Source organism: Hibiscus syriacus, unplaced genomic scaffold (genome assembly GCF_006381635.1).
Source record: "Hibiscus syriacus cultivar Baekdansim isolate YM2019G1 unplaced genomic scaffold, ASM638163v2 tig00117034_pilon, whole genome shotgun sequence".
Classification (NCBI taxonomy): Eukaryota; Viridiplantae; Streptophyta; class Magnoliopsida; order Malvales; family Malvaceae; genus Hibiscus; species Hibiscus syriacus.
Window position 1 is genome coordinate 4,933,182 of NW_024063533.1, and position 72,089 is coordinate 5,005,270.

A 72,089-nucleotide genomic window follows, 5' to 3' on the forward strand; every position below is an offset into this window, starting at 1 on the left:
CTTCCTTCGAAAATGGCTGGGAGACAGATGACACGACATGCCAATCAAAACACAAACATTTTTCACATGTTTTTTCTTATTAATGTTTGTAAGAACATAAGAAATGGGTCTGTTTTGTTTCTTTATTTGGCATTTGCTTTTTTTCATGATCTTTCTTTGACCAAGTGTCAACATACGAATTGGGTTTGAATGCAAAATGCAAGGCCTCTCCATTCAAAATCCTTCCCCACGAACGATAACAAACGGCAAAAACATACCAGGTTCTGGTTTTTTTTATTCTTTAGCTGCATGTTTTAGTTGTACGACTTTGTTTAACATTGTATATTGTTTATGAATTTCAGCGCTACATCGCTTATGGATTTTATCATTTGGATTATTGAATTATTGAAGGTGGAAAAAGGGTACAAAGTAATGGTAATGGAAGATTTGCGAATAATGATGATCACGTGATAATCAGGATAATAACATACAGATTGATATTCAGATTACTCAACTAGTAGCTTAGTTAAATTCTTCACACTTGTTGAACTCTTGATATTGAGATTACTCAACTAGTAGCTTAGTTAAATTCTTCGCACTTGTTGAACTCATTCGTGGTATCGATGGTTAAAGGGGAATTGTTCTAGTCAATAGATCGGATACCAGTGATTAATTCAAAACATGAGAGTTGTTCTCCCTAAAAATCATGGGTTCAAGCAGCTGCGCCTACGTTGACGATGGTTGTTTATGCGTTGTCAAATATTAAGAAAATTCTAAATAAATATTATATTGTAATCTAAAACTATTAAAAAAATAATAATCGAGCTTATTATACAATTCCACCAATTGACGACAAGGGCAAAAGCACATGGATAATAAAATTATTAAGGATTTAATTGTAAGTTAGTTATTCTTGTTAATTTTAAATTTTACTTTTAATAATATATAGTCTAAATTTTTAAAAAATATATTTTATACTTAATAATAAAATCAATCCTAACCAACTTGTTTTCATACTTTCCACATTTTCTAAAAATTCTCAAATTCCTATCAACAATTCTCTCATTCTCTCTACTTTTCCATCCAAACAGCATTTTCAGTCATTTTCCAAGATCAAGGTAAGATTTTCAATTTCCATTAATGTATCATTCCAAGGGTTAGTTCATGCCTTTTAGATTAAGCTTAGGTCCTTTCAAATATGAATCAAGTTCAGGTCCTCCTAAATATGATTTTTGAAATTCATTGAAATTTTTGAAAGAGATTTTGATCTCAAAATCAATATCTACATTCACAATTCTTTAAGTATGTCTTATTTCCTTAATATTACCTTTGTTGATAAAATCTCATATGCATACGCTGTTAGCACCAAGTCTCATATGCCTACTATCTTACCTCCCTCTTACCTCATACATATGAGAAAAAGGGACAGTCATTCAGCCATTAAAATGTGTATGGAAGTATATGTGGGCATCTTGGGATGAGTGTGGTAGCAAATGTTGGAATCAAATTTGAAGCTTACAAAACTCTGAGAACAAAATATTAAGGAACTGTTAGAGTCAAAAAAAAATCTAAGAACGAAATTTCTTGAAGGATAAAAAATCTAAGCACCGAGTCTCATATTAAGGAACTGTTAGAGTCAAAATATTAATGTGGTTGTCGGTGAAACAAAAATGATAAAAAAATTTCAAGTGACGTAAGGAGAGAAACCTAGGCTATATATATATAAATAAATAAATGGTCAATGTGTTTTTCACTTAAGATGTATCCTAATAAATATATGTATAAATACTTTAGTTCATTGTCGATATCCTTATATATGTATCGATATCAGTGGTGGATTCAGAAATTTATAAATAGGGTTCAGAAATTTATAAATGGGATACAAAATTTTAATTTTTTTAAAACAAATAATGAGGTATAATTTTTCATTTTTTCCATTTTTCTTTGATATATTATATTAAATTTTACTTTTTTTTTTAAATAATGGAGATGCACATGACCCCTAGGGATTTAGTGCATCCGCCCCTGATCAATACTCACCATTTGTCTACAGTTATATAGTTATCCATGCTTCAATTTGATGTAGTTGAGTCTTAATTATTCTCATTCTTCATTTCATAGAAGTATTATCTTAAAATTTAAGGTTTGTATCTCACTGTTATTGATCAAAATCTTCAGCACTTACAATTGAAGTATTATAATGTAGCAATTCTTACAAGTGTCCTACATGGCATCGATATCCTTTATAGAGGTACTGATACCTCGCATATTTAAATAAATAATAATTTATATTTATTATTATTATTTTCAAAACTTCAAAATTGTACCGATACATGTGGTTTGTGTTGATACCAGAATGAGAATCTTTCTGTTCGGTTTTGAATTGTTGGTTTTATTTGCATCGATGCACTTAAACTTTATTTATTATCATACTGTGGCATCATTTTGTTACGTACTATCATATCAACCTTAATTTACCATCTTAAGACGTATCAATTTTTTACCTGTCAAAGCATGCAATTCATAGATACATAGATCTACATTTATTTAAAGATTAGTATGAATATATTTTACAAGATGCAAGTGAGTTTAGTCTATAAATAGATTTAATATCAGTTCATATTGGGTCAAGTATGTGTTTTTTGTCCAAACTAATACATTTATGTCTCCACTTAAGAGTCAACATGTTCTGATAGCCAAGATAAATTATCTTCTCTTTGAACTTTAGATGAAATAATATTCCTGATATGAATTATTTACTTATAATAAGTCTATAAACTATGACCTTATTTATATTACCAACTAATATAAGTTATCTTTTGTATTACAAACACTTTTATAATTTAACTTATAAAAAATAATGCGTATTTTTTAGAAATAAAAAAATAATGTGATCATTTAATTAAGCATAAGGATAGATTTTTACATTATACCTCTTACAAACACAAACCTAAGATTAGACTTGAGTCTTTGAAATGTGTAAAACAATATTTGAAATCTTCAACAGAGTTGCAGAGACTAGGTTTTATTGATAATAAGGTTTCTACAAAAATTCATATTTTTACTGCGGTGGTTACATTCTTCCATTCACCATCATTATTTTCTTTCTATCACCATCTGTTTTCGATCTCTTAACTCTTGATATTGCTGCATTCAATCTTGTGATTGAGGAACCAACTTCATCAGAATCTTCTGGTTTATTCTCTGTTTCAGTGGCTTCATCTCTCTTGCGTTTGAGGAACTCAACAAGACCTTGTAGTGCAGTATCAGCATCATCACTCCTCATCAACTCTTCAGCTACCTCCGCCGGGGATGCCTCCGTACTTTCTAGTAAGCCATCAATTTCCCCAAAGAAAGGGTTGTATTTGCTGCCAATCCCCAGATAATTCGAAGCCAAAATCCTGAATCCGTCACTGGTGCAATACGACATGTTGATGTGCAAGTCCATTCGACCCGGCCGCAACAGAGCAGGGTCGATCCGATCCTTGAAATTAGTAGTAAACACAATAATCCTCTCATCCCCACAGCTTGACCACAGTCCATCAATGCAGTTTAGTAAACCAGACAGCGTCAACTGCTGTAAGTAGAAATCGTTGAATCAAGGAAACAACAAGTTTAGTCCACTTTATGTTCTTAAATTGTTGTTCAAACTACCACAAGTATAGGTTTTACTGGTAATTTTAAGGTTGTTCTAAAACAAAAAGAAGCTCTTACCCGAGATTTAGCATCTTGCTGCTTGTTTTTATTAGCGGTTTGTCGTTCAAGAACCTCAGAGCTGCAATCTATGTCTTCGACCAACAGTATGGACCGGTTACCAGTCGACAGCAGCGTCCGCCTTAAATCAGCATCAGAGCGAACACTTGTGATCCCCAAATCATATATATCAAACTTGAGATAATTAGCCATGGCAGCAACCAAACTGGATTTCCCCGTGCCAGGAGGACCATATAGCAAGTACCCTCTTTTCCAAGCCTTTCCCACTTTCTTATAATACCCTTTTCTCTTTAAAAACCTATCCAAATCATCAATGATCATCTTTTTCAGATCTGGGTCCATAGCAAGGGTATCAAAAGTAGCCGGATGGTCAAGGATTATTGAACCCCAGAAACCCCTTACTCCACCGTCATCTTCACTGAATGGACACTGACGGCTGTAAAGCTTTATCACCTTGTCTTTGTTTTTAGTCTCCTCGGCTTTGAGCAAAACGTAAGGCAAGTAAAAGTCCAGGACTTTATCTTTGTGTTTCTTGTTGAAGCTAAGCTCGAAGTATCTTTTCTCCCAGGAGTGAGGCTTCTGGCCTTCCCCACAAACAAACCTCCATGTCAGTTTAACGTTTTCGAAACGATCAACCACTGTTTCCCCATTGTCGATGGCGGTAGTGAGATGCTTTTGTTTCCTGGTTTTGCTGACCTTGAGCCGCTCCGTCTTGGGACTGATCCTGGTGCCGAGATACACTCTGGCGGCTTCGTAAACTTCGTTCTTGCCCATCCCACATTGCTCGTCGATGGCGAGGGTGAGGTCTGGGGAGAGAGGAGCGAGGAAGTAGCTCAATCCGTTGAAAAGGTAGGATCTAAGGGGGTGGGGAATGAGTTCGTTGGCCATGGATCGAACCAGCATCATGGACCCTGCAAAGGAGGCATAAGCAGAGAATAATGAAGTTGCAGTTTTAGAGATTTCTGAAGATGAAAACATGGCGGCCATTAATGGAAGAATCAAAGCAGAGAGTTCACAGGTTCAAGATCGAGTGTGATAATGGAGAATCCGGTGGATTGGTCATGTTCTACATGCCGACGCTATAGCCTAGTCAAAATCAATGGTCTTTGTGTACATGCTTAGGAACTAAGGAATGTCAAAAGTCTTTTTCATAGAAAGACAAATAATCCTGATATTTTCTCTCGACTTGATTTTTGGATTTTAGTTTGGTACTTGAATTTGTTACTTTTTTTATGATGTTGCACTATATAATATTAGATCAAATTATTAAAAATAATTTAAAAAATATTATCATATTTATGAACTAAAATGGGTTAAAATCATGGTTTTTAGAATCGGACCGGCTAGCGAACCGATTATGTTACCGGTTCACTGATTCAACCGGTCGAACCGATCCTACCGGTCGGAAGAACCGGACGACGTCATAATTATTTAAAAAATTAAATAAAAATATCAAAAATATTTAATAAAAAATATTTTTTTATATCACAAGTCATATTCAAAGCAAGTCATAACATATATAAGTTAAAAACCATAAAATCAAGTGAAACAAAATGATTCAAATTAACTACAACATAATATTTAAGGTAAAGCATATTAAATAATAAATATAATTATATAACTATAATTAAAAAAATAAATTTGGGGTTAAAAAAAATCATAACAAAATGATATTATTTGGTTTATTTTTTTAAAAAAAACAATCCCACATGGCTAAGGAACATAGAAGAGCATCACAAAAGTCTAAAGACTAAAAATATGATGAGAACAAAACAATTTCACATTGCTAAGAAACATAGAATCGCATCACAACTAACTTCTATAAATAATAGAGGTAATTTGGCATTCAAAATCATTGAGCATTTTAGTGAGCATTGAGTGAACTATTCTTTCACTTCAATCAAGCTCGAATTTTAGGCTTCAATCGAGCTTCTAATTTTTTTTGAGTTCAAGCCTTTTTGAGTTCAAGTTTCAATATTATATTTCGAGTTTGAGTTGAACTTGATAATTTTTAGCTTGTGAGTTTGAGTTGAGTTGAGCATATTTTTAAAGTTTTCAAGTTCGAGTTGAGCTCAGCAATACTCGAGTTCGACTTGGCTCGTTTAACAAACGACGTTGTTTGGTTTAATTTTTTTTAAAAAAAAACAAAAAATCCCGGTTTTTCCCGGTTTTCAGCCGGTCCGGTTCGAACGGTTCAGCGGTTCTGGCTGGTTCACTAATAACGGTTCAACCGGTTTATATTGAACCGGATTAAGTAACGGTTTCCGATTGAACCGGTTAAACCGGCCGGTCCGGTCCGGTTTTCAAAACAGAGGTTAAAATAAAGTTCAAAAATTAAATTGATAAAATTTGTCATGTTAGAGATTAAAAGTTAGTTTATCTCATGAAAAATATGTTAAAAGCCATGGAATTAGCTTGTACACAAAACAAATTGTACATTAAAAAATTCAATACTTTTAAATAATTTTTACTTGTGTTTGATAAATCAGAACTAAAAAATATTTGAGATGATGTTGATCACCAACTGATAATATAGTTTATATGTTTTTTTTGTACTCCCGATTTTCAAAGTTTCGCGGATTAAAACGGACCAACTCGAGTCGTTTATTAATATAAATTCATAAATTAATTTTTCAAATCATGTTAATGAATGTGATTCTTAAATTCTATATAATTTTTAGGTCAAGTTCGAGATGATAAAATTATAAAATTTTGTATTAACATCAATGTAGTTTACCCTTTTCATTTAAGTATGAATTTGATTTTTTTTCTGTTCTTTTCGTATAACCATTTTCTCGTTTATATGAGTATATGGGGAAAATGTTGGAAAAGTTAGCATAGAGTTCCGATTTTCTTGGTGTAGACATCATTTTTTCATTTAAATTTATTATTATTATTAAAATTATTATTATTATTATTAGTATTATTATTATTATTATAATTATTATTATCATTATTTATTATTATTATTAATACTATATATTATTATTATTTAATAAATAATTACAAAACTGGACCGGCCCAGTTACAAACAAACCAGAACCGGCCCAGACCAACCAGAAACCCTAAACGATTAGTAAGGTTTCAGCTAGGGTTTCTAAACCCTAGCCACCCCCAGCCGCCTCTGATGCTTCCAGAAGCCCAGCCGCCGCCTCTGCCGACACTCCCACTGCCAGGTGACCCAACCATATGCTGCCGACGATCCCCTGCTACCACGACTCCCATGAAGAAGTCTCCAGAACGCCACGAAACTACCCACATCGAGCTCTATGATGAGTCACCGCCATAGCTATGGTGACTCACCAGAAGTCTCCACTGGAACCGGTCCGACGAGAGCCTCAGTGGTGGCTATAAAAGCCACCACACCTGCAAGAAAGAAGACAGACGGCAGAGAACGAAAAAAAACCAGACAAAGAAACATAAAAAAAAAAGAGAAGAACCACCAATAACAGAGAGCAACGGAGAACAACAGAAAAACAGACGAAGAGAGAACAAAAAAGAGAGAGATACGAACAGCAACCAACAACCAGACCAAAACAGAAACGAAGAGAAGAAGAGGAACTTACCCTTGAAGCCTCGCTCATTACCGGAAATCCCGAGCGTCACCGGAGTCTCATTTTTCGAAGGTAAAAAAATTAGATCTACAGGAATCTAAGGGTTTTTAGGGAAAATAAAGACCGGAATCGGTCTTAGAGCGTTTAGATCTCTATTTTAGGTAAATTTGGGAATTTCCGGCCACCGGAGGCGGTGGCCGGCGGCGGAACTTGCGGCGGATCATGGTTGCCGGCCGGTGGTCAGCTCTCTCTCCGGGGAAGAGTTTGGAGAGAGCAGAGAGAGTTTTCTCTCTCACAGAAAGAAAAAAAAGAAAGAAATGAGGAAGATGGCATATAATGGCCGGCCGATTGGGTATTTAAAGCCTTCCCCAAACGACGCCGTTTTGGGGAGGGATCTATCCGTAATTAACAAAAAGATTAATCCCGTCCGCCATCCCTTTAATTTGTAATCTTTACCTTTTAGTCACTGAATCAAATTTTTGATCCTTTTAATTCGGTCTCTACATTTTATTTATTTATATTTTAGCCATTTACCGTATTAATAATATATTTAAGATAAATATCATATTTAGTCCTTTAATTTTAATAATAATATTTTAATCCCGAGTATATATATTTTTAATTTATTTTAATATGATATTCGAATTTTATATAGTTTTAAATTAGTCACCAAATTAATAAATAAGGAAAATAGCATGTTTAATCCCTATAATTTTAAATAATTAATTATGAATTAGGTATTTAATTTTATTAGATTATAATTTAGTCCCTAAGTTTAATATTTTCATTTACAAGCTTTATTATTTTTTATTTTTTCATACCATGTTTTAATTGTATTTTAAACATTATTTAATCATATGTTACCTTTATATATTATGTTCATATATTTAATTATCATTACTATTATTATTATTATTTTTATCAATTATGTCAATATATATAGTCTTATAAATATATATATTTATTTATTTATTCTATTTTTCTATTTATAAATTTAATTTTATAAATTACTTTTAAGAAAAATAATCATATTTTGATATTTATTTATTTTTAATATCAAAGAAAAAAGTTGTCTTAAGGTACCTAGAAGCTCTTTTCTGATATTTTTGAATAAATAAATATCTTACTATATTAAAATAAAAGGTTTTTGATATTTATTTTTAAATATTAAAGAAAAGAGCTGTCTTAAAACACCTAGAAGCCCTTTTCTGATATTTCTAAATAAGTAAATATATTATTTATGTATATTAATATATTTTCTTAAAATTATTTGAAACAATAGAATTATGAATTAAATATATCTTTGAATTTTTAAATTTCCAATAATAGAGACAATTTATAATTAAAAGTACCAATTTTGGGCGTTGTAGGGGTGCTAATCCTTCCCTAAACGTAACCGACCACGAATCCCTTTTTATTAATAAAAAAGAATGAATTTTTGGTTAAACGCAGATCAGTTTATCTTTTAACTGATGTTTTCTTAAAAACTCTTTTAAAAGATGATTTTTAGGTATTCGACCTACCTGACCCAAAAGGCCGATGGCGACTCCAAATTATTTTAAAAAAATATTTATTCACATCATTTTTCCCGCCAAGTAAAATATTTCGTGCCCGGACGAAATCCGGTTACGACAGCTTGGCGACTCCGCTGGGGATTTAGTCATGCTTTGAAATTAATTATAATTTGTCTCTATTAATTAGAAATTAAAAAAAAATCATTTATTTAATTTTTAATTCTTTTATTTCAAAATTTTTTATTACATACTATTTTCATATACTTATCATTAATTTTTTTTAAGTATTAATTTTAATTATTTTATTTATCTATTAGAAGTTTGAACATTTCTCCTCACACACAACACTTGCATTGCATAACATAAAGCTCTATAATTGAGTTTGTCCCTTTTAAGTGGGAGTGAAAGCGACGTCTTCGTGAGAATTTATTCTCCGTGTCAGACCTAGCAAGTAACTTTCGGGGTTCATATGCTCTATGTCTTCGTGAGAATTTATTCTCCGTGTCAGGTATAGAGAAATGTATCCCCTTGAATTGAACTCGATCCGCTTAAGTCTGTAATGGACTAGGATTGAGGGTTTGGCAGCCTAAGGGGGCACTAACAAGGACAATTCGAGTACCTTTACTCCTAGAACTAAAACCCTGCATGTAATAAACCTTAGAACTTCTCCTGGTCTAAGACAATACTGAACCTCTGTCCTTAGGTGTACACAAAGGAGAAATAAGCTTTAGCTTTTAATTTTTTAATTTATTATTTTTTCTGAATAAATGCATGCGAACTAAAAATCATGCGGTTAGGTTAAATTTTCCAAACAAAGCATGGAACTAGAAAGCATGAGGTTAAGATTTATACCTTGATAGATAGATTTTTTTCATTAGTTGGTACTAACTATTTTATTTTTTCTCATTTCTTTTGTTTGCATTGCATGATCAAAGCATAACCAAAAGGTGTTTACTTGAAAGACTGTTCATCATATTGGAAAGAAATCGTAAATGGACAAAAAGTTTTATGATCAAACAAAATATGATGCGGCCAAAGAAAGACATCCTGAGGAAACTCCGAGGATAGAAGCAAGCTATGCACCCAAAGATCGTATGACCATTGAAGAGCAAAAGGAGATACGAGAAATAAGAGAGCAGATGACCAAGATGATGGATAGAATATCTGTTTTGGCCAAAGGAAAAGAGATTCCAGCACAGAAAGAGAGAGAGCTCAATGAACCTAACCCTGCAGTTTCAGATACGCAAGGGACTTCGATTCTTAACCAATTTGAGAAATTACAGTCAGTCATCATTCGTATTCACAAATCGTCTGGAGATACCAAAGAAATGGTGACCACTATAAAAGCTCCCAGGGATGAAAAGAAATCATGTAATCTGAAATCATCGAAGTTTAGTCTGCTCCCTACGTCTAAAACTCAGGATCAATCCAAGATAAAAGGTGGTTCTCATTTTGATGCTATCCCTATATCATATAAAGAATTATATGATAAGCTACATGAAACACAAGAAGTGGCCCCGTACTACATAAAACCATTCCAACCCCAGTATCCGAAGTGGTATGACATCAACGCTTATTGTGAATATCATGCCGGAGCTCAAGGACATACCATTGAGAATTGCCTTGCTTTCGAACGTCGAGTTCAAAGTCTTTTGGATCAGGGAATCTTGCAGTTTATGATAAATGATCAACCTAGTTTGGTAACTGAAGATCCTTCCAGATCAACACCAAATGTATTCAAAGGTAAGAGCATCAGTAGGGGCGCCCAAAAGGAAGAAGATTTGCTTAGATTCGAAGTTCAAATACGTCATTTGAAGGAGCAAAACAATGAATTAAGTACCAAAATGGAAACCATGCAGGAAGATTTCCAGAAGGTCAGTCAAACCTTTCAAAATACTGGCATAGGAAGTACCCCAGAAGAGTGGATCAAAGGGGTCACCAAACTGAAAAAGAATTGTAACATACATGAAGGTTGAGCAAAGAAGTTTTATCATGATTTACGAGTTGCAGAAGAAATAAGCAATACGTTTGTCAGTGAATTGAAAAGATGTCAAGTCGAAAATCAAAGGTTGAATAGTGCTATGACTAACATGGAAGCATCATATCAGATCTATCAGCATGAGGTTGATACTGAATTAAAATCCATTATCGAAAAGAACAAGACATTGAAGAAATATTTAGATGATTATAGAGATATTGTACGAGAACTCTGTAACCACGAAGATTTTCTCAAAAAAATGAACAACATTGTTTACAACTCCGAGAATCGACACGGAGAATAAAGGAAAAAGACAATATCATGAATGAAGCTGCTGCTCAAGCAAACAATGTGGCTCATAAGCTGGTGGACTTAGCTGGCTTCACGAGAGAATTAAAGCAGATGGATAATTCCACACCTGAGTATGAGTGGAAGTTAGTTTGGCTTTTAAGTGAAATAGAGAAATTAGGAGTGAAAGTTATTCCCTATATGTAAAGTTTTGTTGAAGTTAGGACTGAAAGTTGTCCCCTATATGTAAAAGTTTTGTTTAATACACGGAGACTTTTGTGTTCAATGAAATCTGTTCTAAGATGATCACTCTTGAGTAACACCTTTTCATATATGCATTTTCATGTTGCATCTTTTCATTTTTCATTTTGCATTCATACTTTTATGTTTGCCTTTGAATTGCACATTTTGCATTCTTATTTTTCCATTTATGCATTTTTCACATTTTTTTTATTTAAGTACTGTTATGTACTTTAATTATAAAAACATGTAAATAATTCATGAAAGGTTTCTGTAACAGTAAAAACCAAGATCATTCATTTATTTTACTATACCATCATCATGAAAACAATGGAGCAATCTTATGAGGGACTACAAGATAAGTGGCCAGAACAATTGACAGTGTTACCTCGGGATACAAGAAAAGAAGCGTCAGATTCAGTACCAGATGAATCAGATCAAATTATTCAGGGAATGGAATATGATAAAGAAAAGATAACTGCTAAAGAGAAATCGTGCTATCAGATTGAAGAGTCGAGACAGATAATATACCCTGGGGCATCCCACTTGAACCCAAAGAATAGCCTCATTAATTATTCACAATATGAGGAGAAAGTCAAGAGGACAAAGAAAGCAATCAGAAATATGAAAGATGTTAATGTCTCTCACAAAGAATTAGAAGCAAGAGAGCTCAGCTTGGTTCCAGATTTGGTTATTCCCCATGAATTCAGGATGCCAGATTTTGAGAAATATGATGGCATCAGTTGTCCCTTAATCCATTTGAGAATGTTTTGCAGAAAAATGGAAGGATATTTAAGTTCTGATGATCTGTTAATTCACTCTTTCCATGATAGCCTTGTTGGCCCAACAATAATCTGGTATAATCAGTTGACACAAGAACAGATCAAGAAATGGGTTGATTTAGCTGATGCATTTTTGGGACAATATCGGTATGTTAAAGGCTTAGCTCCAACACGTATGGATCTTCGAAGGGTAAAGAAGAAAGCCAATGAAAGATTTCAAGAGTATGCCTTAAGATGGAGAGGAGTTGCAGCACAAGTTCAACCTCCCATGTTAGAAGAAGAGATATCACATATGTTTCGGGATTACATTCCCGTTCCTTTCTTCGAGTTAATACAGGCAAATCCGACGAAGGAATTCGAGAATCTTGTGACAACTGGAGTTTTAATTGAGAATGTAATCAGTGAAGAAAACTCAAAAGTCATATCTAAGAGCCCGATTGATCAGAAAACAAAAGCTGATGATGTAAATGTATGTCGTATCCAAAATCCCCGCAACTGCAAAAGAAAAAGAGAAAGTAACTGTTCGGATCGACCAAAGAAAGTCATGCGATCAAGAAAAACTTTGGAAGTGTTCCAAACTTCCATTTCAGATTTGTATCCTCATTTGGTTAAAGGTCAATACATCACACCAAGACCAACTAAAGTGATATCAAACCCTTCTGCTCATAGCTATGATCAAGATAGTGTTTGTAATTTCCACTTGGGGGTAAAAGGGCATTCTACAGGCAATTGTAGGCCATTGTTAAAAGAAATTGAGATGCTTGTTGATAAAGGGGTTTTGACACAAGAAATGATCAAGAAATGGGGAGCAAATGAAGAAAAGAACCCTGATCCTATTACATGCCATTATAGGAGTAATGAGGCATAATAAAATAAATAAGTGGAAGTGTTATCTACCACTGTAGTACTTTCTATTTTCAGCATCTTGTTTGAACTTGTTTTTGTTCCTTTCTCCGCTTTTTGTGCAATAAATAAATGTGTGTTGCTTTTATGGTTATGAGTAAGGAATCAAGTTTTAATTTTGAGATTATTGAGTATCAAGTAGATTAAATATTATTTTAATTTTTCAAGAGTTATAGATCTATTGGCAAGTGATAAAATTATATCTTCCATATCCCATCCAACAACAATTACTCGACCTTTACCAAAACCAAATCTTGACACTACATTTATCTGAGACTCTGAAGAAATGTCTCTACCTGTTTTTACACCTACTCCAGATGTTTACCTTTTCGGGTATAGTTGATTGATGACACTACATTCCACTACATATACGACTTCAAAAGTCACACATTGGTCCTTCCAAACACAAAACCATCATAAACCAAAAGACCTCAAAAGAACCAAACTTTCAATTATCCGTGAATCTTACTGCAAGAAGAGAAGAGATGAGGCATCATGGACCAACTCATTGATGATAATTTCGAGTGATTAGGGTATACTCAAAGAAGAAGGGGAAAGTGATTGATTGAAATAAATATATCATGCATTAATTACATTTTTCATGTAAATAAAGTTAATCTTGAATATTCATCCCCCTGTGGATACCTCTTTTTACAAAGGTTTCTGTATATGAGATGATGAACGGCATTGTTTCATTTATCCTTTAATATATATATATATATATATATATATATATCCTTGGTTGTCCCCATTTGAGCCTGAATAATGTTTCTTCTAATTCAACCCTAACCAAGGATCACCCTCTACATTGGGGGGCAAGAGTGCTTGAAGATCAATCCAATCAAGAATAATGGAAAACCTCCAAAATGCAAAAGGAAAAGGAGGTGCTCAAAGCAATTGAAGTATTATACTTATCCAACAAAGAAAGAAGAAAAAAAAGAGAAGAAGAAAAAAGAAAATTGAATCAAGATGAGTGATTTATTGAGCCTCAAGTTACAAGGTTGATCAAGTACAAACAAGAAGAGCAAGAAATGCTGGAGATATGATAAAATGGAAATAAATCCAAAATTTGGCAGTCTAGAGGGATCCAGTTGATGGAAAATTCCCCAGCAAGACAGATCCAAGTCAAACAAAACAAGATTGATGGCATCAGAATGAATTGATCCTTGGTTTGATGACCCTTAAACACTTATTTGGGCCTTTTTTATTCCTTTTTTTCATAACCATAAGCCATGGACTACGTTACGTACCTGAAAAGTCCATTTTAATCGTACATAGATTTCTAAGTAAAAGAGAATATCTTCAGAATTCATTCCGCATCTCAAGATTGATTTTTATTTGCAAAAATTGGTTTTTAAAATCTTTAATGCATGATATGAAAAATGATAAAAGGAAGGTTCAAGATATAAATTTTTAAATAACATCTTAGAACCAAAGGAGGATTCGAGTTGAAAACCTGAAAAGGCGGCTCGAATATTGAATGGTGCAACAAACGACATAAGAGATGATCTTAAGCTCTTAAATGAAGCACTACACATCTCAAAAACGTTCCTGAGATTCTGGAAATGAGAAGCATCTCTACAAGATGAGCATACCAACCATTTCTTCAAGTTAGTGGAAGCCCGAAGCGACATACTGAACCAACTTGAAAGAACCTACTTTACCAAAATCAACCTACACCTCAAATGCGTCAATAATTTTGACACTTGCCATAGGATTATGATTTTTGAATGATTTAAAAGTGTAGTTGATTTATTTGATATTCATTAAATTCATTGTTTATGATTCGATTATATTGTGAACCTGAAAGGGGCAATACTTTGTAAAAATCTTTCATTCTTTAATAAACAAAGGAGGAAAAAACATTTTCAAACAGGACAGTCTCAAATGAGGAAGGTCCTTGAAGCAATTGTTGCTTATTCTACCTCTGTTGTAGAAAAAGAATGAACGAGGCCAGAATAATGAAGCACTTCACATTTTTGAAGGCAAGTGGTCCAAGAAGCCAGAAAGTCTGGAGAATTGAACTTGTGACACTCTCCTATGACATTAGCAATTCATCAAAAAAAAAGATTATCGTTTATCTCATGCTGAGGGCGATAAGCATCACCAGACAGATTATTTTCCCCAACCATCAAATCATGTTCTCTAGAAGATTACATCATAAAGCCATGAACAAGTCACTACCTGCACTCTGGTTATACCGTGATACTGGCTCAAGTCTTGATACAGCATTGCTGCCTTTTTCCATGCTGATCAATTTCCTTGACAAGATTATATCCATTATGTCCTTCAGAAGATTGCTGAATTTGAATTGGAGGACTTATGGCACAGAATAAGATATTGGAACAAATTCTACATTTGTATGCCGTACAGGATTCCAAAAGTTGAGATAACCAGTTTTACCATCAATTAAACCTTTCCATGGTTAGGGAAGAGTGGGATAAGACAGTGTGTATTTTGGAGCAACAGAAGAGACAGTCATTGTGGTAGTCATTGCAAGAAAATGCACCAGCAAAAATCTTCTATTTTATCCTGATGATGTTTATTTCTTCCAGTAAGGTTGTTACACTGGATGTCACCGACAACAAGGTCGAATTCGACAAATCTACTCATCAATTGCTCCAACCGATCATCATTCAGTTCTTGCACATCTGTTTTCAAAAGTATGCCAAGACAGTAAAAGGCAACTTCTGCATCATTGATCCCAGAGAAAAGAGACAGGACATTGATACCACCATGGAACATGTCTCTATACAAATCATTGTGTGTGGTTTTTAGGGAAATCTAAAAGCATTTCCACCTCATCGGATTCAAGTGGAACAATTTTATTCTTTTCAACCCATACCAGATTCCATTTTCAAGCACTCATCAAGAACATACTTCTGGACACTCGAAGATGACTCATCGTCATAAGCTTCAAGAGCCTTACGGATCCTTTCTGTCAATTTGGTACTTCCTGTACATGTTTGTAAACAGTTCAACTTTGTGACGCATTGAGGAAGCGGAATAAGAAGAAATCTGTTCTCAATTGGCAGATTATGAACATAGCCCCTTTTCAGTGCAGCAACATGAAAATACTTTGAATCTTCGAATTCTGGCTCTACATCATTTCGGTCCAAACATCAACTAGAGCAAGTGCCACATTCTCGTAGTAGAAATAAGAAGACCCAATAGCATCTTCTAGAAGTGTTCTTTGAGTTATCTGATCTGGTCATTGGATGTAGAAGATGAACTGCATGATCGTCTTCATTAAGAAGCTTCTTTTCAAGCTTCCTCTGTTTCTTCATTTTCCAAAAATCATAGCCCAAGTTTCGTCTTTGCTTGTAATTAGGGTCATTACATATTTGCTTCCTATCTTCTACTGAAAGAAGTGCGTCAGCAGCCTTAACCAGTTGATCAGCACATATAAAATCTGTCAATTCTGCAATTGATGAATCTGAACCACATCTCTTCATGGCTATTAAAGCCTCAGCCTCTGAATATCCTGTTTTTGTCAAGTATAACAGTTTACTCTCCTCATCAGAATTAGAATTCAGGATTTCCTCGATATCAGAAGAACTATCAATATCTGTGAAATCATCCTGAAAGATCGCTTCATAATCAGATGAGTTGTTATCAGAATCAACATGTTGCATGGGTGTGGATTTTTGAAGAGCCTGTATCACTGTATATGTAGTCTTGTATTGCATCAGATTACTGTTTGCATAAATTGGTTTCTCTCCCACAGAAAAGTATATTTCAGAGATGGCCTTCACTGAAAGATGATAAGCCACTGTGTTAGCCTGGAACGGATTACCAAGCTATTTTTACTACTCTGTCTGATTAAATCCCTCTAGATTCAGAAAATGGTCACCTCATTCAGAAGACACATATCTCAGACATTTCCGTCAGAATGATTGAGTACTTCTTAAGTTTGTGACAACATGAAGAGAATTCCTCCAGTTACTTGACAACACTGCTGTTTAGTGACACCATAATGAGAGCATTCAAGATAAACAGATTTGGGGCACGAATAAATCTACAAGTACCTACAACAGTGCATTGTCAAAATTGGACCTCGTGGGGATCATGACATTCCAGTCAAACAGAGATTAAGAGTGAATCAGATAAATCTAGAGGGACATCTTGAGGGCCCATTTCAACTAGAAATAGAATATTGGGGCATTTTGAAGGCTCACAGCAATATGAATATTTGGGCATTCTTGGAGGCTCATCTCAACAAGAAGTAATGTTAAGCACACTTTTAACATCTGTATCAGCAAATATTGGGGCATTTTAAAGCTCACTTCAGACAGATCCATGTGGGATATTTTGAAGACTCAGATTAACAAGAAGCAAATATTGGGGCATGCTGAAAACCCTTTTCAAACAGAATCAAAAATGTTGAAATATTCTGAATATTTATCAGCAAAATGCTGGGGCATGCTGAAAACCCATTTCAATCAGAATCAGAACTGTTGATGCATTTTGAACATTTGTATTAGCCAATGTTGGAGCATGCTGAAGGCCCACAATATCCAGTGTAAAGATCATTGACTTGAACAAATATTTCCAATGAGACAGAAATATATGAAGAATGAAAATGGTGAAACAGTGACAGTCGAGCTGACTATACATAATTGCTTCGTTCATCAGGCAATTACATTATGATCATGATGTTAGATAAATGTTTACTCAGCAACTGCAAAAATTCCACGGATATCTTTCTGTACATTGATCCTACAGTTGATGTGTTTCTACTTCCTACAAAGATCATTATAGAAGAAAATGTGATAAGTATCACATTTGTCTTTTCCCGAGATGATATCAAGATCAGTTAGTGTCTCCTATTCAATTCGACACCAGCATATCTTGTGAATTTGACCAACTTTTTGGTCATACCAACATTACACTTGAATCCCCACTGAGTTTTTGTTCTCAAATGGTCTTGTGACATCATTCAAAAGCTTTGAACACTAGGCAAATAACTTCAATGATTACGAACATCTGAGCAGAAGCCACAAAAAAGGATGAATGTATTGTCAAATGTTTTACGAACATCTGAGCAGAAGCCACAGGAAAAGATGAATGCACTGTCAAATGTTTTACGAACCTGTTATTCTGATGCTGAACCAATGTTGCGATCATATGGTTTCATTTATTGATCCAAGATGAAGTCTGTCTTCTTCAACCCCAAAATTAGAAGTGAGATATAATGAAGATTTCTTTCCAAGGAAAGCTGAAAATTTTGACAAACAAAAAACTAGTGGAGCCAACTAAGATCAAACAATAGGTTGTTGTTAAACATCTTTACATGATATGGTTTGAGTTGTTTTGTTTGAGATCCAATTAGATGTGGAGACATGAAAGGAATTGGAATAAATCCTCCTTGTGATATGTTTCAAGAGTCAAATCAGAACAGACTCTATTCTCCTGATTAATCCCTGCTGAGTCAGGCATATCTACATCTGCATTTTTTAAAGATAATAGATTCTCACTTCAGAGATGACAAATTTTCTTTTTAAAGATGATAGATTCTCTTTTCAAAAATGAAAGCTTTATGGAATTTCTACACAAGTCCAAGAAAAGAAAATTGGTTTTATCCAAAAAAAAATGGGACATCAAGGTCATAGTTCTGACTACAGCAAGAGTTCCACAAATGAAACATTTCTTCTGAGACCTTCATGAAGCAAAGAAGACAGTAAAGATACAAGTTGATCAGATGATTCTGCAGAAATGCAAGCTTGATAGCATAAGTTGCTACATTGATATCCAGAGGTAACCATGGCAATAAATGATGAACTAGAGGAAGACCAAGTTCACCACTTTGAAGTCAAATGAAGATTGCATCAACATTCATGCATTCATAAGAATATCATTTACACAATAGACAATGCATTACATTGATACATCTGAGTGCATTCAAACATGAAGTTTTACAGATCTTCGGAAGAACGAAGAAGAAAAAAATACCTTACAAGAAGAAGATATTCAAAACCAAAAATACAGGAATCACGCAAACATCTGAAGAAGAGATGGACGCAATCCACAAGAATGAGTATTATCTTGAGATTGGGGCATGTTACCCAATCAACATGTTATTTTGAAAAATAATGAGAAAATGATTTCCATAGTTTCTCATTCAATCTTTTCTGAAAATGAAATTGTTGAATAGTAAGAAAACAATTTCCATAGTTTCTTACTTAGTAAACTATTTCTCACATCTGTAAGTCCTTCAGTGCATGATGTTTCCAAAAAGCCTTCGGGTCATCTGTAAGTCCTTCAGTGCATGATGTTTCCAAAAAGCCTTCGGGAGCTTTTTGATGTTTTCAAAGCCTTCGGGTCATCTGTAAGTCCTTCAGTGCATGATGTTTCCAAAAAGCCTTCGGGAGCTTTTTGATGTTTTCAAAGCCTTCAGGTCATCTGTATGTCCTTCAGTGCATGATGTTTCCAAAAAGCCTTCGGGAGCTTTTTGATGTTTTCAAATCCTTCGGGTCATCTGTAAGTCCTTCAGTGCATGATGTTTCCAAAAAGCCTTCGGGAGCTTTTTGATGTTTTCAAAGCCTTCGGGTCATCTGTAAGTCCTTCAGTGCATGATGTTTCCAAAAAGCCTTCAGGAGCTTTTTGATGTTTTCAAATCCTTCGGGTCATCTGTAAGTCCTTCAGTGCATGATGTTTCCAAAAAGCCTTCGGGAGCTTTTTGATGTTTTCAAAGCCTTCGGGTCATCTGTAAGTCCTTCAGTGCATGATGTTTCCAAAAAAGCCTTCGGGAGCTTTTTGATGTTTTCAAATCCTTCGGGTCATCTGTAAGTCCTTCAGTGCATGATGTTTCCAAAAAGCCTTCGGGAGCTTTTTGATGTTTTCAAAGCCTTCGGGTCATCTGTAAGTCCTTCAGTGCATGATGTTTCCAAAAAGCCTTCGGGAGCTTTTTGATGTTTTCAAAGCCTTCAGGTCATCTGTAAGTCCTTCAGTGCATGATGTTTCCAAAAAGCCTTCGGGAGCTTTTTGATGTTTTCAAATCCTTCGGGTCATCTGTAAGTCCTTCAGTGCATGATGTTTCCAAAAAGCCTTCGGGAGCTTTTTGATGTTTTCAAAGCCTTCGGGTCATCTGTAAGTCCTTCAGTGCATGATGTTTCCAAAAAGCCTTCAGGAGCTTTTTGATGTTTTCAAAGCCTTCGGGTCATCTGTAAGTCCTTCAGTGCATGATGTTTCCAAAAAGCCTTCGGGAGCTTTTTGATGTTTTCAAAGCCTTTGGGTCATCTGTAAGTCCTTCAGTGCATGATGTTTCCAAAAAGCCTTCGGGAGCTTTTTGATGTTTTCAAAGCCTTCGGGTCATCTGTAAGTCCTTCAGTGCATGATGTTTCCAAAAAGCCTTCGGGAGCTTTTTGATATTTTCAAAGCCTTCGGGTCATCTGTAAGTCCTTCAGTGCATGATGTTTTCAAACATTTCCATCCTGCTCGAAAGAAGCCAAATGAAAAAATTATTGTCTTTTTCGTCTTTGCTCTATTCTTGTTAACACAAGGATGAGCAAAGAGGGGCAGCTGTAGACATCATTTTTTCATTTAAATTTATTATTATTATTAAAATTATTATTATTATTATTAGTATTATTATTATTATTATAATTATTATTATCATTATTTATTATTATTATTATTAATATTATATATTATTATTATTTAATAAATAATTACAAAACTGGACCGGCCCAGTTACAAACAAACCAGAATCGGCCCAGACCAACCAGAAACCCTAAACGATTAGTAAGGTTTCAGCTAGGGTTTCTAAACCCTAGCCACCCCCAGCCGCCTCTGATGCTTCCAGAAGCCCAGTCGCCGCCTCTGCCGACACTCCCACTGCCAGGTGACCCAACCATATGCTGCCGACGATCCCCTGCTACCACGACTCCCATGAAGAAGTCTCCAGAACGCCACGAAACTACCCACATCGAGCTCTATGATGAGTCACCGCCATAGCTATGGTGACTCACCAGAAGTCTCCACTGGAACCGGTCCGACGAGAGCCTCAGTGGTGGCTATAAAAGCCACCACACCTGCAAGAAAGAAGACAGACGGCAGAGAACGAAAAAAAACCAAACAAAGAAACAGAAAAAAAAAGAGAAGAACCACCAATAACAGAGAGCAACGGAGAACAACAGAAAAACAGACGAAGAGAGAACAAAAAAGAGAGAGATACGAACAGCAACCAACAACCAGACCAAAACAGAAACGAAGAGAAGAAGAGGAACTTACCCTTGAAGCCTCGCTCATTACCGGAAATCCCGAGTGTCACCGGAGTCTCATTTTTCGAAGGTAAAAAAATTAGATCTACAGGAATCTAAGGGTTTTTAGGGAAAATAAAGACCGGAATCGGTCTTAGAGCGTTTAGATCTCTATTTTAGGTAAATTTGGGAATTTCCGGCCACCGGAGGCGGTGGCCGGCGGCGGAACTTGCGGCGGATCATGGTTGCCGGCCGGTGGTCAGCTCTCTCTCCGGGGAAGAGTTTGGAGAGAGCAGAGAGAGTTTTCTCTCTCACAGAAAGAAAAAAAAGAAAGAAATGAGGAAGATGGCATATAATGGCCGGCCGATTGGGTATTTAAAGCCTTCCCCAAACGACGCCGTTTTGGGGAGGGATCTGTCCATAATTAACAAAAAGATTAATCCCGTCCGCCATCCCTTTAATTTGTAATCTTTACCTTTTAGTCACTGAATCAAATTTTTGATCCTTTTAATTCGGTCTCTACATTTTATTTATTTATATTTTAGCCATTTACCGTATTAATAATATATTTAAGATAAATATCATATTTAGTCCTTTAATTTTAATAAATAATATTTTAATCCCGAGTATATATATTTTTAATTTATTTTAATATGATATTCGAATTTTATATAGTTTTAAATTAGTCACCAAATTAATAAATAAGGAAAATAGCATGTTTAATCCCTATAATTTTAAATAATTAATTATGAATTAGGTATTTAATTTTATTAGATTATAATTTAGTCCCTAAGTTTAATATTTTCATTTACAAGCTTTATTATTTTTTATTTTTTCATACCATGTTTTAATTGTATTTTAAACATTATTTAATCATATGTTACCTTTATATATTTATGTTCATATATATTTAATTATCATTACTATTATTATTATTTTTTTATCAATTATGTCAATATATATAGTCTTATAAATATATATAATATTTATTTATTTATTCTATTTTCCTATTTATAAATTTAATTTTATAAATTACTTTTAAGAAAAATAATCATATTTTGATATTTATTTATTTTTAATATCAAAGAAAAAGTTGTCTTAAGGTACCTAGAAGCTCTTTTCTGATATTTTTGAATAAATAAATATCTTACTATATTAAAATAAAAGGTTTTTGATATTTATTTTTAAATATTAAAGAAAAGAGCTGTCTTAAAACACCTAGAAGCCCTTTTCTGATATTTCTAAATAAGTAAATATATTATTTATGTATATTAATATATTTTCTTAAAAATTTTGAAACAATAGAATTATGAATTAAATATATCTTTGAATTTTTAAATTTCCAATAATAGAGACAATTTATAATTAAAAGTACCAATTTTGGGCGTTGTAGGGGTGCTAATCCTTCCCTAAACGTAACCGACCACGAATCCCTTTTTATTAATAAAAAAGAATGAATTTTTGGTTAAACGCAGATCAGTTTATCTTTTAACTGATGTTTTCTTAAAAACTCTTTTAAAAGATGATTTTTAGGTATTCGACCTACCTGACCCAAAAGGCCGATGGCGACTCCAAATTATTTTAAAAAAATATTTATTCACATCATTTTTCCCGCCAAGTAAAATATTTCGTGCCCGGACGAAATCCGGTTACGACACTTGGTCCTACTGATTAAGAAATCAAATTTTTTCTTTTTGCTTTTAAATGTAGGGTCATGGTTTTACTTTTTTGTCACATAAATTTGTACAAGTTGCTTGTCTTCATCCCACTCCTCGTAGCTTGTTTTTAAGTGTAGGTCTTAAATAAACAAGATATATTATTGTATTTAAATTAATTAATATATTAAATATTAATAATTATAAACGATAATAATAAAGAGCCTTATTCTAATTAACTTATTTTTAAACACGTGTAATAAAGGTACCCTGAATACAAAAGAAAAAGTTGTCCGATACTTTGGTATTCCAAATGATGGCCAAAGCATCTAAGAAAGGCATCGGTCGAAGGAGAAGACATTTAGCATGAAGAACAAGACCTTTGGTAGGTAGATTTAAATTGTCTAAATCTCCTTTTAATTATCGTTTGTAACATAAAAAACACTATGTTGATGTGTCGTAACCGTCCTTCGGGTGGGCTCGGAATCGGGTTTTATTTAAATCTAATGTGTTAGAGCCGTCACCGATCATTTAAAACTAGGTTGACCGGTCACCTTACCTTACCATTTACCTGATTTGTGTTTTACCAGACATTAATCGGATTCAGGAGTCAATTACAATCAAGGAAGGATTAGCACCCTTGTACTGTCATTTCGGTACCAATTTAATTTTCCGGTTGTCTTAATTGCGAAAATTAAAAGTTAAATTAAAATTTAAAAGATCGATCTGAATTACTTACCTTTGAAGAATTTCGAAATTTAACTAAAAATAAATCAAATTAATGTGAAATAATAAAATTAATTAAATAAATAAAAATTAAATAAAAGAATTAAAAGAAAATTTAAATTAAAAGGAACAAATTGAAAAGAATTTAAAAAAATCAAGGATCAAATTGAAATTAATTAAAAGCTTCAAGAAGAAAATAAGAAGTTAGGGGTCAAATTGCTAAATATAAGAAATATAAACAAGGATTAAATTGAATTAATTCAAAATTCAAGGGTGAATTTATAACAAGTGACCAAAATGAATTACACATCAAAATATCAGAGATTGCAGAAATAATTTAAGAATTTGGCATTTACACAATGGTCCTCCCTATATAAAGCTCTTAAAACACCCAAAAACTTCATTTCTCACTTTTCTCCAATTTTAAACTCCCCCGTCTTCTCCAAAAATTCTCTCAAACCTTTCCCTACACCAGCCAATGGCCGACCCGCTCTCCACCGTAGCCCGCCGCCCGTCCGCTGCCCCAATGGCTGAAAAAAAACTAGCCTAAAATGCTCTCCCCGACCCGATGAACACAAAATCGGAAGTTATTCGTCCCAAAAAGGACACTACAAGCGTAGATCTAGATTCGAAGTTTCAGATCTTTACCTTTAAATCGGTGACTCTTTGAATATCGACGTCTTTCCTTTTCCGATGAGACTCTTATGTGTTTCCAAAGAAGGATTTCAATATTTTTGTGATTTTTTGCTTGGTTATTTGCATATTTTGCTGTTTGATGTTGTTATTTATAGTTTGTTTACGCTGCTTATATTTCTCTCTTTTTTTCCGTGTTCGCTTTGTATCTTGCTCGGCCTCACAGGAGGCTTTTTATAGCCTCGGATCCGGCCTTTGTAGTCTCGAAAGGGACGGGATTTTCGCCGGAAATCCGGTCGACTTCGTTCTAATTTGGGTTCGAGCGAGTTGTTGTTGCTCTAAGTTTTAGGATTCCCAATTTCGGGTGCCGTGGATTTCAGTAGGTTCTCGGACCCTATTAGCACGTAGCCTCCACGTGGTGTCTTGATCCCCTTGTACGACGCCCTTGGTTGATACGAAACCCTAATTTACTTAGGCTTGGTCATGCCCCTTCCTCCTAACCGGGCTTGATTTGCTGGGTCAGGCTGGCGTGGTTCGGTTGGGCTCCCTTGCTGGACTTACTGGACATGATTTGGACCTAAACCTGGAAAAAAAAGAAAACCAAAAATAAAATTAATAATAATATAATATAATATATAAAATAAATAATAATAATAATAATATAATATAATACTAGTATATAATATATAAAATGTAACTATATAATATATAATACTAAATATAATAATATATATAATATATAATATAACTATAATATATACTATAATATAATATATATATATATAATATAATATAATATTATAATATATATAATATAATATAGAATATAGAATACTATATTATATAATATATACTATAATATATAATATAATATAATATATATATATATAATATAATATAATATTATAATATATATAATATAATATAGAATATAGAATACTATATTATATAATATATACTATAATATATAAGATAATATAATATATATCATATTCTATATAAATACTATAATATACAATATAAAATAATATATAGAATATAGTGTATATTATATAAAAAAGAATACGAACGAAAATAAGTGTCTACAATTGTCCCTCATTGTCCATTTATCGTGTAACGAAAATAAGACAAATATAAAATGACACAAATTTTCGTTCGGTATGAAGGGGTCATTGAGTCTAATATCCTCCATTGAAGAGTTGGAATTTGACTCGAAGATTTCAGTTAGAAATAACTCCCTATTGTTAAGTTCAATTACGAATGACTTCTTCATCGTGAAGTTAAGTCAATTTTGAAATTTCTTTGATCATGATATTCTTCGTCATGAAGTTGAAATCATGGTTGACCCATTCGTCATGAATTCGAGTCAATATCGAACATGATATCCTTCGTCATGAATTCGAGTCAATATCGAACATGATATCCTTCGCTGTGAAGTTGAAATCTAGCTCGATATATGGGTTAGGTGGTAATTCCTCGCCTTAGTTGAGAAATAGTTCTTCATCGTTTAGTTGAACTATGTTGTAGATGACTCATTCGCTTTGAAGTTGAATCGATCTTCTAAGCACAATATCCTTCGTCGTGAAGTTGAAATCGTGGGTGACTCCTTCGTCGTAAAGTTGAGTCTGGATTGAGTGTTTTTTCTCTGACCCGGATATCCTTTGTTGTGAAGTTGAAATTCGACTTGGATAAGCTATATTGTTTAATATTAAGTGCTCTTTGAGTTCAATAACCTTCGTTCTATAGTTGAAATTGACTCTAACAAAAATCTACAAAATTATGCATGTGTGCAATGCTATGGATGCAATGTTCTTATGTATGCCTAAAATGCATGTGCAAAATATGATATTTTAGGATTTTAGAGAGAAATCTCAATCTCTTATTGCCAGTCTTGATTTTCTGATGTTTCTTGATTCTTGCCAATCTTGATTTTGGTTTCTCTGATTCCTCAATGGGTTTTGATCTGATATCATCTCTGGGATTTTGTTTAAGAAATAATTCTTGATTTTATTCTGCCAATTTTTTCTTTTTTGATATTTTGGATGTCCCCTGATCTTTAACCAATGTATTTCCTTTTTCTTTGTGGGTTGTGAAGTGGTACCCATGTCATTCTTTCGAGTATTGTGCAAGAACCCCTATCAGCTTCCAAACACATGTACTTTTCAGGAAATCTTTGTGCAGTAATGCACAATGATCTTTTTCAAAGCGAATAAATTGTTTTTATTTAAATTCAATGTAAGATGCTAAGGAGTTGACTTTTCTCAGACAAATAGCCATATATATTTATGTGGAGAAATACATGGAAAACATTACAAAAAATGAAAAATATTTGAAAATACAAATAGGTGCCCTAGGTTTTGATAATATGGACACCTTTGAACTAGCACGTCGTTAGATGACTTTGAGTGTAGCCTTTGTCTAGGGGACTTCGAAGATTGTGACAACGTTTGGAAGAGTGTGAAGTTCCTCCCAAATTATTAAGTCTCCAAAGACTTGAATGTCATTATGCTTTGTTACCTTGATTCGGGACCTCCCCGTGCACGAATCACATATCATTATCCAAGCTTCCCTTTCGGGTTTTCAATTTGGATCCTCCCTCGGTTTCAAGATGCCCTTTGCGGGTATTTATGTTGGACCCACTTTTTATGTTTCTTTTTTTTTCAATTTTTCTTTTTTCAATTTAGAGCGTCCTTTCAGGTTTTCACTCTAAACTTTTTTTAAACTTCGATTTAGGGCACCTTTTTCGGGTTTTTACCCTAAGCAAAATATTTCTTGATTGCATCAGAATTAATGGGATTGGGAAGTTCTGACCCATCCATTTCAGTCAAGATTAGTGCTCCTCCAGAGAAGGCATTTTTCACAACATACGGTCCTTCCCAATTCGGCATCCATTTTCCTCTGAAGTTTTTTTGGATTAGCCAAATCTTTTTCAGTATGATATCTCATTCATGAAATATTCTTGGGCGCACTTTCTTGTCATGTGCTTGAATCATTCGTTTTTGGTAGAGTCGATTATGATGAATGACTTTCAACCTCTTTTCTTCTATTAAGTTCAGTTGATCATAACAAGTTTGCGCCTATTCTGCATTATCCAACTTTACTTCTGACAGAACCTGGAGTGATGGGATTTCCACCTCAAAGGGCAACACAACCTCCATCCCATATGCTAATGAAAATGGGTAGCCCCAATCGAAGTCTGCATCGAAGTTCGATAAGAAAACAAGGCAAAAGATAACTTCTCGTGCCAGTCTTTGTACGTCTCCTTCGTTTTCTCGATTATCTTCTTGATATTTTTGTTTGTTACCTCTATTGCTCCATTCATCTTTGGTCAATAAGCAGTAGAGTAGTGATGCTTTATATCGAATTGTTCACATGCAACATACATCATCTTGTTGTTTAAATTGGTTGCATTATCGGTAATGATCTTTTCTGGTAAACCATACCGACATATGATCTCCTTTTTCAAGAATTTACAAGTAGTGGATTGAGTGACACTAACATATAATGCAACCTCTACCCATTTGGTAAAGTAATCACTTGCCACAAGGATAAACCGATGACCATTCGAAGCTTTTGGATGGATTTGTTCGATAACATCCATACCCCATATAGAAAAAGGCCATGGAGCCATCATCACATGAAGAGGACTAGGCGGGACATTTATTTTATCTTCATAGATTTGGCATTTGTGACATCGTATGACATAATTGATGCATTTACTCTCTAATGTGGACTAGAAGTATGCGCATCTCATAAATTGTCTTGCCATCATATGCCCATTTGCGTGAGTTCTACATATTTCGTCATGCACTTCCTCCAAGATCATCTTTTCCTCTTCTGCATCCACACATTTTAACAAAACTTGATCATGACTTTTCTTGTATAAGACTTCCCCATCAAATACATATCATGCTGTCATTCTTATGATTGTTCTCTTGTCAATTTCACTGGCTTCCTCTAGATAGCTTTAATTTTTTATGTATTGCAGAATATCATGATACCATGGTTTTTCATCTCTAACTTCTTCGATGCAATAACAATGTGTTAGGTATTCGTATGACTGCATGTTGATTGGCATCATGTCAGACTCCCCACCAACTTTGAATGATGCTGCCAACGTAGCTAAAGTATATGCCATATGATTTTCTTCTCTGGGCACGTAATGGAAAGTGACTTCATCAAACTCTTTAAGTAGATCCAAAATGAGTTTTTTTGTATTCCACTAGTTTGGTGTCTTTTGTTTCCCATTCTCCTGAGAGATAATAGATCATTAAGGTAGAATCTCCATATACCCTCAAAGTCTTTATGTTCTGTCTAATAGCAGCTCGAATTCCTAAAACACATGCTTCATATTCCACCTTGTTGTTAGTGCATTCAAAGTTTAATCTTCTAATGAATGGGTAATAATTTTCTTTAGGTGAGACCAAAGTAGCCCCAATACCGTGCCCTAACACATTTGATGCACCGTCAAAATTCATTTTCCAGGAATCCCATATGGAGGTACATACTTCTTCTAAAGATATGGCCATCAAATCTTCATCTAGGAAATCAATGTCCATCGGTTCACAATTTTCAGAAGTCCTGCTTGCTGAGAAGTCATATATGACACTACATTTTATAGCTTTCTGACTCACGTACTCAATGTCAAATTCAGATAATAACATATTCCATCGGGCTAACCTTCTAGAGAGAACATGTACACCCATCATGAATTTTAGTAGGTCTAACTTGGAAATTAACCAGGTGGTATGATATAGCATGTATTGTCAGAGTCTTTATGTAGCCCAGACTAGAGCACAACAAACCTTCTTAATTGGTGGATATCTAACCTCGCATTCAGTAAACTTCTTGCTAAGGTAGTAAATGAGTCTTTATTTTCTCCCAAAATCATCATGTTGCCCTAGGACACATCCCATTGAATTCTCAAAGATGAAAAAATATAGGAACAAAGGTTTGCCTGAGATATGAGACAATAAAACAGGAGTACGAGACAAATACTCCTTCATTTTCTCGAATACGAGCTGTCAATCATCATCATATGCCCCATAAATATTATTTCGAAGAAAACAGAAAATTGGATCGCACTTATCCGTCAATTGAGATATGAATCGAGTAATGTAATTTAATCTACCTAGAAAACCTCGAACTTCTTTCTGCATTCGTAAAGGAGGTAGATTTTGGAGAGCTTTTTCTTTATCTGGATCAACCTCAATGTCTTTTCTGCTAACAACAAAGCCTAATTGCTTCCCAGATGTTACTCTGAAGATGCACTTGTTTGGATTCAGTTTTAATTGAAACTTTCTCAATCTTTGGAAGAGTTTCCTCAGATTCTCGATATGTTCATCTTCAGTTTGTGCTTTGACAATCATATCATCAACATAGACTTAAATTTCCTTATGCATCATATTATGAAACAAGGTCACCATAACTCTTTGGTATGTTGCCCCAGCATTCTTTAACCCGAAGGGCATCACCTTGTAACAAAATATTCCTTACATTGTGATGAATGTGGTCTTCTCTATGTCCTTTAGATACATCTTAATCTGGTTGTATCCTGAGAATCCATCCATGAATGAGAAGAAAGCATTTCCTATTGTATTATCCACCAAAGTATCTATGTGTGGCAATGGGAAGTTATCTTTAGGACTTGTTTTATTGAGGTCTCAATAGTTAACACACATGCGTACTTTTTCATCCTTTTTTGGCACTAACACTATGTTAGCCACCCACTCTGAATACTTGGCTACTTGAAGAAAACCCGCATTGAATTGCTTCTTAACTTCTTCTTTTATCTTAAGGAGCATTTCTAGCCTCATGCTCCTTAGTTTTTACTGTATGGGTTTGCATTCTGGCTTGATTGGATGTAACATCCCAAATACCGGGTTAGTGACCAAATTGTAAGATTTTAAACTTTCATGGTCAAACTAGATAAATTGAAAAGTTTAATGACTTAATTGAAATTTCTTTGTGTAGGATTGAATAACAAAAAAATATGGAAGGGAATAATGGTCATTTGATAAGGAAATGAAATAAAAATTTAATTGTGGTGTATTATATATACACGTGGAAATAAGGAAAGAAAGAGAAAAGAATATCTAGAGCATTCTTCAGCTTTCTTCTTCTTCTCCACCGTGGGTTATTGAATAAGGTGAGTATGCTTCTTAGTGATTATTCCTTTAATTTTAAAGTTGATTTTTATTCTTGGAACATTAGGAAAGATTAAGGAAGCTTAAAGAGAATTAGAAATTAAAAGATTTACAAGTTATGAGAGAGTAAGTAAAATGAGTTTTTGAGTGAATTGTTGCAAAAGAAGGAGTAAATGAATTTTGAAGCCATATTTGACTTTTCATCAGTTAGAATAAGAGATTAAAGAGGCTAAAGAGGATGAATAACAAAGTTGAATAATTGGTAAGATTTTTAGTTTAAAGTAATCTAATGAGATATTGGATGTTTAGATGTGTTAAAGTGATATAAGATGGTTTGAGTAAGTATAGTTGAGTTTAAGGTATTGAGAGGAGTTTAAGATATGGAGTTTATATAAGTTTTGGTAAATTTTTGGGTTAAAGAAGTGTATTCTGGGCAAGGGGTATCGGTACTGGATGAACAAGTACCGACACTTCAAGGTAAAATATGTGAAAATTTGGTCTGGTATTGATACTGTATGAACAATATCTATACCATAGAGTAAAAACGGATGAAATCTGTAAGAAGTATCGATACCTAAAGAGTGGTATCAACACTGGTTAAAGGGGTATCGATACCAAGTGTCTAGTATCGATACTATTATCAAGTTATAAATCTAGAATGTCAAAATAGTATCGGTACTGAAGGGGTATCGATACCATAGAAGAGTAGTATCAGTACTATAGTTAGAGTACTGATACTATTGAGCCTGAAATACTAAACTAAATATTTCTTTCAGCTTAAGTTACATTGATTGGTTATAAGCAAGTCAAATTTTTATATTCATATAAGTCGTATATTCTTATAGATATTGATCGAAGACAAGTCTAAGACGATTCGAAGCTATAAGATTGTACAAGAGTCATAAGTGTTTGAATTGGCTAGTGAGGCCCAGGTGAGTGCATAATATTAGGTATATGATATTCCATGGAAATAAGACTTGCTATGAGTCTATTTTCTATATTAGGGTACATGAATATGAGTGTATGTGTCATATGTTATTGTATGAGTTACATGTTATACTATGTGTGTTAAATGAGTTATGTTAATATATGTCGGTGTGATAGTTTATGTTAAATGATATAATTGAATTATGTGATGATGTGAACCTGGAATATAAGTTATGTGGTATAGATATAAATGATTATATGAACATGAAATATAAGCTATGTGATGATGACCTATGTGTTTATATGTCTACGAGAAGATCTAAGAACAAGATATGAGCCATATGACATGAACTATGTGATTATATGAGAAAAAATATGAGGTATATGAGCACATGTACATATGATGATTTGGTTGACTATATGAACATGTGAAACATATAAATAGTATAGCCCATGTTATGTGTTATGAGAGCTAGGGTATAATTGTCAGGCCAAGAGTCGAGGGTTGTACGCGGTCCTTCGAGGCATATATGTGATCCTTTGGAACATATATGAGGTCCTTCGGGATATATATTTGGTCCTTTGGAACATATATGTGGTCCTTAGGGACAATTCTACGTGGTCATTCGGGATATATATGTGGTCCTTCGAAATAATTTTATATGGCACTCAGTGCAAATTATACGAGTTGTGGTGACAACATTTGTGAATAACCTCAATGCAGTCACATATCTTTAGTTCTCACAAGTGTACATGGGCTATTAAAAGAAATAACATAAATAAACAGTGTTTGATGCCATATGTTTTGCTATGTGAAGTGGGTCATATGATGTTCATAAATGTTAAGTACCTGATTATATGATTAAAAGATATTAGTGATAATAATATTGATAATGAAATGAGGTTAATGATGATAATGATGAGATATATGTGTATGTATACATTTAATTATATGAAATGTTCTATGATTTTGTGTGATATCATTGTATGAAATGTTCATGCATTGTTAAGTATTTAGAGTTTCTATTATAAGTTTTAAATGCCTCACTAAGTCAATGACTTAGCGTGTAAGTGTTTCACACGTAAGTTTCGAGAAGAGAAAAGGGAACAAAGATAGGCAAGCCAATTCAGCTTATCCTTTCCAAAGATCATATCAGAAAAGACTTGAATCATATGTATTTTATAATACTGATTTTAGTTGGCATGTAAATAAAGATTTAGTTGGATACGCTCTGATCAGTTTTGTAAAACTATATGATTGTATTCAATATAAATTATTCAATTTTCAATGTAAATTTGAATCTTTCAGCTATTTTGTTAAAGTAAACGGTTTGAAAAGTCAATTTGACACCTCAGACTCGTATTCGAGTTAGATAGGGGTTGGGGGTGTTACATTGGAAGTTTGTGAACCACCATATTAGTGTCTAGTCCCAGCATGTCTTGGTACGACCATGCAAACACATCCTTGTACTCCTGAAGTAAGTCTGTCATGTTTTGCCTTGCTTCAGACGAGAGTGTTGTGCCAATTTTAATTTTCTTCTTTACGTCTTCAATGCCCAAATTCAAAATTTCAACTTTCTCTTCATGGGGCAAATTTTGTTTGTCTTCTTTTTCCACCATTCTTAACAACTCAGGGGTAAGTTGCACCTTTCTTCATTGCCATATTCATCAATTTCCCCAAGACACTTGAGCTGCTCAAAATCGATCTCTACGTCAGAATCATCATTGTCCACATCATTAATATCCAAAGACCTGAAAGGAAAAGAGGGGAAAACATATATATGCGAGAGGAAAATATCCCACATAGAATGTAGTATTATAGGGAGAATAAGACTCCTTTTAACCACCAAAGTCATATGATATGTTGTATCATTTTTATATTATAACGCAGAATGCGTTTTAATTTATACTTTTGTAACAAGCACAAAGAGTGTTAATTGCATTTATATAATGTATATACTTTGTTGTAAAATGTTGCTAATAAAGTTATATATACTTTATCCTTCAAAATTTTTAAATGTTAATGGCAGGTATTAGTGATTTCATAAAATAATATTCTATATTTTTTTAAAGGAAAAATGATTCATTACAATAATTTTCACTAAATAATATTTGCATTTTTTAAATAAATTTTTTATTGCAATTGTAATAACCATTTTTATCCCAAAAAATATTTATTATTATAATATTATTATTATTACAAGAAAAGGGCAATCCCTTAATATACGGGGCATTCAATGCCCCATTTATTGTTGTTGTACCAACCACACCAACCGACTATGTCATATCTTGCCATGGCCTCATCGGGGGTGCCAGAAAAGATTACGTCTACAACACTCCATCTGTTATATAACTGGCAACACAAAAAAGAGAGGAGATCTCTCTCTGTGGCTGATTCTGCTATAAAAAAGGGATTTTGTAATAGCTTTTTTCTTCATTTTTCGAAATCAATACAAAAAAACATTTATCATTTTGGTGCATTTTTCAACATCTTTTTTTTTCTTTTTTTTTCCGAATCCAAATCAGAATAGTTGAGAGAAGAGTTTTGTTATCTAAGAATGAGGACTACTCTAGCAATGAAGACTGTTCTTGCAACTATTCCCAATAGATCAAGAAAACAAGCATTCGTATATCTCATCATTTCATAAACATGATAAATTTTGATTTACTTCTCATGACGATGCTTGTAAAATCTATTTTAAGAAACTATTTTGTCTTTCTTTGGATCATTTTTCTAGAAAATTGTTTGAGTCCTTCTCAAGACTGTTTCTCTGGAATGTTGTTTGAGTCATCTTAGAATTGTCTCCCTAGAAACTTTTTCAGTGATATCTTTCTTCAACTTGATTTTTTTCGTGTAGAGAAGTTAACCATTTACCACGAAGTGGCCAAATCGCTTCAATGCGAGTAAGCAGTGTCGTTTCCAGGATAGACCCAACAAAGACAAAAACTCACCAAAGATAAAGGAGCAGAGATTCACTAGATAATATCCAAAGACCTGAAAGGAAAAGAGGGGAAAACATATATATGCAAGAGGAAAATATCCCACATAGAATGTAGTATTATAGGGAGAATAAGACTTCTTTTAACCACCGAAGTCATATGATATGTTGTATCATTTTTATATTATAAAGCAGAATGCATTTTAATTTATACCTTTGTAACAAGCACAAAGAGTGTTAATTGCATTTATATAATGTATATACTTTGTTGTAAAATGTTGCTAATAAAATTATATATACTTTATCCTTCAAAAATTTTAAATGTTAATGACAGGTATTAGTGATTTCATAAAATAATATTCTATCTTTTTTTCAAAAAGGAAAAACGATACATTGCAATAATTTTCACGAAATAATATTTTCATTTTTTAAATAAATTTTTATTGCAGTTGTAATCATCATTTTTGTCCCAAAAAATATTTATTATTATAATATTATTATTATTACAAAAAGGGCAATACCTTAATATCCGGGGCATTCAATGCCCGTTTATTGTTGTTGTACCAACCACACCAACTGACTATGTCATCTCTTGCCATGGCCTCACCGGGGGTGCCAGAAAAGATTACGACTATAACACTCCATCTGCAATGTAACTGGCAACACAAAAAAGAAAGGGGATCTCTCTCTGTGGCCGATTCTGCTCTAAAAAAAGAAAGGGATTTTGTAACAGCTTTTTTTTCTTCATTTTTTGAAATCAATACAAAAAAAGCATTTATCATTTTGGTGCATTTTTCAACAACATTTTTTTTTTTTCCGAATCCAAAGTAGAATAGTCGAGAGAAGAGTTTTGTTATCTAAGAATAAAGACTACTCTAGCAATGAAGACTGCTCTTGCAATGAAGACTGCTCTTGCAACTATTCCTGATAGATCAAGAAAACAAGCATTCGCACATCTCATCATTTCATAAACATGATAAATTTTGATTTAGTTCTCTTGAGGATGCTTGTAAAATCTATTTTAAGAAACTATTTTGTCTTTTTTAGATCATTTTTCTAGAAAATTGTTCGAGTCCTTCTCAAGATTATTTCTCTGGAATGTTGTTTGAGTCATCTTAGAATTGTCTCCCTAGAAACTTTTTCAGTGATATCTTTCTTTAACTTGATTTTTTTCGTGTAGAGAAGTTAACCATTTACCACGAAGTGGCCAAATCGCTTCAATACGAGTAAGCAGTATCGTTTCCAGAATGAACCCAACAAAGATAAAAACTCACCAAAGATAAAGGAGAAGAGATTAACTAGATAATAGAATTTGCAACAATAAAATGACATCATGCGTGCATATTTAGGCACTTGCAAAATAAGAGCATACAATTTCATTTTTCATCAAGTTTTGAATATCTGACAAGAATTCAAAGAGTCAACAAAGATTTCATTTCATGATTTCGTGCAAAAGAAGATGAGTTTCAGCAAAGATTCGATCCACATTTTCACCTTTGAAAGAAGTGGATCTCAACAAAGAATTAAGGACCTTCAGTTCATTACCCTTTGGGTACCTCAAATACATATCAATAACACATGATCTTTTGCAGGTAAAATTCTTCAAAGAGAGGATAAACCAAACATTTCTGAGGAAGGGTTTGTAATGAGAAGAACTTATCCGATGAGGGAGAAAAAGTTCATAATAAGAAGAACTTGTTCAATCTCGGCTCGATTCATCACATAAGGAGTTGGATCAGCACCAGCACTTTGCTCGATTCCATCATATAAGAAGTTGGATCAGTATCGCCATTTCACTCGATTCCATCACTGAATGAGAAGGATCAAATTTTCTAATGGAAGGGTTCGTAATGAGAAGAACTCATCCGATGAGGGAGAAGAATTTCATAATGAGAATAACTTTCTCAACCATTGCTCGATTCCATCAAAGAATGAGGTGGATCAACATTTCTAATGAAGAAGTTCCTAATAAGAAGAACTTGTTCAACATTCCACTCGATTTCATCACAAATGGAGGTGGATCATCATTTCCAATGGAAAGGTTCGTACTAAGAAGAACTCATCCGATTAGGGAGAAGAATTTCATAATGAGAAAAACTTGTTCAACCTTTGGTCGATTCCATCACAGAAAGAGATGGATCAACATTTTCAATGAAGAAGTTTATAATGAGAAGAACTTGTTCAACCTTAGCTCGATTCTATCACATAAGGAATTAGAACAACACCACCTTGGCTCATCCATCACATAAGGAGTTGGATCAACATTATCTTGGGTCAACCATCGTAAAAGGAGTTGGGTTAGCATTTTTGAAAGAATAAGTTCATAATGAGAAGAACTTATTCAATCAAGTCTTACACATTGTAGAAAGAGGTGGATTAACATCCCCAATAAGGAGTTCGTAATGAGAAGAACTTGTAACTAGACAAGCAATGATCACGTTGAAAAATGGTTTTTTATCTTTACCCTATTCCTGTTTCATATCAATAAGCAAAAAGGGACAACTGTAATCACCATTTTTATCCTAAAAAATATTTATTATTACAATATTATTATTATTATTATTACCAAAAAAATAAAATAAAATAAAGGGCAATCCCTTAATATCAGTGGCATTCAATGCCCCGGTCACTGTTGTTGCAGCAACCCCACCAACTGACTATGCCATCTCTTGCCATGGCCTCACCGGGGGTGCCAACAAATATTACGTCTGCAACACTCCATATGCAATATAACTAGCAATACAAAAAAGATAGGGTGCTCTCTCTCTTTGGCTGATTCTGCTCTAAAAAAATAAAGGTGTTTTATAACAACTTTTTTCCTCCATTTTTCGAAATCAATACAAAAAAAAACATTTCAAGGTATCATTTTGGTGCATTTTCCAGTATCCTTTTTATAAACCCCTAGACCCGGCCTATGCGTTACAACCAGATCTAGTAGATTACGTTAAAGTTTCCCAAAATATTTTTTTCAATAATTTAAATCCATATTATGAATAAGCTTCTTTAAAAATAAAGTTGATAATATTAAATTTCAATTTCAATAAATTAAAGTCATTGTAAGAACTAATTTAAAATAAAATATCTCAACAACAATATCGAGATAAATATAGCATCATTATCAAAAGTGGTGTAAGTTGTAAAATAAATATTTCCAAAATAATGGCACATGTCACCCAAATTAAATGCAGCTCGGAAGATAAAAACATTACAACAAAAAGTCACTATATTAATGTGTCGTTCCTACAAGTGTCAGGTACGGGTCGTGATGCAAGCATGTTTTCACCACATGCAATGGAGTATTCTTAAACATCTTAATACTTTACTTACTTTATATCATTATGATCATATATGAAATAACCATACATATCATGCTAAGGTTGTTAGTTATGTGATTTAATGAGTAAAGTAACTTAGCATATCCAAATCTTTATGATTGATGCACAATGTTATTTCAAGTATGATAAGTATCTCATATTAGTCTTGCATTCATTTAAGAATGATTCAATTTATTCATGAAATACCATCATGCTTAATCATTCATTTATTAGCTCATTTGCATTCATTTCAGCACCTAAGTCTTATACATTAGCTTAAATATGTTATATCATTATGTACTTATCTCATGACATGCATTCATAGCTCACAAGATCATATTCATGCACGACAGCAAGGTAATTAGATCATACAAGCTCAATGCCTTTGATTTACCTTGTTTTCTTTACACATGTATGTACATGGAAGCATGGCACATATTGGGGCAGCTTGTTGGATTATTTGGAATCCATATACAGCTCACAATTAGCTCACAAACATCATGGTAGCTCATGGAACACAATGAGAAGCTCAACTCAGCTGGAGGAGCTCAAGGCTAACTAATCTCAGCTAGTTGGACTACTTGAATACAAGTTGTTGAAAGTGATAACAAATGTAGTTGAACATAGCTGAAGTTGATGCTAAAGAGCTTAGAAGTTCACAGCTACGAAGATCCTTCACCACCAGCCATTGCATTGCTAGCTAGCTATACACTTGCAAGCTTGAAGGTAGCATAACTCATGCCCAAGGCTGCTGCACATGTTTGGTCTTTCATCACATGCCTAAGGCTACACCATAAGCCTCCTAGAGAACCATGTACACTCCTTGTGACCAACAACCATATGCTAAATGTGTGGACTACTCCTATGCGTGCCAAACAATCCAACCATTCGGCCAAGGCTTCTAATGCTTCATTTAGGCCCAAACTTGAAGGGGTTCAAGCATAATTCGGCTAAGAGACATGTCCCCCTCTATTCAGCCAAAACATTATACCCTTCTATTCATGTATGTAATTAATTAATTATGTCATTCTAGATAGACACAAGGGCTGGCCGAAACATGTATCCATTCGGCCATGTCCTTTCAATTTCTATAAATAGGTTAGTCCTATTCATTTGTAAACACACTTTTCATATAATTTAAAGTGAGATTATTCTCTTTTCTCTAGTCCTTATGACTTTTATGGACTTATCAAGTAAGTTCTTACTTGTGGCGTCAACCTCTATTCCTTAATACTTGTGGTTCCTATCTCCTTATAGATAGTGAGTCTAACTCCTTTGTTACCATCCCTTAGAGAGATTTGGAAGGTTGGGTCTTTTCTCATTGTAGCACTGGTTCTTCCTTGGTCTTTCTAAGATACTATCCTCACCAACCATCATTTCTTTCATAAGCCATTCTATAGCCATATTAATCTACTTCCGCTACCAGCTTCATAACTTAAATAGCCCTCTATTTCACCTTTATATCAACTACCAAGCCATCTATTTGAGCCATTCACTTATGCAGGTTGTTTTGCTTCCTTCCTAGATCCACAATGAATTTAAGGTAGGAGTACCATACGTCAAGCGGTATTCAGAGCTTTGGTGGAAGAAGCAATGTGCAACAACAACAACAAAATACAAAAAGAAGTGCAATTGAAGAAATCAAAAATCAGCAAAGAAAAATACAAAGAACTCAAAGAAAAAACAAAAGAAGAAAAGAAAAGTTGAAAGCACAACAAGTCTCATTACCATGCAATTCAAGTAAGCATCTAAAATTGATTGTGGTGATAGAAGGGTTGTGAAGTGACTTTGTGTAAGTAACCCCTTTATTCTCTTATTTCTTATTTTTAAGCCACCCTTTTCATTATATTTTGTTTTCCATCCCAACTAACTAGTTGCAGCCAACGCACAACAAGTAAACTTTACTTGGTATAGTTTTGAGTAAATTTACTTAGAACTCGAGATAAAGAGATTGAGAGGAAAAAGGAATGAGCGTGGGAGACTAGAAGAGGACTAGTAAAAGCCTTGAAGTCCTAGAGTGGAAACACGAGCGGATTAAGACACATTCAAGTTTCCTTGGAGTGAACTTGTGAGGCTTATTGAGAGCATTATTTAGTAAGGTCTTTTACACATTTTCCTTTCTTTATTTTACTAATCATGTCTTGGAGTCCAAGAAGATCACCTGAAAGAGAAGCCCCTAACTTGTAAACTCAAACAATTATGCATGAGATGGCAAGATTGTTGAAACTAAAATTGGAGCCCTTACATGAAAGAATGGATCAAGTTGAAGCATCCTTGGACAACTGAAGGATAGTTCACACTAGAATGGAAGAAGAATTTGAAGAGGAGGCTAAGGTAGATCAAATCATCCAAGGAGCAAGAAGATATTTCCATAGGAATCCAGGGGAAAGTTACCAAAATGATAACTTCAGCAACATCAAGGTAACAATTTCTCCATTTCAAGGAAGAACTGATCCGGAAGCCTATCTTGACTGGGTAATCAAAATCGAGCATATTTTTAATGCCAAAACTACATGGAGAAAAAGAAAGTAAGGCTTGCCGCTATGGAATTTATGGACTATGCCCTCGTTTGGTGGGACCAGTTAGTAAGTTCAAGAAGAAGAAATGGTGAACGTCCAATCAATACTTGGGAAGAAATTAAGGCCATTATGAGAAAAAGGTTTGCGCCTACTCATTATCATCGTGATCTCTATCACAAGCTTCAAAATCTTAAACAAGGAAGCCGGAGCGTTGAAGATTATTTCAAGGAAATAGAGATAACCATGATTCGAGCCATTATTGAAGAAGATAAGGAAACAACCATGGCAAGGTTTTTATCTGGCTTAAATCCTGAAATTTGCTCACTTTGTTGAATTACATCATTATGTAGAGACTGAGGAGATGGTGCATATGGTCATGAAAATTGAACGATAAATTAAAATGAATGTCTTCAATCGGAGTAGCCCAAGTTCAGCCACTAAATGGAAACAAGAGCCTAATATTTTTTGGAAGCCAACCCCAGTCCAAGTGAAGGATAATGTTGAGGGATCCAAAATAATACAAGTGGGTGAATCCAGCAAGGGTAAAGAAAAACAAAAAAAAACACTTTCGAGAGGTCTAGAGACATCATGTTTCAAGTGCTTTGGAAAAGGACATGTTGCAAGTCAATGTCCTAACCAAAACACTATGATATTGCTAGACAATAAAGATGTTGTCTCATATTCCGAAGAACATGTTCATGATGAGGAACAATAAGCAATCTATGAAAAAGAACCAAAACAGATTATTGATTGTGGAGAAATGATTGTTTCAAAGTGGTGACTCCAATCTCAATCAATTAAGGAGGAACTACAAAGAAACAACATTTTTCACACAAGGTGCCATGTCAAGGACAAGGTTTGTATAATGATTATTGATGGAGGGAGTTGCACAAATGTAGCCGGCACTATTATAGTGGATAAACTTGGCTTGACAACCTTAAAGCATCCAACTCCATATAAATTTCAATGGCTCAATGAATGAGGTAAGTTAAATGTTACTAAACAGGCTCTAATTCATTTTACAATTGGTAGGTACAAGGATGTGGTACTTTGTGATATTGCTCCTATACATGCTAGTCGCATTCTACTTGGGAGGCCATGGTAGTATGACAAAAGGGTCATTCATGATTGTTATCACAACCAATACTTCTTTAGGCATGAAGGACGCAAGGTAACTTTGGTGACTTTGATGCCTAAAGAAATCCAACAAGATCAAATGCATATGCGAAGGAGTTTCTAGGCCTTGCGAAAAGACAAACTACCACTGAAGATTCAAGGTGGACAAGACATGAAACCAAACTTCTTCATGAAGAAGTATGATGGTTCGTTGCTGGAAAATGAAGGGATTCCAATGAATAATGGTGATGGTTGGGGTTCAAAGTCACAACTCTTCATCAAGGGTTATGATTTATGTCTTTAAAGGGTAAGTACCCCTTCATTTGAAACATCATGTATCTTCACTTTTTCAGGGAAAGCCAAATGAAATGTCACTTCCAACAAGGTTATGCTTAGAAGAAGATCATTCCAAAAAGGTACATGTTGGTAATTTATATTCCAAAGAAAGGCCTAATAAGAGATCTTGTGAAATGGTACCTATTGGAAGAACATATTCGTCCAAATGATACTTTCTTTTGCCAAAAGAACACAAAGCTAAGCATTTGGAAGAATACAGTGATAAACACTTCAAGCATACCAAAGACTTCGATTTGAGGACAAATTGCCCTAAAGAATGGGGGATGATGCAAGCACATTTTCACCACATGCAAAGGGAGTATTCTTAAATATCTTTATACTTTACTTAGTTTATATCATTATGATCATATATGAAATAATCATACATATCATGTTAAGGTTGTTAGTTATGTAATTTAATGAGTAAAGTAACTTAGCATATACATATCTTTATGATTGATGCACAATGTTATTTCAAGTATGATAAGTATGTTATATTAGTCTTGCATTCATTTAAGCATTATTCAATTCATTCATGAAATGCCAGTATGCTTAATCATTCATTTATTAGCTCATTTGTATTCATTTCATCACCCAAGTCTTATACATTAGCTTACATATGTTATATCATTATGTACTTAGCTTATAACATTCATTCATAGCTCACAAGATCATATTCATGCACGACAACAAGGTAATTGGATCATACAAACTCAATGCCTTTGATTTACCTTGTTTTCTTTACACATGTAGGTACATGGAAGCATGGCACACATTAGGGCATCTTGTTAGAGTATATGGAATCCATATGCAGCTCACAATTAGCTCACAAACATCATGGCAGCTTATGGAACACAATGGGAAGCTCAACTCAGCAGAGGAGCTCAAGGCTAGCTAATCTAAGCTAGTTGGACTATTTGAAGACAAGTTGCTAAAAGTGACAACAAATGTAGCTGAACATAGCTGAAGGTGATGCTAAGGAGCTTGGGAGTTCACGGCTAAGAAGATCTTTCACCACCATCCCTTGTATTGCTATCTAGCTATACACTTGCAAGCTTGAAGGTAGCACAACTCACGCCCAAGGCTACTGCACATGTTTGGTCTTTCATCACATGCCTAAAGCTACACCATAAGCCTCCTAGAGAACCATGTGCACGCCTTGTGACCAGCAACCATGTGCCAAGCGCGTGGACTCCTCCTAGGCGTGCCAAACACCAAACAAGCCAACCATTCGATCAAGGCTCCTAATACTTCATTTAGGCCCCAACTTGAAGGGGTTCAAGCACCATTCGGCCAAGAGTCATGCCCCCTCCATTTAGTCGAAACATTATACCCTTCGATTCATGCATATAATTAATTAATTATATCATTCTAAAGGCACACAAGGGCTAGTCGAACCAACATGTATCCATTCGGCCATATCCTTTCAATCTCTATAAACAATCTAGTCCTATTCATTTGTAAACAGACATTTCATATAATTTAAAGTGATATTATTCTCTTTTCTCAAGTCCTTGTGACTTTTATTGACTTATCAAGTAAGTTCTTATTTGTGGCATTAACCTCTATTCCTTAATACTTGTGGTTCCTATCTCCTTACAGATAGTGGGTCTAAGTCCTTTGTTACCAGCCCTTATAGAGATTTGTAAGGCTGGGTCTTTGCTCATTGTAGCACTTGTTCTTACTTGGTCTTTCTAAGATATTATCCTCACCAACCATCATTTCTTTAATAAGCCATTCTATAGCCATATCAATTTACTTCCGCTACCAACTTCATAACAAAAACAGCCATCAATTTCACCTTTACATCAACTACCAAGCCATCTATTTGAGTCATTCACTTATGTAAGTTGTTTTGTTTCCTTCCTAGATCCAAAATTAATTTAAGGTAGGAGTACCTTACATCAGGTCGCCTATCCAAAAAGTATCTGAAAGAGAGAAATTTGGGGAGTGAGGTAGGGAGTTCAGTGTGTTCCAACAGTGCAAAAATAACATAAAATTTAGATTTCAAAACCATTTCATCAATAAGGTCATGAAACGTCAGTAGAGGTTTCAAAATCAGTTCAGTACTAAATTGTGAAAACGTCAGTAGTATTTTTAGTTTAAAATTTTAGAGTCGCCCTCCAACCGAACACCATATGCAATTCCCCAGAACTGCATCCATAAGGACTTACCCTAGGCCCGAAAGGTGTAAGTGCCAACCTAAGAGAGCACCTTGGGTCCATAAGGTCTTACCCTAGCCAAAGCGTAGATGTCCACCTGAAGAGAGTGCCCTCAAGCCCATAAGGACTTACCCAATGCACACAGTAGAGGAGCCACCCTAAGGGAGTACCTTAGGGTCCATAAGGTATTACCATTAATACCATTAGGCTTAGGAGCCCACCCAAGAGTCGCCTTAGGTCCATAAGGAATTACCAGCTCGATTGGTCTGAACCTATATAAGGAATTACCAATTTGACTGAGCTGAACTTGTAGAGACTTCATATTAGATCCTAGTACCCTGAAGAAAAATAGTTTTCAGATAATAATTAGTGGTAGAAGAAAATCAGAATTCAGACATATTTATTTATCAATAACAACAGTAACCATAGAACAGGAATCAGACAATCATGCTTAAACTTTATTAAATCAGATATCAGACTTTAAATCATATAAATCATACGAAATCAAGTCAAACAGATAGTCACATTGCAAAGACGATAAACCAATCATGTACATATTATTTTTCAAACATATAATTAAAACAAGTATATGACACACAAGGAACACACCTCGCAAAAAGTATCAGTCTGGGATATCTTATCGAACACTGACTTTACTAGGCTCTTCGACTGAACGAGAACCTAAGTTATTACAGAAAAAAGTTATAATCGGAGTAAATATACTAAACTGAATATTTGACCGAGCTGAACTTGTAGAGACTTCATATTAGATCCTAGTACCCTGAAGAAAAATAGTTTTCAGATAATAATTAGTGGTAGAAGGAAATCAGAATTCAGACATATTTATTTATAAATAACAACAGTAACCATAGAACAGGAATCATACAATCATGCTTAAACTTTATTAAATCAGATATCATACTTTAAATCATATAAATCATACGAAATCAAGTCAAACAGATAGTCACATTGCAAAGACGATAAAACAATCATGTACATATTATTTTTCAAGCATATAATTAAAACAAGTATATGACACACAAGGAACACACCTCGCAAAAAGTATCAGTCTGGGAGATCTTATCGAACACTGACTTTACTAGGCTCTTCGACTGAACGAGAACCTAAGTTATTACAGAAAAAAGTTATAATCGGAGTAAATATACTAAACTGAATATTTAACAGGGTTATAGAACTATACGAGTAATCACGGGCTGGTGCTGACAGATAGATCGGGAGAAATCGAGTCGACCAGACGAACGGTCAGGAGATCCACGAGTACCTTAAATATCCGATAACATTAATTAGTCATTAATCCTTTAGTAAAATTTGATGCACTGAAATAAATACTTAATTTACATATGCATATATATGTTTAACGGTCAATTCTGAGGATTTTGAGTTTGAATTTAGCAAAACGAACTTCAGATTTGGACTCAGGATGTCAAAAAACATAAAATATGACTTTCCAGAAAATTTGACTTTTTGGGTCAAAGTCAACGGTCAATGGTCAAATTCATCAGTCAATTATGGTCAAGGTCAAAGTCAACGGGTTGGGTCAATTCAACAGGTCAGACCGATTCAGGTTGATTCAGTTCGGTCCGAGTTGACTCAGATTGGTTCGGGCCGGTCCAGACCGACTGGACCGGTCTAATAGGTTTTCTTGGAGCTAAACAAGCACCACACACACTATCGGTGTGTGTGGCAACAACGGGGGTCGAGGATGGTAAACGATCCTTCCACGAGTAGCAAACAACAATATAAACCCAAAATAACATCCAATCAAGCCAAAAAAACATGTAAAAATATTTTAATATGGCAACAAACGGCTTACCCACATCGGCGATAGAGAAAACGATGGCGACAGCCTCACCCACTGGTCGAGTTTTGATCGCATATAGCTAGGGAGTCTTCCTAGGGTGGTGGTGAGGTGAGATGGCGACGGAGGTGGCCGGAAAACTTAAAAAACCAAAGTAGCGATGGCGTATTTTGGGAAGTTTCAACCTCTTACACATGACGAACGGTTATTGATCTGGAGCCTTTGACGGTTGGGGTTTGGTCGAGGTGGGACTTCGATTCGATTGGGTCGGGCAGTGATGTGCACCACCAGTTGGAGGAGCGATAATCGAGGGGGAAGATGGTGCCGGTGACTAGGATAAATTTTAGGGTTGATTCACATGTGAAAATGGGTTTTCGTTCTGGGTATTAAAAATTGGAAATAAAACAAATACTATATTTTTTATTATTTTAAACAAAAATAGTGACATAGGCCGGTCGGTAGGGGCATGGTCGGCCATACCCTAGGTCATGTGTTCAAGTCTGGCCAGCCCCTAACTCACTTTTTTTATTTTAGCTGACAAATGAGTATGGGTAAATTACAAGACTGGTCCCTAAAAATTCCAAACTTTCAAATTTAGCTTAGAAGTTTTAAAAATTTATAGTTTAGTTCGGAAAACAATTAATTAATTTTAAATAAATTTCAAATAAATTTTGGGGTGTGACAATAGTAGAGAATAAAGTTTTGTTATCTGAGTCGGGTGAGCCCTTTGTTGGAGTAGTCATGTAACATCCTCAATACTGGGTTAGTGACCAAAGTGTGAAATATCAAAATTCAATGACCAGATTAAATAAATTGAAAAGTGAAGGATTTAATTGAAAGATGTTAGTGTAGGATGATTTAGCAAATGAATGAGAAGTAAAAGGGTAAATGGGTCTTTGAACCAGGAAAATAATTAAAAATTTGATAGTGGGTATTATAATACCCATGTGGAGCATATGTTGGGAAATTAAGTTTCCAGACATTTCTTCCATCTTCGTCTTCTTCACTTCTCCAACGTGAAACCAAAGCTAAGATAAGGTGAGTTTGATTTCTTTTGGTTAATCCTTGAAATTAAAGTATGGTTTTGATTCATGAAGCTTTAGGAAAGATGATGGAGATGAAAAAGAGCATAAAAACTCAAAGATTTGTAAGTTATGAAGGATTAAAGATAAGAAGTGGATTAGTGAAATTTTGAATAAGAATGTATAAATGGATTTAGAAGTTGAATTTGACTTGTCATGGGTATGGATAATAAGTTATAAGTGTTAGAAATAAGTTTGGATTACATGGAAATTTTGGTATGATTCTTAGTTTTAAGAATTTGAATGAGATATGATAGATAATAAAGTGTTGGAATGATAAAAGTTAGTTAAAATGGTTGTAGTTGAGTTTAGTGGTATGAAAAGAGTTTATATAAGGAAATTTAATGAAAAGTTGTGGAATTTTCGGGTGAAACCAGTTTATTATTGACATGTGTATCGATCAATATGAATGGGAATCGATGCACTAAGACAAAATTTGAATATGCATTGATGCATTAAGGGGTGCATCGATGCATAGGAATTTCGAACCTAATTTGGGTACCGATGCATCCATAGTGTATCGGTACACCCCTAAAGGAAAACTGAATTTTTGGGTTCATTAAATTAGCTTAAGTTATTAGTATCAAATTATAAGGTTTAGGCTTCTTATAATTGTCTTGAAAATTATAATTATGTAGATATCGAGCCAAAACAAGTTCTGGAACAAGTGACAAGTAAGATCGATCGAGGAAAAGGCAAAGAGATATAGGTGAGTGCATATGCATAGCATGAATATAGTATTATAATCAGTTCTAGACTTGTGATAAGTCTAGGTTCAATATTTTGATACATGATTACATTTCATATTATGAAACATGATATGAGTTCATACCTTATGCATTATGTGACATGAATATACAGGAAAAGTTATATGAGCTATGTGATAAAGGTATGGAAATGATATGTCTATGTGATAAAGGTATGGAAATAATATGTCTACGCGATATAAACTATGTGAAATGTGAAAGCCCATGTTATGTAAATGAGAACTATAGGTATAGTTGGCATGCCAAGAGTAGAGGGTCTAAGTGATCATTCGGGACAAATTCTACGTGGTCCTTCGGGACATATATGTATTCTTTGGAACATGTATGAGGTATGTTGAGACACCTACTTGATCCTTGGTATATGTATATGATTCTTAAGGAATTTCTATGCGGTCCTTATGGAAAATCTTATATAACACTACGGTGTATTTCTACGTGGCACTTCGGTGCAAATTTATATGAGCTTTGGTGATAGCAAAGTGCACAACCTCACAGTACTCATATACCTCGGGTTCTTAGTATTGTATCATGGGCTATTGAACTTATTGAACCTATTGAATCTATTGAACTTATTATAGGAATTCATGATGGATAATTTAATATGATCATGAGTATGACATGTGGTTATATGATTTCATGATATTGCATTTCACTATGACATTTTCATTATATTTTATTGTCATTACTATTATGCCTCGCTAAGTCTATGACTTAGCGTGTAAATGTTTTACACGTAGGTACCGAAAAGCAGAGAGATCCATAATAAGCTCAGCAAAACAACATAACTCCGCTTAAAGGTCAGATCAGAAGTAGATTAAATAGTCTGTATTGTTATGGGTTAAATAGGTTGGCATGTAAACAAAGTCGGTAAATTAAGTATTTATGCTCTGATCGAGTTTTGTAATGTTTTTAACGTATTTATGTAAATATAAATGCATCGTAATGAACGGTTAAATTTTTACGAGTTTTATGTACATTTTACGAAAGTCACTGTAGTAGTGCATCGATGCACAATTTTGCTTCGAAATTTTAGTGCATCGATGCACTGTAGCACTGTTCATGATAATGTTCATTATTGTTCATGGTACTGTTCATTATTGTTCACGGTACTGTTCATACCGTATAATACTATTCATAAATACGTTTTTGCCTTAAATTTTTATAATGAAGCATAATTTAATTATATTTTCTTAATATAAGTCCAAAGGTTCTGTATTTTGTTAAGAATTTTGTTTTTAAATGTCAATGTGATATCTCGGACTCGTATCCGGGTCGGGTACGGGTTGGGGTGTTACAAGTCGGGTCACCGGGCGTTGTTTGGTCGATCGAGTGGGGGTTGGTTCGGTCTTCTAAGTTTTCGATTTTGTTTTTTTAGGTGAGGAATGAGAGGGACCCGAGAGGTTTAGGTCTAAGTTACTTTTAAACTGACCACCGTTGGTGTGGTCGGAGTTTTGGTATAGGTTTTTTACTTAAGGGGTTGCGATCTTGAGGGAGAAAGAGAGTAGAAGAGAGATTGAGGCTTTGGGTTTCATTCGAGATGTCGTTTGAGGTTTTCTTGTTTGAGCGACGGTGGTCGAAGTGAGGGTGCGTTGATGTACGACATATGGTCGACGACGTTTGGCTATTAGTCTTTGGGAGAGCGGCGATCGAATGTGGTGGGGGTTAAGAGAAAAAGATGATTTGTTTTGGGCTAGGGTTAGCAATGAGTCTAAAACAAAAAGGAAACTAGGTTATATTTTAGAATTTTTTTGGGTAAATCTTTCTTAGGTCCCCCATATTTAGTTGTGTATTCACATCTTAGCCACTGAATTTGGGCTGATTCGATTTTATTCCAATTTGTTGGCTCTTAATGCGTCGTTCTCTTTTTATTTTTATACAAATTACTTATATAAAACTGGGTGAATCATGCATTGAGCCACCATAACTTTGTCATATTTTTTTATTTTGGTCATTGTTCCTTTGTTTCTTGTTTACTTCAAATTTGGGATGTTAATTTTATTAGTTTTCATTATGGTCATTTATATGTATTTTTTTATTACGAATTTGATGCCCTTGTTTATATTATTTTTATTTTGGTTACTTGTTCATGATATTTTTTTATCTATTTCGAATTGCATATTGTTTTTGTTCATATTTTATTTTAACCCTTTTAATTTTTATTAATATTCAAACATTAATACGACCTTGTGGTGACCTGCTCTGGGGTACGATCCACATTATTTAAGGTCCGGTTAAAATTTTAATTTTTAAAACTATTAACCCGCTAATTTTCTAACTTCTAACTTTTTTTATGTTCGAATCATTTTACGACATCACGACCTGCCCTAGGGTATGACTTACGTTATTTATGGTTCGGGTAACATTCTAAATATTAACCCCTAACTTCTAATTTTATTCGATTGATTTATTTTCTATTATTTACATTTTAGCCCTTTAATTTTTTATGCCTCTACCTTTCAACATTTACATTTTAGTCCTTTAAAGACTAATTTTTAAATTTTTTGTAATTTCTTAATTTAAGCTTTAATTTCTGTTTTCTTTTATTTTGGTCCTTTATTTAATGAACTTTAATGTCAGCTTTGTATTTTTAAATTCCTTTTACTTTAGTCCTTGATGGATCACTTGTCTTGTTAGATTTAGTCCTTTAAATTTGGTTCCTAAACTTTTAATTTAAGAGATTTTTCGATTTGGCCCTCGCTTATGCTCTAGGTTTTGAATTAATTATTCGAATCAATAATTAATTAAAATTAATTAGGATTAATATTAGAGCCTCCATCTTAGGTCTAATTTCACATTTAGCCCTTAAATTATTAGAATTCTTAATTTGATCCTTGCTTTTGCTCGAGGTTCTAATTTAATTATTCGAATTGCATAATTCATGAAAATCGAATAGGGTAAGTTTTAGAGCCTCCATTTTAGGTTTAATTTAAACTTAGTCCTTCAATCTAGGAGAATCTTTTATTTGGTCTTCGCTTATGCTCGAGGTTCCATTTTAGTTGTTCAATTCAATAATTTACCAAAAATGATTATGATTAATATTAGAGCCTACACTTTTTAGGTTTAATCTCATAGATTCTTTAAATCTCAAAATTTGACACTTTAGGTTAGGGGAAGCCTTAATTAACCCACCTAGCATAATTAGGTCTAATAAAAGGTTGTTTGCTTGCATTTGGATTTAAAATAGTAAGGCAATGTTGATTTACCAAGGAGTTAATGAAATAACCTCCGCATTATGCTCAGGGGATGACTACTGGTAACTCCCAAAGTAGATCGACGTAATTTTCGAAAACTCTATCATATTTCCAAAATTCTAAGGCAATGTTCGATTATTGTACATAATAATTGATCTCCCGCATTTATGCTAAGGGCGAATATTATTTACTTAAATAATCAAACATCATTTTCAACTGCGCATTCATAGTGAATTTTTTATTAAATAAAATTCGAACTCAAAATTTTCCAAATTTCAAAATAGGATAATCAACTAGGTACCAATTTATGGGAGTTGTGGGACTGCTAACCCTTCTCCACGCGTAACCGACTCCTAAGCCTGATTTTCTGGATTTTCACATACCACAAAACTTAGTATTTTGATAAAATAAAATGATTTATTAAAATCAACTGATTTTTATGGTATTTCAGTCGCACCTTAAATGGTTGGTGTCGACTCCTCATATTTTAAAATCTTTTCAAAGAAAAACCCTCAAATATAGAGGGCATGTGTTAAGGACGAAAATAAAACGTGACAGATCAGGAGCTATTCAAGTTTGATTTACTTAAAGTTTATTTAATATTTGAATTGAATGAATTTGACTTGAGTTCACTCTCGATTTGAATTTTAAACAAATTTAAACGAACTACTTGATATCCAATCTATAAAAACTCGTGAGCAACTCAAATAAAAAGTTAAATTTTTATTTTTAAAATTAAATTATTGATAATATTGACATCTATATATATATTAATAAATTACAAATTACAAATTTAATAATTGAACTTTACTCTCACTTCTAATTTACCCATTATACTTTTAAATTTTTTAATTTAATCACTAAACTTTATACCTCTAACGAGTTATGACGTGGATTAAATAAACATTTTTTAATCATTAAAAGAGAACTCAAAGAAAAATAATTAACAAGTAGGATAAATAATATTTTACCCAACTGAAATTCTCGGATTAAAAAACTACTTAACCCTACTACCAAAGGTCACCAGCCTCACCCCAACAACCTTCCGATGAGGGTTAACCACGCTTGTAACCAACACTATTCGGTGGCGATCCGGAAGCAGACAAGGGTATCTAATCTCACGATCTTCCAATAGTGTTGACGATAAAAGAGAATGACTTCTTCTTCCTCCTCAGTTTGTTTCATTGTTATTAATGGAGAAAAATCGGTATCTATATTAGGAAAGTGGAGAAAACTTTGGAGATGCCGCTTCACAGAAACGTCTTTCGAATTCTATCTGGTTACAACGCATCTCAAAAGGTGTGAGTTTTGTTTCAAATGCAGAAAATTCAATTGATTTGCGTGTTTTTGTGATGTGGGTGTTTTGGACTTCTCAGGGTTCATATAACACAAGGCGGCCACTTGGGGAAAGCCGTGATTGTTTCATGGGTGATCCCAGATGCATCCGGTTCGAATATATATAGTGATTTACTAGACTGAAAACTGCGAAAAGAAGAAGAAGGTTGTTGGGGAAGTCTATACTTATAAGTTCAACAATTACACCTCTGGTTTTCTTCATCACTGCAGTAGAAATATGGAGTTAAATATATGCAATGACTTGCATTGGGTTGTTGAGATACATGAGCAAGGTAACCATCCAAATCATGACAATGTAAGGTGGGATACATGGGCAAGGTTTGTTGAGAGAAGTGTTGCATATCGATCTTGGATATGGACTACTGAAAATCGCGAAATCGACATTGCCCCCTGAGATTGTAAGCTTTTTGTTCTTTCTTAGCATTATTAGTTTTTAAACACCCTGGATGTCTTGTTCCATATCGAGTATCACAAAGCATAGCTCCCTTTTGGTATTCAGTCAAGAGAGCTTCAGTTTACATTATAGTGTTATCTTCATATTCAGCCTATGGTAAATACACTCCTCATTAACATTGGCTTGAACAAAATGCCGAACGTTAACCTGAGAAACTCTGTGGTTAAGAAGAGTGACACCTGAAGAACCCCCAAAAAATTGAGATAACGATGGCAGATTAGGGATGGTAGTATATTAGGGTGGTGAATTAGTCTAAAATCACCCGTGAACGAGGCTTCAACGGCTCAAGGGGTGACGATCATTTTTTTCAAATCTCAGGCGACAACGACAAAACTTATGGGTTTCTTTTCTTGCTTCTTAATTCACGGAAAGAACTAATGGTGAAGAGATTTTGAGCGGCGAAAGCGACGGAGGATACGGGTATTAGAATTTAGAAGGGACAAGAGAAGATAGCGGAGAGATCAGGAGAGGGAAGAGAAGGAGGTGGAGAGCTTTTAACCGAATGGAGGAAAAAAAACCTGGGTGGTTGATAATAAAAATAAATAATATAAAAGATTGATTAAAAAATTAATAAAAAGTTAATAAAAAACTATTTCATGACGAAATTAAGAAGAAAATAATTGAATGACTACAAACTTAAATGTATAAAGTTCAGTAATTAAATTTAAAAAATTTAAATTATAGTGAATGAAATAAAAGATAAAATTCAATTATTAAATTTATAGTTTTCTCTCTCTATATATATTATAAAAAATACTATAGTGAGTGAAATAAAAGAGTAAAATTCAATTATTAAATTTATAGTTTACTTTCTCTATATATATTATAAAAAATACAATATAAGATTTTTATGAACTTAAAGTTCAGGTTTGAACTAAAGTTCAAGTTTGAACCGTACTTAAATTCTAATTTCAAACGAGCTAAGTCTAAGAATATTTTCGGTTTAAGTTTTTTCAAGCTTGAATCGAACTTCAATTTTTTATTTCGAGTCGAGCTTCAATTTTTTTATTTCGAGTTTAAATCAAACTTAACAATTTTAAGCTCATAAACTTTAAAATGAATTGAACTCAACAATACTCGAACTCGACTCTTTGTTTATGGCCTTAGCCAGCATCTCTCGTAAAAAGACCAAAGCCGCTGCTATATGATTCTTGTTCAAAAAAAGGCCACGTTGGCATGGACAATGGCATGTTGTAATATCCCAAAGATTAGCAGCGCCTGGGCAGCAGTCCAAGATTGCATTATCCTGGTGACGGTGATGACAATGCTAAAGCTTGAATCCATGAAAAACACGACAAATGAAATACGTACGTATGGTTTGCTTCAGTAAGCATTATTTGATAGAACTATATATAAATATCATCCCTCACAGCCTCCGTTCTTATTAAGTATGCGAAACGATAAAACGAAAAGTTTACGTCAATATACATACATCGACAATTCGACATTATTCTCACGCATTATTCGGATATCTCTATTTCATCCCCAAGCATGAGGTATCGAGAAAGGAAGATCGAACTTCACTTGACGGATATTGATTTATATTTCTGAACAGTATCCGTAATTGCTTGTTCAACTGGTAGCCTCTCCATGCTCGATGCACCGTAAAACCCATGAACACCCTGCGTTCTCTTCAATATGAACTCTGCTTCTGAAGGACCAGATATTGGACCTGCAAAATGCACCGGATTTTGTCACTGATAATCATCAGAACTTCTGTATAAAGTGGGAGGGGGAGGTGCTGAACCGTACCTCCATGGCAGAGCACGATGACATTACGATTGATGGAATGAGCAGCATCGGCAATATCTTGAACATGAATTACACTCTCCTCTAACGAGACAGCTGTTTTGGCACCTATAGAACCAGATGTAGTGAGTCCCATATGGGCTACAATTATATCAGCACCCACTTTCGCCATGTCCACAGCTTCACTAGTGTTGAAAGCATATGGAGTTGTCAAGAATCCCATTTTATGTGCTTTTTCAATCATTTGAACCTCCAACCTGAACATTAGGAAACATAAAGCAACATATAATGCAACAAAAGCATAACCACAATATAAGTGAAAAGGGAAACAATTGAGGTATAGTGGCATACCCATATCCCATTCCAGTCTCTTCTAGATTTTGTCTAAAATTACCATCAAATAATCCAACAGTCGGAAAATTTTGTACTCCAGAGAACCCAATTGATTCCAATTGCTTTAGGAAGTAATCTATCCTGCGAAAAGGATCAGTTCCACACACTCCAGCAAGAACTGGCACTGCCTTCACCACCTATGAGCATTTGGAGCTATGTATCAGAAGGAAATCATAAAAGGTGACAGTGGAATTAGCATGAAGCCGGAGGGGGAAGTTTTTAAGTAAAATAATCGCAAATAAGACCATTGAGTTCTCTTATGTCCCATCTAGTAAACTGATTGATAATCCATGAAAAAGGAAATAGTATAATGATTTAATAGAAAAAGAGAGGGGAAAGTAGGACAATAAAGAGCCAACGGACTGAACGGAGACTGCACTGAAATAAAAGGATGTTAACGGTTAAGTCTTTTTCAACTGAATAAATAAATTTTCAAATAAATGCTAAAGAGTACCTAAAAGAAGAAGATTTATGCTAGTGTAGATGGCAATTGATGAGACAAGCAAGCATTTCAAAACTTACTGGCAATACTTCATTTGCCATCTCAAGGACTGTTTCATTTGCATCAGCAAAGGGCAATAAATCCGCCAAAGAACCCCTTCCTGCCATACAAAAGCGTCCTGAATTGTACAAAACTATCAGATCAACACCACCAGTTTCCTCAAATTTTGCAGATATTCCAGTCCCTGCACCAGCTCCGACAATAGGCAATCCTTTAGATATTTGATCTCTGAGTTGCTGCAGTATTCCCTGAGTTCTTTGTAAAGTTTCTGCCAAGATGTTAATAGTATTACAGGTTAGGTTTCAATTTTGAAACAAAGAAACATCATAAATTTAGCTACTCAATTGAAAAGAATTAACAGTCGTCAGTTGGTGTAATTAATAATCAAATTGTTGATAATTAGCATATTGCTATGCAAGATTGTAATTTTGGAACTCATGAACAGTTACACATGCAAGGGTGTAAAAGTCCATACATTAACAACACATGCTGCAAATTGATGGTATTATAACCATGTTTTCATCGTTATAGAACAGCTCCCTTAACAATAATCCAACCTGGTCTTGCATCAGGGAAGTTGCTAGGGCTATAGGTAGGGCTCCCCGAGCTTGACGAGTTCACATTGTAGTCATGATCCTTTTGAAGGTCCTGGCTGGATTCACAAGAGGCAACCTGGGGAAGACTAGAGTCTGTAGTATTCTTCGAGCAGATCTCCATAAATGAGTCAACCAAGGCATTCGCAAACGCAGGGTCGTTGATATGGTAAGGATACATCTTTACCTATCAGTACACATAATTTCAACTTCATAAGAAAAATTGGAAAGCAACATGCATGATGTAATGAAAACGAAACCTGAACAAATAAATAAACAATTTAGGTACACGACATTTAATAAGGTATAATGATACCTGGTGATCTTCATTTATCTTAATAAGTCTCTTTAGTTCATTTAAAAGTGTACCAGTAGCGTTAGGATCATAGAAAGGCCTCTCTGATGCATCCAATGCTGAAACACCCTTTTATGGAAGGCAAACACAGACCTTTGATGATGACTTATTTAGTTTATCAGCTATAAAGCCAGCAAATTTTATGTTCTCATCTACTGTAGTTCGCATGAGCGATACCTGCAATCACCAATCATTAATACATAGAAGACATATTAGACAACATCAAACATGGTATAATCCAGAATGATCGACTTATCTTTCCTATTTCTTAAGCAGTGAAAAAGAAAAGATTGATCCAATTGATTGTTTTGGTAAAAAGTGCAAACAAAACCCATTTAAACATCCAATTCCAAAAGAAAGAAGAAAGTATGATAGAAATGATATAACCTTTTCTTTACCATATGGACAATGTTACTGACCAAAATGTCATGAAAAAACAAAGGTAGCATATGGACTTATCACCTGGGCATTATGGACGTGAATCTTTCTTTGCTAGAAGCTAGAAGGTATGGTATCTCTAGGTCCAAAGTTCACCATATCTAAGGCTCCGACACTGAGGACCAAAGGGATCTTCTTCTCTATAATAACATCAAAACGGTAACTGTCACAAGCCATCACACCCCCTGCAATATAATCTGCAACCTCTGTAGTTGTAATGTCCAAAACTCCCTAACACAATAAGGAAAAAGCTGACCTTGAAGAAAACTACTATAGAGAAGGATACAAAGTTAAATATCTTCAATGTTTATGAATTTGTATATCGTGCTGCCATGCTTCTTGACTAAGCACAAGCATCTAAGTTCAATCCTATCATGGGCTGTCAAACAATGACAACTTCCAAAAATCCAGCATCTCACGGTCAAGTCATATCACCAAAGAAATGCATAAACTTCATTCGCCACAGGTAAAACCATTCACATTTCAATGAAGATGTTTGAAAACAAATAAATGAAAAAGAAAGTTACCTGAATATATCCTTCTCTAACCAGAGATTCCATAGTCTTGCCCCCTACGCCAGTGGCATGGAAAATGAGGGTCTCATAACCTTCCTTCTGTAACCTTTCATTGACAACATTAACACATGGAGTTGTGACCCCAAACATAGTTATACCCACTGTGCATTTTCTACCTTCATTAGAGGGCTGTTGGAACCTCTCAAGCCTTCCGATCACCATTCCAGCAAAAGCGGCACCAGCATTTGACAACACGACTCTACTAACACTATTAATTCCACAGATATCCACAACTGACAGAAACAAAACCAAGTCCGATGTTCCGACATAAGGTTCAGTTTGACCACTGGCTACAGTAGATACAATGAGCTTTGGTACTCCAACAGGAAGAGATCTAAAAGCAGATGATAACAAAGATGTGCCCCCAGAGCCTCCAAGGCCAATAGCTCCAGCAAGAACACCATCGGTCTGAGCTTTATTAATAAAATGTTCAAGTGCTTTGCTCATAATATCAACAGCTTTACCTCTATCATCAGGAAGCACAATTGGGTTTTCTCCAACTGATTCAGAATAGGATAAAAGAAGTTCCTTTCTGGTCACAAACTTGATATCACCCGAAATCTCAGTTTCATTCTGACCAGCAGAAACATCGACTATCACAACTTGTACCTGTCATTCCCATTAGTAAGGGAAAAAAAGACTTTTTCAAGCTTTTTGCCATCAAAGCAGAAAATTTAAAAGAAAAAGGAAAACACCCACATCGACAACATTCTTAAACTTGAATTAAAATCAAAGAAAATGCCAAAGAATCTCCAGAAAGAAAAATTGTCTACTTTTTTATCATTGTAAAATCCAATAAAAAACCATCCATTTTGAGATTAGCATTAGCACAATGTACCTCGGAGGAAGAGGAGGTAATAGAAAAGGTGGCGAGAGTGGATCGAACTGAGTCAGACAGGAATCGGAGTTCGTAAAGCTTAGTATCAGCTGTTCCAACACAGAAAACTTGAGCAGCAATACCCATTTTGGGTGGAGCCAAGGGCGAGATAGATAATTTGGGAACGAATCGAGTGTTGTCTAACTGTTGGGAGTTTGTTCTTATGAAGTTTTGAGAGTTTGGTGTGGACACGGTGATATCTGATATGGAAAGAACATCTATCTCATACTCGGATCATCAACCTAATTAATACTTGGGTAAATTATAGTAATGGTCACTGAACTTTTCTAAAGATTTCATTTAAGTCCTCTAACTTTTAAAACTTTCAATTCAGTCCTCTAACATTTAATCTGTTTTCAATATGGTCCCCGACATTACACTACCGTTAGTACGTTTACAATATGGTCACTGAACTTTTCAAGCACTTGCATTTAGGTCCCCTACTTTAAAAACTTGCAACACAATCCTCAATTTCATTATAAACCCTAAATTCCTTTTTTATCTTGAATTTCCTTTCTCGCTTCTCTCTTCTCATTTCTAGCGTAACTTTTCAGTCGAGGATGCATGTGAAATTTTAATCTAACTTTGAATTATGTGGAGGTGTTGACTTGAATAAGGGTCCATTGAGAGAAGACACGACCAAGGGACTATCGGGACCATCAACGATTCAAGGTGTAATGTTAGATACAAGTTATCTCAAGTGAAGCATAGATGTTCGATGAAATGCTTGTGAGAAAAAAATGGGGTTAGAAATGTAGAGTTGACAAATACTACTAAGATGAACTAAGTATCATTGTTGAAAGTCACCAACAAAGCTGAAATTATTTTGTATAAATGACATATAATAATTTATTCGTTTAATCCTTGTGGTTAAAGATTTTTCAATAAATGATCAAATATAATGAAATCCCAAACAGCGCATTCACCTCTCAGTCTCTTTCACTCACATGCACTCTCGTTTAGTTTTTGATCTTCAATTTTCCGCCATGTAAAATTATAAACCCAAGCAGTGCTCTGTCTTTCAGCTTTTCATTTACAAAGAAAAAATGGAGGAAGAATTGCTGGAACGCAACACCGATTGCGTTTATTTCTTAGCCTCTCCCCTCACTTGCAAGAAGGTATTTATTTTCTCTTTTGGGCTATCCGGAAGTAAGTTTTTCCTCTTTCGTATTTTCCCATTTTCAGCTCGCATTGTGTGTTTTTTGTTAAAAATTTTATGTTTCTGGAACTGCATGTCAATGATCTAGATATTTAGTGTTATTTTTTACCAAAACCATCTAATTTTCTTTCTTTCTTCTTAATCAAAACTTTTAGTACTCCTTATAAAAGATATTCAATCTATTAGGATAGAAGTAAAAGAGGGTTCTAGACTAAAAATTTTTGATCTTCTTGTTTGTTTTTCTTTAAATCAGGGAATTGGTTGTGAGTATCGGCATAGTGAGATCACCATGATCAATCCGAGAGACTGCTGGTACTAGTTTACTGGGAATTGTATTGATCTGACTTGTGGTTTTCGACGTCCTGTGAGCTTGTTTTCTTTTTAATAAGTTCATGTTGATTATGGGACTGATATATCGTGAACGAATTGGATTTTTTTACATGTTTTGGAAATTTTATAGTTGAATTGTATTGAATTATAACTTTAGAAGACATTTATGCATGCACGCAATTCGAAAGACATCATGACAGGGTATTATAATTGGAGCAACTACTTGACCATGTCATGATGCCTTTCGAGTTGCGAAAGAGGCTGAGAGGTGAATACGCTGTTAGGGATTTCATTATATTTGATCAACTGTTGGAAATCTTTAACCACAAGGATTAAACGAATAAATTATTATATGCCATTTATACAAAATAATTCCAGCTTTGTTGGTGACTTTCAACAATGATACTTAGTTCATCTTAGTAGTATTTGTCAACTCTGCATTTCTAATCTCACAAGTATTTCATCAAACATCTATTCTTCACCTGAGATGACTTGTATCTAACATTACACCTTGAATCGTACATAGTCCCGATAGTCCCTTGGTCGGTTTTCTCTCAATGGACCCTTATTCAAGTTAACACCTCCACATAATTCAAAGTTAGATTAGAATTACCCATGCATCCCCGATTAAAAAGTTTTGTTGAAAGTAAGAAGAGAGAAACAAAAAAGGAAATTTGAGATCGAAAAGGAATTTGGGGTTTATAATGAAATTGAAGATTGTGTTGCAAGTTTTAAAAGTTGGGGGACCTAAATCCAAGCACCTGAAAAGTTCAGTGACCATATTGCAAATGGACTAAGGGCAATGTAACGTCGGGGACTATATTGTAAATGGACTAAATGTTGGAGGATTGTATTGCAAGTGTTAAAAGTTGGAGGACCTAAATAAAAGCTTTAAAAAAGTTCAATGACCATTATTATATTTTACTCTTAATATTTTCTATGGATTTAATTGAGTAATAAACAAGTATTGCATTACTTTTCCACTTTCTAACCATGATTTTGACTTATATTTCGAACCGAAAAAGTAGATTATTTTAAAGTAAATTTATTTTAAAAAAATAATCATATTCCAACCACTTCAACGATTATGAACAATCGCCTATATTTTTTTATAATGGTTGGTGTCTGATTTATTGATCGATTAATCTTAATCGAATATTACAGAGAGAAAGATAACATTCTCAATCAAGTTTATTTCTTTCACAAAAGCCAAAATTTAAACTATTGATCTTACTCAAGTAATCTACTATTTGATCTAATTAGACCAGCTAGTTATTGATATACTTTATGCCTAATTGACAGATAATTAATATGATAATGTGAAATGTTACAAGGAAATATAGACAACACTTACCTACCCTTTTATTCCAGCCACTACAAAACGCAAATCAGTTCAGATGTGTATATATTTGGGTAAACTACCCTAATGATCACTAAATTATTATCTATTTTTATTTTGATCATCAACATTTCAATCTAATTAATCAGATCACCTAACTAAATGGTTCAATCAAATCATTGATTTTTAATTTTTAACAGAAATAGTAAGGTGTCAATTAATAAAATTAGTATAATTATATATTTAACTCTTAATATTTACATATTCTATCAATTTAATCATTATTTTAATTAAATTAAATAAATTTAATATCCAATTAGATGGTGTGTGATTAAATGACTGGAAGATTTTTTTAAATTTTCATTTATTTAATCTAATTTATTTAGATTCCAAAACAACCTTATTAAACGAAAAAAATTGAAGTAAACGTTATGCTGCTGCGGGCTTCGAACCAGGGCCAAAAGAAGGATAAGAACTCGCATTAACCACTCAAGCAACTCTAATCCTTTGTGAAGCATCACAATATATTTTATATATCCTTTTATATATAATGATATGAAACTAAAACACTAATAGAAGGATTTTAACTTTAAACTTTAATCAAAGATAGAAGCACCTTGACCACTAGCCCAAACATATATTTGAAGTTTAATTACAACATTGTTCTATATATGATTAATTTTTAGTTAGAAAACTTTTAGTTATTAATTTAGTTAAGATAATCTTAAAAAAATTATGTTAGATTACAACTTTTTAATATTATGTATTTAATATAAAGTTTGAATATATTTATTTTGTTAATATAATTTTTTTGTTTATGACAGTTAGATTACAACGTTTTTATTTTTAACAAAAAGATTATTAAAAACAATATGATAATCTTTAAAATATATATACACTTTTTATGGTAATCTTAAATGTCACACCAAAAGATGACATGTTTGTTTTTAGGCAGAAGGGTCACTTTTGTCCCTGTAGTAGACCTAATTTATCATTTTCACCTATATCGTATTTTCGCATCAATTTAACCCTTGAAGTTATCCAATTGCATCATTCTATACCTTACTCGTAACTTAAAATCCTAACTTGAGGGTTTTAAGTTATAATTTAGGGATTAAGGTTTATGGTTTAGAGGTTATAGGGTTTATGGTTTAGAGGTATAGGGTTATCAATTAAACAACTTAAAACCATAAAGCATAAACTATAAACCCTAAACTCTAAACCCTAAACCCTAAACCATTAATCTAAACCCTAAACTCTAATTTAAAATCCTTAAATTAGGGTTTTAAGTTAGGAGTAGGGTATAAAATGATGCAATTAAACAACTTTGAGAGCTAAATTGATGCGAAAATATGATAGGGGTGAAAATGATAAATTGTGTCTACTACATGGACAAATGTAACCTTTAAACCTTATTTTGATATAATTTTTTTTTAAAAAAATCTAGTTAAATTAAAACAATTTTGTTTTTAATAAAAAAATATTTTATATTAAAAGCTTAAAATTATTAAATGCAGCATAAAAATAGTTTATATTCTAAAAGAAAAACATAATATTATATACAATAAAAAATGAAAAATTTATATTAAATATTATAGTAAATTACACCCATTAATAAAAATTAATAATATATAAAACAATGTTGTATCTATGCTTTTAATGTATATTTGAGGTTAGGGCTATAAATGAGACGAGACAGATCGTGAGCTATTTGAGATCTACTCGATCAAGGCTTGATAAATACTCGGATCGAATGGACTCAACTCGAGTTCTTAACGAGCCGAAACGAGCTATTTTATATTCGACTCAAAAAGCTCGTGAGCAGGTCGAAAATATAATATATTAAGATTTTATTTAAAATAAATAAATTATTAATAATATTAACATTTATGTATTAATTTTTTTAAAAATACATTAAGATTTTTCATGTATTTAAGGTTCAGGTTCGAGTTTGAGGTTTCAATAGAGTTAAGTTTAAGATTTTTTTTTCATTTAGAGCCTTTTCGAGCTGCTCACAAGCTTAAGTTCAGGATTTTGAGTTCGAGTCGAGCTTGGAAATTTTAAGCTTGCGAGTTTTCGAGTCGAGCTCAGTAATATTCGAGCTCGACTAGGCTCGTTTACACCGGGTAGTTGTAAATTTAAGTTCCAAACCTTCTATTTACATTTTAACTTCAAATTTTATTCTTTTATTAATTTTAATAGATTATAAAATAAAATGCAATATCATGCGAGTTGGTTGAGTGGTTTAGTTCGTGATACATCTTCTTTTGGCCCTGGTTCGAATCCGCCCAGCAGCATATTATTTCTCCAATTATTTTCAACTAAATAAATTATATTAAATAAATTAAAATTAAAAAATCATTCCTTCAGTCATTTAAATTGATAAAATATATAAATATTAATGACTAAATATATAATTATGTCAATAGTTTGATGGCCACCCGTGTAGTTTACCCTATATATTTCTAAATTCTTTACCTATTAGCTCACTAACTGCTTTGCCAAACCTGCATAAAGATCTAATGGTAGAGGGAAAGTGGCGGGGTGGTCATCTCTGAAAAGTTTACGTCCCAAAATTTTATAAGTCTGCCTCTAATATAGAATTTTGAGCCCTACAGGCGCAGGAATAGCACAAGTTTGAACCCATGATTTTATTAGCATTTGCATTATCATATCAATCCTCTCCTGGATTTCAGTTTCTAACAAGTCTGTTTTTGAATCAACCATCTCTTATCTTATCTTTATTATGATACGGACATGTTACCATTTGATACAATGTTTCAATGCTGAGAAATCAATCTTAGTTTTCATCCTTGTGAAGATGAAGGCCCTGGTTGGACTCGCAAGAAGAAACCTGAGGGAGACTAGAATCTGCAGGACTCTTCGACCAAATCTCCATAAACGAGTCAACCAATGCTTTCGCAAACTCGGGGTCATTGATATGGTAAGGATACATCTTTACCTATCAGTAGACACAATTTCGACATCATAAGGGAAAATTGGAATGCACCATGCATGATGTAATGAACACTAAACCTTAACAAATACAGGAAGTATAAAATTTATGTGCACACCATTTTAATAAGCAAAAACGTTACCTGCCGGTCATTGTTTATCTGAATGAGTCTCTGCAGTTCGTTTAAAAGGGCACCGGTAGCCTCGGGATCATAGAAGGGCCTCTCGGAAGCATCCAATGCTGAAACACCCTTTTGTGGCAGGCAAACACAGATCTTTGACGAAGACTTGTTCATTTTATCAGCTATAAAGCAGGCGAATTTCTTGTTCTCGTCGACTGTGGTTCTCATGAGAAGTATCTTTCAATCATCCACCATTAACAACACATAGAAGACACATTAGACAACAGCGGACATGTTATAATTCAGAATGACGGACAATGTTACTGACCAAAAGGCCGGTCACTGAAAAAAAAGGTTGCATATGGACTTATCACCTGAGCATTGTGAATGTGAATCTTTCTTTGCTGAAAATTAGATGGTATGGTATCTTTAGGTCCAAATGCCACAATATCTAAGGCTCCTACGCTGACGACGAAAGGGATCTTTTTCTCTATAATTACATCAAAACGAGAACTGTCGCAAGCCATCACACCCCCAACTACGTAATCTGCAACCTCTGTGGTTGTAATGTCCAAAACTCCCTAACACAACAAGGAAAAAGATGAACATTGAAGAATAGAATAGTAGGGCTCCATTTTTCTCGTCTCACAAGAAAGTTTCATGCAGAAAGGCTTTCGGTGAAGAAATGCATAAACTTCATTCACCATAGGTGAAAAGAATTCGTGTTTCGATGAAGATTTCCAGAAGCAAATAAACGACTGCGAAAGATACCTGTATATATCCTTCTCTAACTAGTGATTCCATGGCCTTGCCACCTACTCCAGTGGCATGGAAAATGAGGGTTTCATAACCTTCCTTCTGCAATCTTTGATTCACAGCATTAACACATGGAGTCGTGACCCCATACATAGTTATACCCACAGTGCCTTTTTTACCTTCATTACAACGCTGTTGGAGCATCTCAAGCCTTCCAATCACCATTCCAGCAAAAGCAGCACCAGCATTTGATAACACAACTGTACTAACACTATTAATCCCACAGATATCGACGATCGACGGAAACAATACCAAATCCGATGTTTTAACATAAGGTTCGGTTCGACCACTAGCTACAGTCGATACAATGAGCTTCGGAACGCCGAGAGGAAGAGATCTAAATGGTGATGATAACAAAGATGTGCCTCCGGTGCCTCCAAGGCCAATGGCTCCAGCAACACCACCATCAGCCCGAGTTTTGTTAATGAAATGTTGCAGTGCCTTGCTCATAACACCAACAGCTTCACCTCTATCATCTGGAAGCACAATTGGGTTTCCCCCAACTGATTCAGAATAGCATAAAAGAAGTTCCTTTCTCGTCACAAACTTGAAATCACTTAATCTCTCGGTTTCCTTTTGACCAGCGGAAACATCGACTATCACAACTTCTACCTGTCTTTTACATTAGCAAACGTTAATGATTCCATGTTTTTACCATAAAAACAGAAAATTCAGAAAACCAGAAATCATTATCTCACATGTTCTGAATCAGGAGAAATTAGTGATCCAATTAACATATAACTTAGGCTTAATTGAAAAATAAATGTCAAGAGTATATTTCTTATTTGCTTAATTGGATAACATAATTTTTTAATCACTGTTAACCACCGGACACCATAACCGAATAAATGTTAAACACTTATTTTTTTTTAAAATAATCTTGAGGTTCCTAAAATAAACTAAAGATATAGTTTGAGCACTTAATTTTTAATTAATATTATAATTTATAATAAATTAGTGAATAAAACGAACAATCCATAAACCATTATTTATTGACTCAAAGTTTAATTAGTAATTAAGTCTCATTTTGTTGTAATTGTACTGATTGAAATTAGTTATTAATTAAGTTTATTTATTTAATAATTCTAATGAGATAATAATTTTAAGTTTAAAACTACAAATAGAGAGTATCTCTTAACGTTTATAATTATAATAGAATTATTTTGAAAAGAGAAAATTGTTTATAGCCTATGTGTGTGTCTATATATATGAGTTTTCATATAAATGACATATCATGAATATGTAATCTTTGTGATCTCTAAATTTATATAGATTATTATTTTTTGTCAAGATTAAATCACGTAAAATCTTACAAGTATTTACTCTATGTTAATCTCGTTTTGATTATTTTTTCGCTTATAAATTTCTAAAAAAAGCATTAAATTTTTATTTGTTTTATATTGGGTTTATACAAGCACATAATTATATATAAATGTGTGTGTTTTTCAAACTAACAATGGGGTGGGTATCTTGGTATCCTCTAGGCTCAAGGAAAATGTAGTTGAAGTTTGTAGATATCGGGATAGGATTATGATGATTAAGGTTATTATAGAAGCGGAAGTAGTGAATGTCCTTTCAGTGTACGCCCCACATGTAGGCCTAGGGGAGGGGGAGAAACGTTGCTTCTGGGATCAGTTAGATGATGTACTTAGGAGCATTCCGGAGGACCAAAGAGTTTTTATAGGGGGAGACTTCAATGGCCATGTAGGTAGGGCAACTGACGGGTATGACGGTGTTCATGGGGGTTTTGGGTTTGGTAGTAGGAACGAAGAGGGGCGTACGTTGCTTGATTTTGCAACTGCACACGATATGGTGGTCACAAACTCTTTCTTTAACAAGAGAGATGTGAACTTGATTACGTTCCATAGAGGTGGACACATTGTACCCAAATCGACTACATCCTGGTTCGAAATCGGGATCGATGGGCTTGCGCTGACTGTAAGGTGTTCCCTGAAGAGGCATGTGCATCACAACACAGATTGTTGGTTTTGGTGTTCCGCGTACGCCACGGTCAGAGCACGCATAGGAGGGCTAAGCTTGGTAGACATAGGATCCTTTGGAAGAACTTACATGGAGCGACAGCTGATGACTTTAGGAGTAAGGTTTTGTCTAATACAGGTTTTGGTACTTCAAACTCAAAAAATGCATATATGTTATGGAAAAATATGGCAGATTCCATCAGAGAGGTAGGCAAAAACACCCTTGGGTTGTCGACAGGGAAGGGCAAGGAACATAAAGAATCGTGGTGGTGGAACGACGAAGTCCAAACTAAGGTGAAGACAAAACAAACTTGCTTCAAGGAGTTGTTACAATGCACTGACGACGAAGAAAGATCGAAAGCTAAACAAAGATACAAGGAGGCAAAGCGGGAAGCCAAGAAAACGGTGGCCAAAGCAAAGGATAAGGCATACGAGGAAATGTACAAGAAATTAGACACTAAGGAAGGACAAAACGGCATCTTCAGGCTTGCAAAATCCAGGGAGAATAGGAAAAAGGATCTAGGTCGCATTAGGTTTATTAAGGACAACAATGGTGTCCTCTTAGTGAAAGATCATGATATTAAGAGGGTGTGAGGTAATTACTTCTTTGGCTTATTTAATGACGGTGCCTTTCCCTATAGAGATAGTATCGTTGATGGGTCAGCCGACCATCATACAACGGTCATTGACTGCCCCACAAGTAAGATTGGGTTTGAGGATGTCAAAATGGCTCTTAGAAAGATGGGAAGGGACAAAGCTGTCGGTCCAGATCAAATTCCTATCACTGTGTGGTTGGCCCTAGGAGAAGAGGGAGTAAAGTGGTTGACCAACATCTTTAATATTATTCTAGAGACTGCCAAGATGCCAGAGGAGTGGAGAGAGTCTACGGTGATACCAATCTATAAGAATAAAGGAGATCCCCAACGTTGTGGCAACTACAGAGGTATTAAACTACTCAGCCATACCATGAAGCTATGGGAAAGGGTGATAGAGGCTAGGTTGAGACAGGTTACTAGGGTTTCGGAAAACCTATTTGGCTTTATGCCAGGCAGGTCTACTACGGAGGCGATTCATCTACTTCGACGACTTATGGAGAAATATAGGGAAAAAAATAAAGATCTTCACATGGCGTTCATTGACCTTGAGAAGGCGTATGATAGCGTTCCCCGCGATACGATCTGGAAGACATTGGAAACGAGACAGACCCCAACTGCTTATATCCGTGCGATTCGTGATATGTACTGTAGATCTACTACCTATGTCAGGACTACAGTTGGCGACACCGAGGCATTCCCGGTGGAAATCGAACTCCACCAAGGGTCAGCTCTTAGCCCTTACATCTTCGTTTTGATTATGGATGACATCTATTGTGCGACACCAGAGACGGTGTTCCATGGTGTATGCTTTTCGCTGACGACATTGTCTTAGTGGCTGAATCAAAAACTGAGCTGAATAGTAGACTGTCTATCTGGAAAACAGCTTTGGAAGAAAAATGACTAAGGATCAATATTGAAAAGACAGAGTATTTATGTTCAAACTTCAGTGGGAACCAAAACGATGAAGACGTAGAAATATGCATAGAATGACACGTTCTCCCCTCAAAGGATTGTTTCAAGTACCTTAGTTTAGGTTTTAACCCATTTGACTTTATCCATTCTCGAAGCCTGCTATCGTTGAATTCCTTGTATATTGTTCTTCATGTTTCCTCTTTATAATTTTGGACGGGTCTTACTTTTCTGTCTATATGAAGATATTTTTACGCAAGGGTGTATTTGCAGGGATTACTTCCCATTACAGACGTGCATATGAAGACTGCATATGAAGATTGTCCAACTACGTATTTTATTTATTTATTTAAACATGCATTGTATTTTATCTTTATTCTTAATTTTTTAACTGCCGGAAGTCTTCCACGGAAGCTGCTCTCAACCTGGCGTTGGGAGACAGCCTACTACCCTACCTCCCCTTACCTCATTACATATGGGAATAGGGTTTTGTTGTTTTTGTTGTTGTATATAAATAACGAATTGTATTTCAGTTTTGGTTTCTCATAGCAAATCGATCAGCGTTGCAGGTAACATACTTGAGAAAATAATTGAAGTAAAACCGAAGAAAAAGACACTTACCGGAAAACTCGAATGAAAAACCATGAAACACGAAGCTAATGGAAAAAGCACAAGTAGAACATACCTTGGAGGAAGAGGAGTTAGAAAAGGTGGTGAGAGAGGATCGAACTGAGTCAGACAGGAATCGGAGCTCGTCGAGCTTAGTGTCAGCCGTTCCAACACAGTAAACTTTAGGAGTAGCATCCATTTGAGGTGAGACAACTAATTTGGGAACGAGTTGAATTGAGTCTGTCTTGTACAATTTTCCTCGCAGAGTAATATCTCTTAGTGTTACGAAATGCAGATTTCCCGCGTTTGACCTCTTCTATTCTATGTATCAGCATAATTGATGGATAGAAACTTTAGTAATAAAAAAGAAATAGAATATATTCTGTTTTTAGTTTTGGTCTTCCTAATGTTTTATATTTATATATTTCTACCACTATCATGTTTAAACAGAATATTATTCAATACTTTCTTCACCAGTGGACTTTTATACCAAAGAGAGGTTGGATATTATATTACATTATCATGTAATAATCTTCATCGGGAAGCTAAGAGGCTCCCGATTCTATAGAATAAATTCATTAAAACAAAAGGACAGTCGACCCATCATTTGCCCTGCTTGTGGGCTGTGGCCAAGCCTCGCCTCTCTTGTTTTCGGCTGTATTTTCCTTGAGCCCTTAAACTAGCTTCTATTCATAAATAATTTTTTTAGGGTGGATACGTATACATTAACCGCATAAAGTATTTATATAAAATAAACACAAATAATATTTAAAGAGAAACGTAATCAATAAAACAAGTTAATAATCAAAGAGAAAATAGATTATTGGATAAGCACGTATCCAATGTTCACCTTAAGGGCTCAAGGAAAATTTAATTTTTCCTATTTTTTTTATTGATTTACAACCCTTTTGTAAGACATCGAGTGATTTAGGCGTCTTCCCAAAGACGTCGAGTTGGTCCAAACATTTTCCACAAATACAATAACAAATACTCTATTCCAACAAATGATTTCTCCATCACTCTAAATCAACAAATTCTTTTTAACGCCATATCTGAGTGATTTTGCCCCCACATACTTTGTACCCTGAATTTATTCCTTGCTTCATATGTATATTACCCTGAATTTATTCCTTGCTTCATATGTATATTACTTCTACTTCGAAACACAAGTGTTCCTCATAAATCTAGATTATTATCACCAAAGCATGAAAGAGACAGGGAAGATAACTAAATCTAAATAGGATGATTCAATGGTGGAAAATTGCCTCCACGGAATCCTACGGTCCATTCAATGAACATTTGCTGATGGGAAATTTGATGATTTTCAAAATGATGGTCTCCAAAAATGGTTTTGATTCAAAAGATGAACCCGAAGAACATAATGGAGACTATCTTGCTTGTAAAGGACATAGAGAATATTTGTGAAGGCTGGTGAAGTCATTCTTTTAAATTCAGCTTTCAATCAGGAGAAAGAGGCCAAAACCTGCATGAAAAAATGAAATTGAATCTTCATTTCAGGCTAATCCTCTCGATCTAGAAGAGAACCCAACTCCAGGACAGAAAAATCCACCCTCGAAGCGAGTAGGTCCAACATGCCATATATTTCTTCACCCTCTGGATAAGATCGTTCACCGGAAACAAATGCAGAAACCCGATCCTTAACCTTAATCCAGGACCATCCTGGCTCCTTGATGACCCCCCTTGACCTCATCATTTTCCTAACATCATCTGCTTCTCTCCATTTTCCTTTGGCGGAATATATATTAGCAAGGGTGATATGAGTCCCTGCACAATCTGGATCCATTTCAAGAAGCTGTTCTGCAGTGCGTCGTCCACGTTCAACATCACCATGGACCCTACAAGCTCTAAGAAGGGTTGACCAAACCACATCATCTCTATGAAACGGCATGCTTTTAATCATTTTCTCTGCTTCAGTCAGTCGCCCAGCTCGGCAGAGTAGATCAATCATACAGCCATAGTGTTCCTTAGAAGGACTTATTTGGTACTCACTACTCATTAAATTGAAGTAATAGAAACCAAGATCAGCTAGTCCTGCGTGACTACAAGCAGTAAGAAGGCCAATGAAGGTCACTGAGTCTGCTTTCAGACCCGCCTTATAAAGCATCTCAAATAAATCAATAGTTTCACGGATGTATCCGTGTTCAGCATATCCATTAATCATGGCCGTCCATGACACAATATTATAATTCTCACCCTCCCTGAAGACTTTTTCAGCATCTTTAATTCACCCACATTTTGAGTACATATTAACTAGAGCACTCTGTATCCTTTCTTCTTGTTATAACCCAATGGAAAGAACGTGTGCATGAAGCTGCCTCCCTTGCTCCAGAATCGCCATATTTCCGCAGACACTCAGCACACTAGAAAAAGCAAACTGGGTTGGCTTTGGCCCTTCCTTTCTCATCCACGACAAATACTCAAAAGCTTCTTCCCCAAAGCCTCCTTGAGAATACACTGAAATAATAGTGCTCCAAGAAATGACATCCCTTCTTGTCATTCCATGAAACACCATCGCAGCAGAAGATATCTGCCTGCATTTTGAATACATGGTCATGAGGGAATTAGCCATATAAAGCATCTGAAAGACCGATACGGAAAACATGGGCATGTAATTGCTCACCCCAACCAATTCTCACAAGACCAGAACAACCGGCAATGACAGCAGCGAAAGTAAACTCATTTGGGCTCACGCCTGCTTCTCGCATCCTTAAAAATGCCTCAAGGGCATTCTTATCTTCTCCCATCTGAATATAAGTTGTTATAATAGATGTCCACGAAACCACATCCCTTGTATTCATTTTTTCAGACAAACACAAACCATAATCTAATTTTCCACATTTGTTATACATAGTAGAAAGAGAATTAGCCACATATAAAGTATCATTAAAACCTCTCTTCGTAGTATGAGAATGAATCTCCCTACCAAAATTCAAAGCACCTAAAGAAGCACAAGCCTTCAAAACAATAGCTAAAGTATAAGAATCGTATTCCACTCCAGATTTTCTCATTTCAGATAAGTAAGCCAAACCCTTCTTATACTATCCACCGTGAACAAGCCCTGTAATAATACCGGTCCATGAAACCACGTTTTTTATAGGCATTTCATCGAACACTTTGATCCCTAGCTCAATTTTGCCAAACTTTGAGTACATATCTAAAAGGGCACCCCCCACGAAAACTGAGTTAATAACACGAGATTTAACTAAATAGCCATGCAGCGATTCTCCATAATTAAAATTAAATTCCAGCGCACAAGCTTTAAGTGCAATACTAAGACAGAAGGGGTCCATGGAAAGCCCAGGTGAGACCCACATTTTGGAGAATAAAAACAATGCTTCATTTGAGTTAATGGAACTGACGAAACCAGAAATCATGGTTGTCCATGAAATTTCGTCTTTCTGAGGCATTGCATCGAACATTTGACGAGCTTCGTGGAGATGACCCGTTTTGACTAAGTTCTTGAGATCAGAATTGAGT

At 34.5% G+C, this 72,089-nt stretch overlaps 2 protein-coding genes and 2 pseudogenes across 2 annotated transcripts; all 4 read right to left on the reverse strand.

Moving 5' to 3' along the window:
* Window positions 1-3,027: 3,027 nt before the first annotated feature.
* LOC120196480 (AAA-ATPase At2g18193-like) lies at window positions 3,028-4,753 on the reverse strand. The gene is made up of 2 exons (XM_039198284.1): window positions 3,694-4,753; window positions 3,028-3,556 (listed from the first exon to the last, which is right to left on the reverse strand). Exons 1-2 carry the CDS (start codon window positions 4,678-4,680, stop codon window positions 3,053-3,055), a joined length of 1,491 nt encoding a protein of 496 aa, XP_039054215.1. The 5' UTR covers window positions 4,681-4,753; the 3' UTR covers window positions 3,028-3,052.
* Window positions 4,754-41,967: 37,214 nt separating this feature from the next.
* Window positions 41,968-57,509, reverse strand: LOC120196921 (annotated as a pseudogene).
* A 5,841-nt stretch (window positions 57,510-63,350) lies between these two features.
* On the reverse strand, window positions 63,351-68,890 carry LOC120196923 (toMV susceptible protein tm-1(GCR26)-like). The gene is made up of 5 exons (XM_039198593.1): window positions 68,668-68,890; window positions 64,454-65,110; window positions 64,057-64,263; window positions 63,704-63,919; window positions 63,351-63,567 (listed from the first exon to the last, which is right to left on the reverse strand). Exons 1-5 carry the CDS (start codon window positions 68,788-68,790, stop codon window positions 63,406-63,408), a joined length of 1,365 nt encoding a protein of 454 aa, XP_039054524.1. The 5' UTR covers window positions 68,791-68,890; the 3' UTR covers window positions 63,351-63,405.
* Window positions 68,891-69,993: 1,103 nt separating this feature from the next.
* The window catches only part of LOC120196725, a 2,144-nt pseudogene continuing 48 nt past the window's right edge, over window positions 69,994-72,089 (reverse strand).

Excerpts from the sequence above, each read along its gene's own strand:
- LOC120196480 (XM_039198284.1), bottom strand. The coding sequence starts at position 4,680 with ATGGCCGCCATGTTTTCATCTTCAGAAATCTCTAAAACTGCAACTTCA. Across the intron at positions 3,557-3,693 it reads AGCAAGATGCTAAATCTCGG|CAGTTGACGCTGTCTGGTTT; the intron begins GTAAGAGCTTCT and ends TTCTACTTACAG.
- LOC120196923 (XM_039198593.1), bottom strand. The coding sequence starts at position 68,790 with ATGGATGCTACTCCTAAAGTTTACTGTGTTGGAACGGCTGACACTAAG. Across the intron at positions 63,920-64,056 it reads TTCACATTCACAATGCTCAG|ATACTTCTCATGAGAACCAC; the intron begins GTGATAAGTCCA and ends GATGATTGAAAG. Across the intron at positions 63,568-63,703 it reads AGATAAACAATGACCGGCAG|GTAAAGATGTATCCTTACCA; the intron begins GTAACGTTTTTG and ends GTCTACTGATAG.